A 72,089-nucleotide genomic window follows, 5' to 3' on the forward strand; every position below is an offset into this window, starting at 1 on the left:
GAAGCGACTCTCATCGCTGAAGACGACACGTCTCCATTCGTCCCTCCATTCACGCCTGTCGCGACACCACTGGAGGCGGGCTGCACGATGTTGGGGCGTGAGCGGAAGACGGCCTAACGGTGTGCGGGACCGTAGCCCAGCTTCATGGAGACGGTTGCGAACGGTCCTCGCCGATACCCCAGGAGCAACATCTACATCTACATGACTACTCTGCAATTCACATTTAAGTGCTTGGAAGAGGGTTCATCGAACCACAATCATACTATCTCTTTACTATTCCACTCCCGAACAGCGAGCGGGAAAAACGAACACCTAAACCTTTCTGTTCGAGCTCTGCTGGGAAGTGGCGGTGCGGTCCCCTACGGCACTGCGTAGGATCCTACGGTCTTGGCGTGCATCCGTGCGTCGCTGCGGTCCGGTCCCAGGTCGACGGGCACGTGCACCTTCCGCCGACCACTGGCGACAAAATCGATGTACTGTGGAGACCTCACGCCCCACGTGTTGAGCAATTCGGCGGTACGTCTACCTGGCCTCCCGCATGCCCACTATACGCCCTCGCTCAGTCCGTCAACTGCACATACGGTTCACGTCCACGCTGTCGCGGCATGCTACCAGTGTTAAAGACTGCGATGGAGCTCCGTATGCCTCGGCAAACTGGCTGACACTGACGGCGGCGGTGCACAAATGCTGCGCAGCTAGCGCCATTCGACGGCGAACACAGCGGTTCCTGGTGTGTCCGCTGTGCCGTGCGTGTGATCATTGCTTGTACAGCCCTCTCGCAGTGTCCGGAGCAAGTATGGTGGGTCTGACACACCGGTGTCAATGTGTTCTTTTTTCCATTTCCAGGAGTGTAGATAAATGTAAGTTAATGCAGATGAATAGCAAAAAGAATCCTGTAATGTTTGAATGCTCCATTAGTAGTGTAGCGCTTGACACAGTCACGTCTATTAAATATTTGGGCGTAACATTGCAGAGCGATATAAAGTGGGACAAGCATGTAATGGCATTTGTGAGGAAGGGGGATAGTCGTCTTCGGTTCATTGGTAGAATTTTGGGAAGATGTGTTTCATCTGTAAAGGAGATCGCTTATAAAACACTAATACGGCCTATTCTTGAGTACTGCTCGAGCGTTTGGGATCCCTATCAGGTCGGATTGATGGAGGACATAGAAGCAATTCAGATACGGGCTGCTAGATTTGTTACTGATAGGTTTGATCATCACGCGAGTGTTACGGAAATGCTTCAGGAACTCGGGTGGGAGTCTCTAGAGGAAAGGAGGCGTTCTTTTCGTGAATCGCTACTGAGGAAATTTAGAGAACCAGCATTTGAGGCTGACTGCAGTGCAATTTTACTGCCGCCAACTTACATTTCGCGGAAAGACCACAAAGATAAAATAAGAGAGATTAGGGCTCGTACAGCGGCATATAGGCAGTCCCCTCCGCCACGCACCGTCTGATGGATTGCTGAGTATGTATGTAGCTGTAGACGTACAAGCTGTCAGAAGCTTGTGTTTTATATCATCACTTAATATTTGCAGATGCTAATATATCCAAATAATTGCCAATATCCGTGGGGTTAAGGGAATCAGTCGATGAACTTTGTTGAGGAAGCTTCGACGAAGTGCTGGGCTCAGCCTATACATCTGGTGGTGTTTTTGCGGCTGAATTGTGACCGAAATCTTCAGATGTTTCTACTTTTCTTTTTCTTATTGCGTAACGATAATGATCCATTTTGTTATACTGTTAGGACGTGGGTAAATTAGATGCAATTATTCTCGAATAACCACTTTATTTGCACTAAAAAATGGAACACTAGTACACTTAGCACTAAAACACACACGGTCACACTTCGCGTATTTCTAATGTCACTAAGCACAACACTGATTGAAGTCCGTGGTAATAGCCAATAATCGCAGCGACTCTGCTTCCCTTACAATTATATTTGGTTCGGTTGTTTGGAGATCATTCGCTCCCAGAATGTTCGCTTCTAGACTTTTATGGAGTGTGAACTAATACCTACTGTGAAAGCGAAAAGCCACTATGTACCTTGCCACGTATAATATAAGGGCGAGTTCCCAATGACGACGTCATCCGGCAATTTATGTATGTGGAACTTTTATTGTCGATTCCGTTCGTTTCTAGTGCATTCGGTAGAGGGCCTATATAGTATTACGAGTTAGGTATGGAAAACTGTTGCTACGTTATTAGTAAAAATATTGTTACGATTCTCGTAACAATATTTTTACTGAGAAATTACTATCGATTTCTATTATTAATACTTCGCAATCAACTGATCACCCTCACTCTTCACCAACCTGCACACTTGCACTTGCTGCAACTAGGACTTTTTACTTATTCATTTTTCAGCCTTAATATTTCTGCTTCTGAATGTAAACTATCTCCCTATTCGGCGAATAGTCCGTATTTATAACGCAGTGTATTGAATGTTCTCTGTACAGGAAAACAATAGAATATTCGCGACTATTCTGGAACAAATGCCAGACAGAATAACGTCCACGCGCCCCCTGCATGAATCCGCCACTGGTTGTAGTACAGGGTACCCTCTGCCACACACCGGACGGTGACTTACGGAGTAAGTATGTTGATGTAGATGTAGATTGCCCGGTTTATCATAGAGGGGTCATAAGACAGTGTATTGTAGCACCGAAATCGGTAGCAAATAAAGCAGGATTTCAATACAGCTCAAAAATTACAGTAACAACTGACATCCTCCTATCTATTTGAAAATTGATGTAGAAGATTGGAAATGTTGGTATGGTTCTTCGAAAAGTGCAGTGTATCTGTAAAGCAAAACGTATATGTGATGCTACTGTTACCCAAGGTTATTGTGTATGTATCACCAATTGTAGATAATTGTTCCAGCATTTAGAGTTCTTACAAAGAAGCGTGAAAGCACATGTCTAACGAACTCAGCAATGCGCTGCTAGCATAGTGAAAAGGTAGTTCCTGTCCATACCAAACCTCAGAGAATACAAATCGGAATCTTTGGAAGAAAGGTGACATTGTTTCCGCGAAACCATTCCCTAATTTAAAGGACTGGCATTCGAGAAATCGTGTTCGACAGTTCCGCTGCTTATCGTACATTTCTCTTGGGAATCATAAGAATAATTTAAGATATGCTGTATTCACTCGGGCGCCGTACTAAGATGGCCCGTCAAAAAGTGAACACAAACGAAGCATGAAAACAGGAAGATGGTTCACTAAACCACGAAAAAGGAAGCAAAATAAAAACAGTGAACAGTATAGGCTCAAGATGTGCAACACCGACTGAAGGCATATCGCCATTGCCTCGTGGTTATGTGTGGTTAAAGTGAGAAGTGGGAGGTCTGCATACAAACCTCTCTCATTTCCCATTTTTGTTTTGGTCACAAAATTATGAACTACCCGTCAGAACATTGTCATGTCTGTCTGCTGTGTTCAAATTTGTGTCCATGTCCATGTCCACCTCCACCCGCAATAGCGAAGTCTAGTGAAGGCGCCTCCAGACTTCTGTACCTCCTATCTGTTCTACACAAGCACAGCATGTTATGACTCTTGCTTTCCGTTTTGGAAGTTTTGACCCTTGAATTCCCGTTTGTTGTAACACAGTTAACACACGTTGTTGTTTCCATTTCTGTAAGAGATCTATGCAGCATATCGCATACTCTCAGTATTCATCACATTTACTTGCGACGGTAATATATTTTTACAACGCGACTCATGTTCTGTAAACAGTGTATAGTATGACAACTGTCAAAACTAAAGAAGGAGAAGAGACACATCAGTGATCAGATGGGTGGTTCACAAATTTGTGGAAAAAAATGGGGCACAGGTGAGACTTCGGTCGCGCAGCTTGAGGCTGTTGCCAATGGGCACCACTGTGGGGAGCCGGACTCGGGTATCACGGGGATGTCAACCTCATCCCGTCTGTCCCCAGATCGGTCTGCCGCTGTGGTTGCCCCGGTTGCTGCCCGCAGTGGGGCTGAGCCCTCGCCTGTGGTTGATTGGGAGGTCGTTCCAAGGCGTGGCAGGCAGCGAAAGGCGTCCCCGGAAGCTGACCAGAAAGCCTCCCCGGTGCGTCTGACAAACCGGTTTCAGGCACTGTCTCTGGCTGAGCCAGATGCAGCTGCCTGCCCTGTTTCAGAGGATCATTCTCAGCCTTCAAGGTCCGGGCAATCGCAGAGGTTGGGCTTACTGGTAGTTGGGAGCTCCAATGTTAGGCGCGTAATGGGGCCCCTTAGGGACATGGCGGCTAAGGAGGGGAAGAAATCCAGTGTGCACTCCGTGTGCATTCCGGGAGGAGTCATTCCTGATGTCGAAAGGGTCCTTCCGGATGCCATGAAGAGCACAGGGTGCAGCCAGCTGCAGGTGGTGGCACATGTCGGCACTAATGACGTGTGTCGCTTTGGATCTGAGGAAATTCTCTCTGGATTCCAGCGGCTATCTGATTTGGTGAAGGCTGCCGGTCTTGCTTACGAGATTAAGGCAGAGCTCACCATCTGCAGCATCGTTGACAGAACCGACTGCGGACCTTTGGTGCAGAGCCGGGTGGAGGGTCTGAATCAGAGGCTCAGACGGTTTTGCGACCGTATTGGCTGCAGATTCCTTGACTTGCGCCATAGGGTGGTGGGGTTTCGGGTTCCGCTGAATAGGTCAGGAGTTCACTACACTCAGCTGGCGGCTACACGGGTAGCGGAGGCTGTGTGGCGTGGACTGGGCGGTTTTTTAGGTTAGAAGGCCTCGGGAAAGTGCGGGATGGGCTGCAATGTCAAAGGGTGCTTGGCAATTACAGGACGTGCTTGGATCAAGGAACAGTCGGAATTATAGTTGTAAATTGTTGTAGTTGCGCTGGAAAAGTCCCTGAGCTTCAAGCGCTAATAGAAAGCACAGAAGCTGATATCGTTATAGGTACAGAAAGCTGGCTAAAGCCTGAAATAAGTTCTGCAGAAATTTTTACGAAGTCTCAGACGGTGTTCAGGAAAGATAGATTAGGCAGAATTGGTGGTGGAGTGTTGGTGTCTGTCAGTAGTGGTTTATCTTGTAATGAAGTCGAAGTAGATACTCCGTGCGAATTGGTGTGGGTGGAGGTTATACTTAACAGCCGAATTAAGTTAATAATTGGCTCCTTCTACCGACCCCCAGACTCCGATGATACAGTTGCGGAACAGTTCAGAGAAAGTTTGAGTCTCGTAACAAATAAATACCCCACTCATACGGTTATAGTTGGTGGGGACTTCAACCTACCCTCGGTATGTTGGCAAAAATACTTGTTCAAAACCGGTGGTAGGCACAAAACGTCTTCCGAGATTGTCCTAAATGCATTCTCCGAAAATTATTTAGAGCAGTTAGTCCACGAACCCACGCGAATTGTAAATGGTTGCGAAAACACACTTGACCTATTGGCCACAAACAATCCAGAGCTCATAGAGAGCATCATGACTGATACAGGGATTAGTGATCACAAGGTCATTGTAGCTAGGCTCAATACCATTTCTTCCAAATCCATCAGAAACAAACGCAAAATAATTTTATTTAAAAAAGCGGATAAAGTACCACTAGAAGCCTTCCTAAAAGACAATTTCCATTCCTTCCGAACTGACTATGCGAATGTAGACGAGATGTGGCTCAAATTCAAAGATATAGTAGCAACAGCAATTGAGATATTCATACCTCATAAATTGGTAAGAGATGGAACGGATCCCCCGTGGTACACAAAAAAGGTCCGAACGCTGTTGCAGAGGCAACGGAAAAAGCATGCGAAGTTCAGAAGAACGCGAAATCCTGAAGATGGGCTAAAATTTACAGACGCGCGAAATTTGGCACGTACTTCGATGCGAGATGCCTTTAATAGGTTCCACAACGAAACATTGTCTCGAAATTTGGTAGAAAATCCGAAGAAATTCTGGTCGTATGTAAAGTACACAAGCGGCAAGACGCAGTCAATACCTTCGCTGCGCAGTGCCGATGGTACTGTTATCGACGACTGCCCCGCTAAAGCGGAGTTATTGAACGCAGTTTTCCGAAATTCCTTCACCAGGGAAGACGAATGGAATATTCCAGAATTTGAAACACGAACATCTGCTAGCATGAGTTTCTTAGAAGTAGATACCTTAGGGGTTGCGAAGCAACTCAAATCGCTTGATACGGGCAAGTCTTCAGGTCCAGATTGTATACCGATTAGGTTCCTTTCAGATTACGCTGATACTATAGCTCCCTACTTAGCACTCATATACAACCGCTCGCTCACCGATAGATCTGTACCTACAGATTGGAAAATTGCGCAGGTCGCACCAGTGTTCAAGAAGGGTAGTAGGAGTAATCCATTTAACTACAGACCTATATCATTGACGTCGGTTTGCAGTAGGGTTTTGGAGCATATACTGTATTCAAACATTATGAATCACCTCGAAGGGAACGATCTATTGACACGTAATCAGCATGGCTTCAGAAAACATCGCTCTTGTGCAACGCAGCTAGCTCTTTATTCGCACGAAGTAATGGCCGCTATCGACAGGGGATCTCAAGTTGATTCCGTATTTCTAGATTTCCGGAAAGCTTTTGACACCGTTCCTCACAAGCGACTTCTAATCAAGCTGCGGAGCTATGGGGTATCGTCTCAGTTGTGCGACTGGATTCGTGATTTCCTGTCAGGAAGGTCGCAGTTCGTAGTAATAGACGGCAAATCATCGAGTAAAACTGAAGTGATATCAGGTGTTCCCCAGGGAAGCGTCCTGGGACCTCTACTGTTCCTGATCTATATAAATGACCTGGGTGACAATCTGAGCAGTTCTCTTAGGTTGTTCGCAGATGATGCTGTAATTTACCGTCTAGTAAGGTCATCCGAAGACCAGTATCAGCTGCAAAGCGATTTAGAAAAGATTGCTGTATGGTGTGTCAGGTGGCAGTTGACGCTAAATAACGAAAAGTGTGAGATGATCCACATGAGTTCCAAAAGAAATCCGTTGGAATTCGATTACTCGATAAATAGTACAATTCTCAAGGCTGTCAATTCAACTAAGTACCTGGGTGTTAAAATTACAAACAACTTCAGTTGGAAGGACCACATAGATAATATTGTCGGGAAGGCGAGCCAAAGGTTGCGTTTCATTGGCAGGACACTTAGAAGATGCAACAAGTCTACTAAAGAGACAGCTTACACTACACTCGTTCGTCCTCTGTTAGAATATTGCTGCGCGGTGTGGGATCCTTACCAGGTGGGATTGACGGAGGACATCGAGAGGGTGCAAAGAAGGGCAGCTCGTTTTGTATTATCGCGTTATAGGGGAGAGAGTGTGGCAGATATGATACACGAGTTGGGATGGAAGTCATTACAGCATAGACGTTTTTCGTCGCGGCGAGACCTTTTTACGAAATTTCAGTCACCAACTTTCTCTTCCGAATGCGAAAATATTTTGTTGAGCCCAACCTACATAGGTAGGAATGATCATCAAAATAAAATAAGAGAAATCAGAGCTCGAACAGAAAGGTTTAGGTGTTCGTTTTTCCCGCTCGCTGTTCGGGAGTGGAATAGTAGAGAGATAGTATGATTGTGGTTCGATGAACCCTCTGCCAAGCACTTAAATGTGAATTGCAGAGTAGTCATGTAGATGTAGATGTAGACTTGAACACAGATCTCCCGCAGGGCAGGCCAACACCCAGACCATCCAAACACGTCACCTTGGTTCTTGTAATACGCTCCATGTTGAACCTGGATCGCCCAGTTTCTATTTTGCTTCTTTTTTCACAGTTCAGCGCACCTTCGTCTTGTTCAGTGTTCAATTTTTCACGGGCTATCCACGTAGCCATTTTACCACTGAATCTGAGGGGGGGCGGGGGGGGGGGGTGATGCGATGGGGAGTTTCCCTCGCCAGCTTTATGTTCTGAGGGTGGCATCATACTTAGTATGGTCAGTCGCTTAAGACAAGCCGCGAGTACGAGGAATTAGATTGTGGTTCAATTACAAGACTTTCAAATAGGGCTTTCAGCCGCCGATAGTTATGTCTGCCATCACACAGAGTGATGAAAGCCAGAACTATTTGAGGCATCCACCAAATAGCGCACACAATGACATTATTACACCGAGCATGCACTCGCAATGACTACGTGCCGACACTCGGTCAATTCCAGTTATCACGCAGTTCCAGCAGTTTCCGGACAGTTTATCACTCACTTATCGTTCAGTACTCCTCAGCATTCGACTCTGCAATTTTCAGAAGATGCCTGAAAGTTAATCTACAGTGCCAGCCAGACTAGTCGTAGAACATATTACGGTATATTGATAATTTTTACTTATGGATCGTCTGACAGCAACTCAATAAAACACATTTTTAGTGCCATACGCGTTTCGCCTTTATTTTCTGCAAGGCATCATCAGTGGCAGGTTGCGTGGGCAAATTCTTACATATTACGCTCCTGTTACATTTTAGAATCAGATATCCATGTTTCCCAGTCACGGCTGTACTGAAGGATTTGCTTAGTCCTTACATCAGAAAGTGTTCACATCACATTCGGAAACCTGTGAATTTTGTGGGGTGTCATAACAATTTTAAGCTTATGGATATGGACACAATGGGAATTTTGACATTCTATTTTTACCAAAATTCTTAGAATATGTTGGCTAGAAATTTGACATAGAGATGACCAGCCTTTTTAGACATGTATTAACACTGACATAATATTTTTGTGATGGTGGCTACTACAAGCAGACAGAAGAATTTGCCATGTTGCCAGCAACAGTTATATATAACATTTCAAGGAAGAAGTCCAATGGAAACCTATCTGTTTCTTTTCATTCATTGTAATTAATAATCTTTTTTTTCAGGCAGAGGGAAGTCTTCTTGTAGCTTATATGAAGGAACATATAAATTTCCACTTTTTTGCAGGCCAGGACCAAAATATGCCGCTAGCATGTGGATTTATTACATTTGCGTAATACTAACATGGACATTAATGAGTACTACCCAACAAAACATACCGAATAGATGGTCAGGTGGACAGCTCATCCTCTTTACATCCAAGAAAGAGAAAAATGCAGATGGTAATATGATTTATTATTATTCTCTATAATTGCTAAATCATGTTTAAAATATTCCCTTTTATGGCCTTCACTTATCTTGTATGTTTTCCTGTCCATCATTCAAGCACAGCTCTCAAAGAATTCATTTAGGGTTATGGTCTGGGACTTTATTTCATTTTTTGCATATATGGCTACTACCACTTTCTTTATGTTATGGCTGCAGAAATGTTATTAACTTTCAACCCTGTAGATTCACCTGTTCAATTTATTCAACTTCCATTTGATGTTTTGTTCTGGATGTACTGGTTAGATAAGCTGATCTTATCTATTCAACAAGCTTCTTATTTTTTTGATGGAAATGTCAAAATAATATGATTGTTAACCTTTGAGATGTCCATAGAGACAGTTTCTCTCCCACTGTTTGTTTCAAATGTGTGTGTGTAGTTACTAAGCAGTTACTTTGTTCAAATGTGTATCATACCATCTGTTATGTCTTCAACTGAATGGTGAAAAAATCACAATTTCCCTTTTTTCTTAGTGACTCCCCAATATCTACATTAATACATTGCACAGAACATTTCATCCAGCTCTCATCATGCTGCTCAAAGAGTATCGCATTCTGCATATACTCTGATTCCATTGAACCAGACACTCTTAGTTATCAGTTACATTATCTTCATCACGTATGATGTCTTATTAACCTTTGCTCATTTAGTGCCTATCTTATCGTCAGAGTGATCAAACAGCAGTAAATATAACTTTTATTCATGAGGAATGGAATGCTAATACATTTCACATAATTGTGGATAAAATATCTCTGAGTTTAATGACATAAAAATATTGTGTGCTTTATTGTCTCAATATCTGTACATCACACATAAAAAATATTGTTATCTAATCAGAAACATCATAGATGTATCATACATTTTTGTCTGTAAAGAGATTATATTCATGAATAGTATATTCAAGAATATTATCAAAATAGTTAATGGTAAAACCACAGGTGTATTTCCTGGAGCAAGACATGCTTTTGGTGACAACATCTGGGAACAATGGCATCTGTAATAAATACAGAGTATCATCAAATTATTTCACTATAAAATTAATGTCTCACTACCTCTTCACTAATAAAGAACAAGTTACACATATCCCTACAAAATTTTGAAGATGTATGTGCAAGAGGCAAACAAATAAACTAAATGGAAGAAAAAGGTACTTCACATTTCAAATTAATTATTTAATAAAAATGAGAAATTGAGATGTTTATATTAATTTGACAATCCTTTAATTGTGCTCAGTTGTGCCTCTTTGTTGTCACTATTAAAATGTCTCTAATAGTGCTACAACATATAAGGTGGTAATACAAACAGTTTTATTACCTCAATGTACTTCAACTCAGCATCACTGTATTAGACAAGTATGTAGTCCTGAAATAATAAAAAAAAGCCACATAAGAAATTTATTACTATCTATGATACTACATTTTTAATATCCACAGTCAAATACCAAAAACAAAAACTAGTAAACCATACAGTACAAAGTGGGTAATGAAATAAGCTACAAAAATGGTAGAAATGGGAACAACAGGAGTCATGTCACTAAAAACACACAGTATGTTCTGTTTCTCTTGTAGTTTCAAAAACCTTGTACAATGATGATATAGAACATAGCAATAAATTCTCATATTGAAGTACTGTTGTTGTTGTTGTGGACTTCAGTCCAGAGACTGGTTTAATGCAGCTCTCCATGCCACTCTATCCTGTGCAAGCTTCTTCATCTCCCAGTACTTACTGCAACCTACATCCCTCTGAATCTGTTTAGTGTATTCATCTCTTGGTCTACCTCTATGATTTTTACCCTCCACGCTGCCTCCAATATTAAATTGGTGATCCCTTCATGCATCAGATTATGCCCTACCAACCAATCCCTTCTTCTAGTGAAGTTATGCCACAAATTTCTCTTCTCTCCAACTCTATTCAATACTTCCTCATTAGTTATGTGATCTACCCAATTAATTCTCAGCATTCTTCTGTAGCACCACATTTCAAAAGCTTCTATTCTCTTCTTGTCTAAACTATTTATCGTCCATGTTTCACTTCCATACATGGCTACACTCCATACAAATACCTTCAGAAACGACTTCCTGACACTTAAATCGATATTTGATTTTAACAAATTTCTCTTCTTCAGAAATGCTGTCCTTGTCATTGCCAGTCTACATTTTATATCCTCTCTACTTCGACCATCATCAGTTATTTTAGTCCCCAAATAACAAAACTCATTTACTGCTTTAAGTGTCTCATTTCCTAATCTAATTCTCGCAGCATTACCAGATTTAACTCGACTACATTCCATTATCTTCGTTTTGCTTTTGTTAACGTTCATCTTATATCCTCCTTTCAAGGCACTGTCCATTTCATTCAGCTGCTCTTCCAGGTCCTTTGCTGTCTCTTGACAGAATTACAATGTCATCGGCGAACCTCAAAGTTTTTATTTCTTCTCCATGGATTGTAATTCCTACTCTGAATTTTTCTTTTCTTTCCTTGCTCAATATACAGATTGAATAACATCGGGAATAGGCTACAACCCTGTCTCACTCCCTACCCAACCACTACTTCCCTTTCACACCCCTCGACTCTTACAACTGCCATCTGGTTTCTGTACAAATTGTAAATAGCCTTTCACTCCCTGTAATTAACCCGTGCCACCTTCATAGTTTGAAAGATAGTATTCCAGTCAGCATGGTCAAAGGCTTTCTCTAAGTCTACAAATGCTATAAATGTAGGTCTGCCTTTCCTTAATCTATTTTCTAAGATACGTCATAGGGTCAGTATTGCCTCACGTGTCCCAACATTTCTACAGAATCCAAACTGATCTTCCCCGAGGTTGGCTTTTACCAATTTTTTCCATTTGTCTGTAAAGAATTCGTGTTAGTATTTTGCAGCCGTGGCTTATTAAACTGATAGTTTGGTAATTTTCACATCTGTCAACACCTGCTTTCTTTGGGATTGGAATTATTATATTCTTTTTGAAGTCTGAGGGTATATCACCTGTATCATACATTTTGCTCAATAGATGGTAGAATTTTGTCAGGACTGGCTCCCCCAAGGCCGTCAGTAGTTCTAATGGAATGTTGTCTACTCCCGGGGCCTTGTTTCGACTTAGGTCTTTCAGTGCTCTGTCAAACTCTTCAAACAGTATCATATCTCCCATTTCATCTTCATCTACATCCTCTTCCATTTCCATAATATTGTCCTTAAGTACATCGCCCTTGCATAGACCCTCTCTATACAACTTCCACCTTTCTGCTTTCCCTTCTTTGCTTAGAACTGGGTTTCCATCTGAGCTCTTGATATTCATGCAAGTGGTTCTCTTTTCTCCAAAGGTCTCTTTACTTTTCCGGTAGGCAGTATCTATCTTACCCCTAGTGCTATGCACCTCTACATCCTTACAATTGTCCTCTGGCCATGCCTGCTTAGCCATTTTGCACTTCCTGTTGATCTCATTTTTGAGAAGATTGTATTTTTTTTTATTGCCTGCTTCATTTACTGCATTTTTGTTTTTTCTCTTTTCATTAATTAAATTCAATATCTCTTACCCAAGGATTTCTATTAGCCATTGCCTTTTTATCTACTTGATTCTCTGCTGCCTTCACTATTTCACCTCTCAAAGCTACCCATTCTTCTTCTACTGTATTTCTTTCCCCCATTCCTGTCAATTGTTCCCTAATGCTCTCCCTTCGGTTTTGTCAGTTTATCCAGGTCCCATCTCTTAAAATTCCCACCTTTTGGCAGTCTCTTCACTTTTAATCTACAGTTCATAACCAATAGATTCTGGTCAGAGGCCACATCTGCCTCTAGAAATGTCTTACAATTTAAAACCTGGTTCCTAAATCTCTGTCTTACCGTTATATAATCTATCTGAGACCTTCCAGTATCTCCAGGATTCTTCCATGTATACAGCCTTATTTCATGACTCTTGAACCAAGTGTTAGGTATGATTAAGTTATGCTCTGTGCAAAATTGTACCAGGGGGCTTCCTCTTTCATTCCTTACTCCCATTCCATATTGCCCTACTACGTTATCTTCTCTACCTTTTCCTACTATCCAATTCCAGTCACCCATGACTATTAAATTTTCGTCCTCTTTCACTATCTGAATAATTTCTTTTATCTCATCATACATTTCATCAATCTCTTTGTCATCTGCAAAGCTAGTTGGCATACAAAATTTGTACTACTGCAGTAGGCATGGGCTTTGTATCTATCTTGGCCATAATAATGCGTTCAGTATGCTGTTTGTAGTAGTTTACCCATATTCCTATTTTCCTATTCATTATTAAATCTACTCCTGCATTACCCCTATTTGATTTTGTACTTACAACCCTGTATTCACCTCACCAGAACTTTTGTTTCTCATGCCACCAAACGTCACTAATTCCTATTATATCTAACCTTAACCTATTTTCCTTTTTTAAAATTTTCTAACCTACCTGCCCGATTAATGGATCTGTCATTCCACGCTCCGATCCGTAGAAAGCCAGTTTTATTTCTCCCCCAGATATCCAAATGGGGGCCTATTTTACCTCCGGAATATTTTACCCAAGAGAACACCATCATCAATTAACCATACAGTAAAGCTGCATGCCCTCGGGAAAAATTATGGCTGTAGTTTCTCCTTGCTTTCAGCCGTTCGCTTTACCAGCACAGCAAGGCTGTTTTGGTTAGTGTTACAAGGCCAGATCAGTCAATCATCCAGACTGTTGCCCCTGGAACTACTGAAAAGGCTGCTGCCCCTCTTCAGGAACTACACGTTTGTCTGGCCCCTCAACAGATACCCCTCCATTGTGGTTGCACCTACGGTACTGTTATCTGCATCGCTGAGGCAAGCAAGCCTCCCCACCAATGGCAAGGTCCATGGTTCATGGGGGCGGATACTGATATTCAAATTATTAGCTAGATCATGTAGTCAATGAAAGGGAAAGCAAAAACAAGCAGTAAAGTAGTAATTCTGGGTAACATATTCTTAGGACTACACAAAAAGCAATTAGTTGAGGAAGCCACATTCTTACCTTTGGTGCTTGCTTGAAGAGGCACTGATTTATTTTGAATGCTGTATCACAAGCATCACTGCCCTCTGTGAACAAATAGTAGTTTTATATATTGATTACATCAGTTTTTTAGTTCTCTATGTTAAACATTTTAGTAAAATTGTTTATAATTTATTCATGTTAAATGGACTGTGTTTATTTTCTGCGTATGTATAAATACTGACAAAGAAAATTTTGATTTGATTTGTGGCATGTCTATGGTCAAAAGATAACCAGTATCACTTCTGTACCCTAATATGTGCATTATTTACTTAAATAACTAATAAAGTTTGATAAAAATTTTCTAGTCCAGCACATCATACATCATAATGAACAACTGTGACACATTCCAGTTAAATGCCACCGTGGGACTTGATCTTCCTTTCAAGAATACTGCACTCCAGGGGCATATCCAGCAAGCAGCAGCAGTAAGTAACTGCCTGCCTCCTCCCTTAAAGGTTTGATATTTACAGACCAAACTTGCAGCCTGCCCAGCCACACAGACATCTTACCAGTTTAGCATAACACTGAAGAAAGCCAGAACATGTAATGAGTAATGACTAGTTACAGGTGTACCTAGGTGCCATTGTTATGAAGTCTCAAAACTACTTCACATTTGACCACTATTCTCCTTTAAACTCAAAACTCTGTGTGTGAAAAGATTCCAGTAGCACCATAGCTCCAAATCACATTTTTTTCTCTTGTAACGAGCCAGTATCAAAAACTACTAAAAATGATAATACATAAATCTTTAAGAAGTACCTGAACATTACTTGCCTGGCAGCAAAATGTTACATACAAATTTTACAGAAATTACACTCGGTCAATTAAATACCTTGCAGATAGTAAGTATCTATTGTAAGGTGATAGTGTTAGTATGTATTTTGAGTTTTATTCTGAACGATGTGTTTTGTTTCCTTCAGTCCTCCCTTTCCCAAAACACTAAAGTGAAAAACCTCTTCCCCCCCCCCCCCCCCCCCCCCCCCAAGCTTAGGTCACAGGGTAGCTCTTGCTGGTCTCCCAATTGTGCAATTGCGCTATGCTTGCATCCCTCAGGAACTATCTCAAAGTTGAGAGATATTGAGAGAAACAAGTGACACATTGGAACTTTAGGTCGGACTGTGACATATACATAGATGCCACAACTGGTAGCAAATTATCTTTGAAATACAGTGTTCCAGGTCAGATCCCAATAAAGAACACAGTTCTAAATTGTGTGAAATTTTCATTATGATCACCAATTTCCAATGTAAATGGGCACACTTAAGCGACATAGTGGTTATATTAATAATTGAGAATGGGATATAAAATATTTTGGGGCTACAGAAAAACCAATCAGATGATTCTAACCGTAGAGAAATGGGAAATGCTGATAAAAAGAACTTCACAAGCAGTAAATTGCAGTGAGTCAGTAGCTGGGAAGGACTGCAGAAACTGCAGCAGTATTCATAATGATATTCTCAAATAATTATCATCCACTACTTGTGGTGCAGCAATGGAGAATAATTCTTTTGGATCACTCAGTCATACAGACAAAGCAACAGATTATCAATCAAACAGCTCTTGGTTGAAGAACTCAAAACAAATGTTGCCAGGCAATGTATCAAGGACTGACAATGAAAATCTCAATGATTGTGGTATACACACAACAGTTTGTAGTGTAACTGACAGTGGGATAACGCACTAGAGAGGGTAAAAATTGTCTGAAAGATACAATTTATTGTTGTATACCACTGTAAATAGAGCTGCACAGACTGTAACCCAACATTACCACTAAGAGTAATAATTTTATTGTGGATCAGCAGAAACAACCTCTCTAGTCAGATAAATAACACTTCCTGTTGCCCAATAACAATGGCAGTGTCAGTATACTTCATCTTTCAGAAGACACCTACTTAATTTATGTACTACAATTGTACACATAATAATGATGGCATTATTTTCTGTGAAGCATTTGAAATCGTTACAGTAGGCTTTACAAAGCTGTCAGCTACATTGTCATTGTTTACCACTTGCGTTTCTTTATGGCTAATATCTTACTTACTGTAAATGTACTGTAGTTTGTATTGCTTTATTCATCCCATAAATTGTGATTTAGTACATAGTTTTTACAAATGAAATAGCGTAAATCAAGTTTGAAATAGTATGTACAACTTTATACATATTGTGATTTAGAAAACAACATTTGATACGTGCTGAATGTTGGTAGTATAATTATAAAAACAGTAAGATGATTGAAACAATAATGTGGTCAAGAATATGTGACCCATTATGCTATATTTTCTTGGATCTCCACAAACTCAAATATATAATAAAAGAAGTGCTGTAGCAAGTACTCTTTTAGTTTCACTTCACACTTAAGTAAATTTTGTGATAAAGACAGCCTACGAAATGTTACTCTACTGACATGCAAGTAATGCTTCTACCCAGTATCATGAGTGGAAATCACAATTATGCTTGAAGATATTTTCTTCTTTTGGTGTGCTTGCTTTTATGAAGATTAGTACTTTATAGAATATAAAAAAAGAAGGGGCAGTATACTAAGACTTTTAAATATTGGTCTACAGGAGTTTCTGTACTTAGCATGTTTTAAAAGTCTAACAATATTTTTTTGTTGCCTAAATATTTTCTGCTACATATGGAAATCTCCCAAAAGATAATTTCATACATCAGTAGTGAATGGATACTGTCATAGTACATTCTGACCACTGATGCATGACTTGTCTTTTGTGAGAGGATTCTTACAGCACATATAAGTGTATTTAACTTTAACATTATTCAGGTGTTCATTTCTGGTTATTCTGGACATGTATGCCTAAAAATTTTGTTGCATTCATAGATGAGACAGTTTTTTCTGTCAATTTTAAAAATAGGTTTTGTCAGGTGGAGTTTCTGTGAAATGTGGAAATGGATTGACACTTTTTTCAGAAATTATTATTAGCCTGTTTGTTATGAAGCATTGTGTTAATTTTGTATTATATCAGCAGCTGTTTTTTGTAGGCTGTTTTTATCACATGATTTAATTAGGCTATTTGTGTTGTCTGCAAAAAGTACATTTGTTTCTTTTGTAAATTTTTCTGATAGCTCATTAACATAAAGAAGGAAAGTATTGGACCCAAGAACTGACTCATGAGGGACTCCATGTCTGATTTTTTTGTGTATTACTATAAAAGTTAGAAATTTTGTGCATTTATATCTTTGTATTTTATTTGAGTAATCTGTTGAGAGGTAAGAGTGGATCCACATGTTTGGTAGGCCTCGTATTCCTTATTACTTAGCTTCTGAAACAGGATGTCATGGCCAACTACATCAAAAGCTTTGATAATGTCAAGGAAATTGTCGGGACATGTTGTTTATTATCTGTTGCAGTTAGAATTTTATCTAGGAAGGCAAAATAGCTGTTTATGTTGATCTGCCAGTTCTGAAGCCATGTTGTGAATCACTTATCATTATTTCTTTATTTTGGAAGGCTTCCTTCAAAAGTGCATAACTGTGCTGTAATTGCTGTGAGGTTCCTTCATTTGCTGTATATTTACCCTGTGTAATGTCAGGAAGCACCATCTCAAGGCTCACAAAAGTCTCCACATTTTATGCTTCTGAGCTTTTATCAGTTGCATGGAGATGTAGAGTAGTATCTACCTCTGATCATGTGCCAACAATGTATGCATTCATTTTGCTTGTTAAAGGCCTTAGGCCTGTTCCAACTGGCAGACTGCTATACAAGTTAGTAAGAAGAGTGATCTATGATCATAGGAAATGTCATCAGCATGTTGGCAATCCCTCCTGCAGTTATTGCCATAGATGAATATTGAGCTGCTGCTTCCTTATTGAAGCTGCTCCTCATTTGCCCTCATGGGGCTGAATGATTCTCCCTTTCTCAGAAAATATCTGATGAGGTACCCAGGAATCACACCCAGGTCCTTCTCCACCAAAAGCAATGACACTGAGCATTCAGCTGTGGAGGATAAATTATTTCAAACAAATACCATCATGTGGCAATTCTAGGGATTGGCTCATTGTTGAGATTCCTAAAAGAGTGGATCATTCATTTTTAAAGCCATTTGTTAATGCCAGCAATATTTATAAAATTCCATTTTATATTACTCATTTACTTACAGACAGGTTGCATGAAGCTTTAAGAGAAAGTATGCTTTATGACCAGAACCAACTAAACACTAATAACCAACTGACAACGTCATGTTAAATTCATTTCTGTGTTTAAGTGCTTGTCCACTGAACATTTTCATGTTTAAGCTCTTTAGATGTCTTTCATGAGAGGTACAATAACATAAGGAATAGGATAGATTGCTGCTCAACATAAAGATGACCCATTGAATTGCAGACAGGCACAACACAAAGACTGTCACACAAGCAACTAGTGTCCAAAGCCTTCTTCAGCAAAGAAAACATACACAGATTCACACAAGTAAGCACACCTCACACACTTGGCCACCACCTGTAATGTTGACTGGAATGTCAATGTCACAAGAATAGCAATCTGGAGTGGGGTTGGGAAGGTGGAGGGATATCAGGGTATGGGTGGGGGAGAGAAGAGCGCTGCCTGGCAGCCATAGCTGCATGTGTATCAGTCTTTTCATTGTCCCTGTCTGAGACTCAGCAATCATCTTTCCCATGAGTAGCAATCTATCCTATTCCTTATAGTGTTGGTATTACAACCTGGAGATTCCATTGTTTCATGGGAGTCAGAAGTATAAGATGTTTGATTACAAATATTCAATTTCCCTGCTCGTGTCTATGTACTTTTGACAACAGTAAAAAAGTATGTACAGCTGTCTAATGGAGATTCAATGCAGAAAGTGCAGTTTAGTAGAGTGAACTATGTCTCCAGTCATGGACAGTACAATGTGGCTTGTGCACAGTGTTCATTCTGCAAACACATCTCAAAGGGACATTTCAACCTTTGACTATGAACACATTGTCACTTTATGGTGAGAAGGGTTGGCTGCTTAGGAAGTTGTCCATCAAATTGGCATACCACAGTGACATCATTAAACATTCACTTGTTGTTGTGACACACAAAACATTGAAGATATATCTCATAGTGGTTGCCTTTGGTAAACACCACCATCTTTGACTATGATGTACAAACTATGGCTTGTAGGTACCAAACCAAAATGCAACAGAATTGTGTGCTGTCTTTTTGAAGGCTATTGATTGGTCTGTGTCAACCCAGACAGTATGTAACCATCTCCAAACAGTTTGACATCTGAACATCCATCATGAACAAAAATGTAAACTTCCCATCACTACAATGTGTCAGAACGGTGGTAAGTCAACACCTTGAATGGAACCTAGAGCTATGATACTCACTTTTCTTTACCACCAAATACAGGATTTGTCTGAAGAGTATGGAGGTGGCTAGGTACCAATGAATACAGCACATGGACTCAGCAGGAAGTTATTTTTTGGTTTGCTGTCATGTATGAATTTCAAATTCCTCCCTTCACTATCAAGGGTGACTTGAGGGCAGTGCAGTAATGGGACAGTATCTTCCAACCTATTTTCCAGACTCAGCCAGTATTTCACCTACAGATTCATCTTGTTAGATGATAACGCAGAAAGTTATTCAATTTTGCAGCCATAGTGTCCACAGTTGCTTTACAGATGCTAAAGGTATTTTAATTCCGTCTATGAAATGACTAAAATGTGTGTTTATTTTAGCACATGTGTTTCATTTTATTAATTTAAATGAAATATTTTTACTTTTTGGTTTGCTTCTAGTTTTTTTAAGGAACTGTTTCTAGGTTCTGAAGGAAAGCAAAATTATAAATATGTTTCATTCCAGGCCTTTGACAATATTTTAAATGAGTAAAACAATGTGTGTATATTAAAATAAACACTCATTTTTAATAGTTGTAAAGATGGAATTCAAATGGCTTCGATAATGCAAAATTCCTCTGTGAGGCAGGAATCAACAGTGCAGAACAACCTGTGGTATCTGCTGACGTGAAACTGATTGAACATGCTAGAGACCAGTTGAAACTTATAGAGTGTCATCGCAGGAACAGTGTTTGAACACAAGATGATCTCAGGAGGGACATTGTTGAAGAGTGAGACAGGCTTGTGCACAACATCTCAGCATATCAAAGAGCATACAAGCGTATTACAATGCTTGAGATGGAGCAAAATATTATTTATAAACTTCCCCAGCAACAGATTTCGATGTTGCAGATGTACAAACATGCACATTTACAAACAGACTGACTTCAATTTTGGTTACTGCTCTGTTTTTATTTCCTGATAAAGTTCCACATCTGTGAACATAGATGAAGCTACTATGTTCACAGATGTGCAACTCATAATGTTCTCTGAAACCAGTTACCGAATGTCAAGAATGCATATTCCCTGGATTTGACTTCTGTATGAATGCCGATCTCACACATCAGCAACACTGTAAATGTGATATGTCAGTACACAGTAGCAGAAGAGCTCATCAGTCATTTGATAACAACTTAATTAAAATATTTTATTTGAAGAGGAACAGATACATGTTGTTGTAAACATAGACTTCCGCAACCATTGTCACAGTCAATAAAATTCTTGTTGGTTTGAGGCTGCATTGTCAAATATAAAATTCTGATGTCTCAGCGACTGTTGCAAGATGCCTCCCTCAGGGTGTACTGCAGTACACCCTGAGAAAGGCATCTTGCAACAGTTGCCGTGACATCGGAATTTTATAATAGACAATGCGTCCTCAAATCCAGAAGAATTTTATTGACAGATACATGTAGGTCCACATCACATGATTTCATGTGACGCATATCTGGAGAAGATATTCATTGTTATCCATTGCATCTTGATACTGAACAGATGAAATAAACTACATATGTGAGTTAAAATGTGTCTGACATGAAACAGTCACTGTAGTAAGTTTTGTAAACTCTAATACTTCAGTAAAATTATCTTTATCTGTACATTTTAGAAACATAATGAAGTCTTTGTAAGTTAGTACATAAAGATAAAGATGACAAGCAGCAAGAGTGTAGAGTTTTGTTTCTGTCTACATTGTTGGCAGTATATTTTTCTGACATATTGCGAGGAGCAAATAATAAAAGTAACTTGTGTATGTACTCACTTTCATCCTTGCAGGCAGTAAGTGCCTTTGATGCAACATCTTTGAGATTATCAGGCAACATTGCAATTGCAGTATCAGCATCAAAGACTCCATCATCTGACATCTGCAACACAGAATTTGCTATTTTATAATTAAAGGCTAATTATAGACATATTTCCATTTTAAAGATAGTAAAATTATCTTATATTGTTTATCAGTACTTGATTGAGGAGAACATAGTGAGAAAATGTGATAAACTATGGATATTCTTTTTCTCTTTTTCTGTAAGTGCTTGTTTAGCATGCTTCATATAATTATCCTTCATTGATAAATGTCTTATCATGTAGCATACTCAAATATACAAAAAGTCTCTGAGCAGCATATCTTTTTGTTTTGTCCCTACATTAAATGAATATAAGCTGCATGTACAAACACTATCCTTGCACATTTTTGTGAAGGATAGTATGTGTTTCTTTTTTCTCCCCACATTAATTATTTACAAGCTGCTAATAGAAACACCACTCCATACTTTTTTGTAAATTCATGAAGCTTGTAGACAAAGAAGTTTATAGGAAAGTAGACAACCCTAGAGCAGAATGCAGATTGGATGTAATCTGCCATGAAGATAACTCAAAGGATGAATATAACTGCCACAGAACCATAGATAAAATATTAAGAAACATAAAATTAATGCAACATGTGATAGTAAAATAAGTATCATGAAAATATTGTATTATGCTAAAAGCAAATTACAGTTTCTAGTGTGTTGTAGAGGACAGTCTTCCTCAGATTCCATCAAGGAGGAGAACCTTTAGGAATGTGGAATGAATCAGTGTATGCATTAATAAAAAACAAAGACATGACAGAAACTTAATCTGTATACAGTACAGTAATAATAATAAACTATGACTATGCTGCTCAATACTTTTCACACTTACGCTAATTAAATGTAACTGAGTAAACCAGTAAGAAACTGCTACTTGGAAAAAAACCTGCTTCCTCCTCTATTTTGTTATATAGCTGATGTTTATCTGCTATTAGTAGATTAGTGTTTACTTGATTACAATAGAATTTTTCAATGAAATATTTTTTTACATCTATAAATACTTAGACCTGGTTATAGCACATTATTACTTGTCATATAACTTTATAACAACATCAGCTAGTAACAGAGCTTTTCAATTACGTTATATCAGATTTATTTTCCACAAATCTTACATATCAGTTAAGTCAATCCACATCTATAAAAAATTAAACATTAATATGAAACTAAGAACAAATATTGTCACAACAGAAAGAGTACTCTCTCTCTCTCTCTCTCTCTCTCTCTCTCTCTCTCTCTCTCTTTCTTGCTTTCTTTCTGTGTGTGTGTGTGTGTGTGTGTGTGTGTGTGTGTTTTTAATTATTGTACTGAAAGTTGAAGGAGTGGAAATTTGAAAGTTAGTTATGTTATTTGGTCTCAAAGTTTGACTATGTATCACCAACAAATCATTTGCTAGTGAGTAATTACTTTTCCTTATTACTATATACAGGATGTTCAAAAATAGATGTCACGTATTCCTACAGAAGTTAGTACTGATCAAAACTAGAAGAAAAGTTCCAATAATGATATTTGCAGATACCAATACCTGTTGAAACATGGACCAATCTGCCCCTCATTCCCATCAATGTGTTAAGTAGAAATCAAACAATGGAAAATCCAGGATGGAATGTAACAATACCAGAGAAGGAAAGTTGCTACTCACCATGTAGCAGAGATGCTGAGTCGCGATAGGCACAACAAAAAGATTCATACAATTATAGCTTTCAGCCATTAAGGCCTTTGTCAGTAGTAGACTCACATACACACATTCATGAACGCGCGCGCGCACGCACGCGCGCACTCGCACACACACACACACACACACACACACACACAAACACACAACTTGCACACACATCTGCAGTATCAGAGAGCTGAGAGAGCTGAAACCACACTGCACAAGTGTTGTTTCAGTTCACTGAGACTGCAGACGTGTGTGCAAGTTGCATTTGCATGTGGGTATGTGTGTGTGTGTGTGTGTGTGTGTGTCTACTGCTGACAAAGGCCTTAATGGCTGAAAGCTATAATTCTGTGAATCTTTTTGTTGTGCCTATTGCAGCTCAGCATCTCCTCTATATGGTGAGTAGCAACTTTCCTTCTCTGGTGTGTTAAGTAGAAGTAGATATGATAGGGAATGCTGTGTGTGGTTACTATATTTCCTGACAAAATCTTCAGCCATTCATCACTGTGAATAACACACTCTTTCAAATGCACTTATCTCCATTCAAATTGTGTCACATGCATTTTTCAAACTCTCCTGTAACAGCTGCACAGAGTCAGTGGCTTGGGCATACACCAAGGCTTTTGTATGTTTCTAGAGCCAGAAATTCAATGGGTTAAGGGCCAATAAGTGGGTAGACAATGCTACCAGATATCCTCCACCAATCCATCGTGTGTGAAATTTTGTGGTGAGGTACTTTTGCAGGATCCAGTGAAAATGAGGTGGTACCCCTTAGTGCATAAACAACAGTTGTAGTCTTCCTCTAAAGGTAACATTCACCAATGGTGCTGGTAATTCAATGCATAGAAACCATTAATACACAGCACTTACTAACCTGTTTGGTAAAGTGTATGGCCCTACTAGTCTGTCACTGACAATTCCTGCCCATACATTCAAACTGAAACAATCCTGATGACACACCTCACCTCCATGATTGCTTGAGGATTTGCATACTGTAATAATCTACTTTTAGCAATGAACTGCAACAGTAGGATGGTCTGTACCACCAAATACTACACATTACTTGTCACATGTGAAATGGCCATATCTCATCAGGAATTAATTTCCAGACCTATAATTGTTGGAGCTTTTCTTCTAGATTTGACCAATACTACCTCCTTTAGGTGTATATTAAAAAGTAGGCCTAATACTTCCTATTTACTTTGGCACTAGCATATAATTAGAAAATTATAACTGATAAACACAATTTAAGACTGAGAAGACATTTCACATGTCATGATCTAACACTTTAAAAGATTTTAGACTGAAATGTATGATATTTGGGTTAGTTGCAGTTTGCCCATTTATGTGTTTTCAACTAAGATATCATATTGGAAGAGACAGAAAATGTTTTTACTAGACATTTGTGAAAGTCATCACTTCTTCTGGCAACTGCTGATGTCATCACTACTATTAAGGAAATTGTTCCATGAGACTGATAATTAATCACTGAAGTAACCCACTGTAATTACCTTAATATGTGTAAGTATTTGAAAAATGTTCATAACATAAAAAGAATTCCTGAGTTTTATTTTTACTTACACATGTCATTTGGACGAATATGCACTTCATGTAGCACTGGAACAAAATGTAGATTTTTAATAAATTTACTGTACAAAAACAAATGGCCTTAGACATCTACTGTTCAGAAAACAAAAAATTTCATTTTTCAGTTTTCCTGTTATAATGCACAGAATTATGACCTAACTGACATAGATTTCAAAACAAATAAAAATAAGCTGTGAAGATTTGTACATCTATTCCCTACAAACCACTGTGATGAACATGACACAGTGTATTTCCAATCTACCATGTTTCAGGACATTCCTCCCCCCCCCCCCCCCCCTGCCCCACCTGTGTATGGAGTGCAGAAAGAACAACTCTCAGGGGGACCATTATTCGCCATATAATGTAATCAATCTGGTTTTGTGACTCTTCAATATCCTGAATCTTCAACTACTCAAATTTTCATTCTACGATTATTTGAGATTATAAACAGTTATTAAGTAAATGAATGCAACACAACTGAGTTTACATTATAATTCTCTTCTTGTTTATTGATACTAGGCAAACAGCCTTCTTGCAGTGCATTAATACAGATTTTGCAAATGCACATTGGTAAGTTACATTCACTCTAAATAGTCTCACAGAATTTCACTAGAGGCAAATGAAACAGCTTTTACTGACTGAATTCACACCACAGATTGAATAATAGCATAATGACATCATGGATCAACATTGTTTACAACTGATTGAATATTCACTTCCAACTGACTATGGTTTTCCATGCATGCCTATGTAAGGATGCAAAAAGTATAAGAATGACAAAATATTGACAGTTTAAGCTATTACAATTTAGATATTAACACAGAAGGCAGAAAAAGTAAAACAAAAATAAAATAGTTGGTGAAGTTGTCTTTATTAGCTATCAGCTGTGTAACTAGAAACTTGCAAAATTGTGGGTACTGTTATATGACATCTTAATGAGCAGTGACTCCACCAAGAAATTTCTAGGAAGTTAATTACTATAATTTGAATATTTTATAAACTAAGGTATTGTTTTAGGAAAGGTATACATTTTGGGAAAACAGTAAAACTGGGGTTGAAAAACTGTAACACTGGATTTTGGAAAGGATTACATGTTAATATTTGAATATTCCAGAATATTACAGCTTTAAATATAAATAACTTTTGAAATCTTGAGGTTTTGGAAAAAAATAAAATATTTGTTAGGAAATGGAATAAGTTATATCAATCTCAAAATAAAAACTCCCTAACAGGCATCATAAGAAATACACACAAATCAGAATTTTATAGGATAAAGAGACCATATACTTTTGTGTTGAAGGGAACTACCTGAGACATGACACAACAGGTTATAATACGTGCAGACACAATAATACACCACAGCAGTTGACTTCATATGGGTTATATTTTCATTGTAGTCTTGAATTATAGAATACATTCTTAGAAAAAAACTAGTCCATGTACATAAAAAGATGGAAATACTGCAGAGACCATCACAACACTACCGTAAAAATTTAGAAAAAAAATGTAGCTTGCAACTGACAATATGACAATATACACACATAAAAAAAAGTTTTGCATCACCTCAATTCTGAGAATTCTGGAACCTGTACAGAAAATTGGAATAGAGATCAACATAAACATCATTTCTGCCTTGTTGCATTCGCTGGACAGTGTGTCTAAGGCATTCAGTCTGACTGAGTTGCCTCCAGACATGTCTCTGACCATTGTCTGGTTGAAGGCATATGCAATACTCATCAGTGAAGAGAACATGAGGCCAATCCTGAGCGGTCCATTCGGCATGTTGTTGGGCCCATCTGTACTATGCTGCATGGTGTCATGGTTGCAAAGATGGGCCCCGCTGTGGAGTTTGGGAGTGGAGTTGCGCATCATGCAGCCTATTGCGCACAGTTAGTCATAACAAGATGTCCTGTGGTTGCGCACAAATCATTATTGCTGTCAGGGTTCCTCCGAACCATAATCCGTAGGTAGTGGTCATCCACTGCAATAGCAGTCCTTGGGCAGCCTGAGTGGGGCATGTCATTGATACTTCCTATCTTTCTGTATCTCCTCCATGTCCAAACAACATTACTTTGGTTCACTCCAAGTCGCTTGGACACTTCCCTTGTTGAGAGCCCTTCCTGGCCTACAATGTGGACACAATCGAACTGCAATATTGACCGTCTCGGCATTGTTGAACTACAGACAACATGAGCTGTGTATCTCCTTCCTGGTGGAATGACTGGAACTGATTGACTGTCATACACCTTACATCTAATAGGTACTGGTCATGCCTGATTGTTTACATCTTTCGGCAGGTTTAGTGAAACCTCTGAACAGTCAAAGAGACTGTCTCTGTGATACAATATCCACAGTCAATGTATGTCTTCAGGAGTTCTGGGAACTGGGGTGATGCAAAAAGTTTTTTGATGTGTGTGTAATACGAATTTGATTGTAGTCATACATGTTTGAAATATGTAATTTATCATAACATGCATAAGGTTCAACAAAATCAATGAAAGATAATGGGGAAATGATGCAAAAAATATAAGAATCTAGAAACTGGAAGCAAATTAATCTGGCACACTTGTAAAGTGCCCCCTGGCTTTTATCCTGCAAAATACTGACTGAACAATAAACTGGTACTAGTTTCCATGGTTAATGTACACACATCTGCAGGGATTGGTCATATTTCTATCTCTTAGTGGGTTTGAATATTGTCTGGATATATCATGCTGTAGTGTATTTGCGGTGCAAATAGCAAAGGCTACTCTCAGCATATCATGGGGCATGTAATGTTGCCCTGTTAGAGGGTACAACATACACAAGGGATGATCAAATTTCAGTAATACTTCTCGTCCATCCACACCAGCTCACAGACCAAACTATGATTATTCTGAAGGAAAAGTTGGTGCAAAAAATCTTGCTCAATAATAAACCATCTCCTCAAAAGTAGTGTTATTGTTGACATATTTCAGTGTTTATCCCCATCTTTACAGTGTCATAGCTGGACGAAGGCACAAAAATCTTTCATGTGTAGTTCACTTTAAAATAGAAAGATTTATGCTAAACAATTTCTATTTGGGCTCTATTCATTGACAGAGACCTGAAGATTTTTAACAAGTACATGTGCTACATGCTTTTTATCTGTACAAAGAGAAAACTGTCATGTTGATATGTAGCAGAAAACAGTTATTTAAAATATGTGTATGATTACATACCTTCAAATTGCCATCCTCAATGAAATTCCCCTTCCTAGCTTCATCAATGTTAGCTGTGACAAATATTTTAATTAGCATTTTCTTATAAATAAGTATGACATAACTGTTAAAACATTTATTAATAACCCTTTATTTTTCTGTTAGCTTACCGGTGTGTTTCAAAATTCACGAAGATTGAAAATACATTAATGTTTAGGTCATATACAATTCAAGCAAGATTTGGAATTGAGGAACATTCAGTGGGAATGACCAGTGATAACACTGATGATTATGAAGTTAAATCATTAGACTCATATATAAGAAACACAGTTGAAACAAGAAATGACAATCACTGCCATTATATTAAAGGAAGTACTTGTAACACAGCAGACTTATGTTTTGACATGAACAGTGAATAACTGTCAAAATCCATTTTTACATGTGGCAGCCCAATGTAGCAAAATGATTTTTCAATTAGTAAATATTTGTTGCAGAAAATCAATAAAATTATAATTTATTTCTTACTTATTGTAGCCATGACAGATGGCTACACTAACAAAACAGCTATGTATGTACTCCACAACGTTAAAATTTAACCAAGTATGAACTACACAGTGAAGGATCCATGCAAAATATTGATAAATCTTATTTACAGTCCGGTTTCCTGGCATATGGTAAGTCCTTTTTCTGGAAATTAGTAGTAAATACACATTGATGTTCAACCATGAGCAATTCAGTTCAAGATTGCTGCTCTATTAGACAGAAAGTGCCCTTGTGGTAACACCGAAAGATATAGTTAAGCTTGGTATGCAACAGAAATGTTGTCAGGTCTTGTAGTGGTTATATATTCCTGACATTGTCAGTTTATGGATGGTATGTAATGTATGTTAACTGAGAAAAGTTCACAAGCCAAGATCACTAAAAAAAGCATGCTGTCATCATTGGATCTGGAAGAAGATGAAAAAAAGTTGACTGGAAAAAATTTGTTGTAATGCAATAAATGCTGATGTTCTAAATATATTATTAAGATCCATCTTTATACATGATGTTTTTTTGTGTATAAAATGTAATGAAGATAGCAATAATATGTTGTTCTTGATTTAAATCATGTCATTGGATGTCGAGGAATGCTTATAATAACCCAATTAATTTTGAAAATATAATGTAGTAATTCTGGATTATTCTTTCAGGTTTATAAAATGTATTAAACAGTTTCTGAGAACCTTCTTCAATGTGATAGTGTTGATAAAATTGTTCTGATTTTGATGTATTATTTAGATTTATATTATTTACTATATAAATTCTAAGAACAAGTCAACATCAATTTAATTTCGTTTGATGATACAGATCATGATGAATGTTGTTCCATCATATCTCCATTGGGTACCTAGACATTGGCTGACATACATGGTGTAGACAAATTTCGTAATATGATATAAGATTGTTATTTTTTAACAGTGATCTTTTTATAGTATCATGTTTATAGAATTGTTTTTTTTTTTTTTTAAGAATAAAAAATAGAAAAATATATTGAATAGCTATTATGATGAGAAATTCGAAACATAACTATAGACATTCAGATGTAAATTATAAACAGGACACAGAGTATACTAGAAGACTGACATCCTACCAGAAGAATTTCTTTTTAAATACTTATTTATATTTAGCACACTGAGAGTCTAGTTCTTGTTGCCTAACATGCATCACACATATTTTATCCTATAAAATTATTGTAGGTACACACACAAATTATGTGTAAAATTTCTATATTTCTCTGAGTTTAATTGATAATAATGTAAATAAAAATGATCCTTAATAATCTATTACCAATTATCTATCTATTATGTATCTATGTTTTATGCTGTATGCAAGAAAATAATCCAGTCAACCACCACAGTGCCACCTGGTGGATGTAAATGATAGTCGTTCTGTTTATATCACTTTTCTGTCAGTTGCCAGCTGGTGGTGAACAAGAACACTTGTAAATGCCACTGTATTGTTCTATTTATGTTTGTACATAATACTTTTATATTTGACGTGCTGATGTATAGTGATCTTAATGGCAGTGGGACGTGTGTATGCAATGTGAAGTGACTGTCAACACTAATGTACAATATGTAGTATAATTTTTGAAGCAGGTATGTTATAATTCCATAGGTTGTATAAAAAAAACAGTTTATCAAGTTGTAATGTATTGATTGCAAATATTTTCCTTTCAACTTCTGTTCATCTCTTGCAGATCCAACGATGACAACATAGCTCTATCAAAACTGGTCACCCGATAAATTGCATTTTTAGTGATCTTCGCTTGTAAAGTTTTCTTCAGTTATCTTGTAATGGTTGTCATCTTAATAGCCAAGGTATGTGGTATCTCCAAATTAGTTTGCAACATGACTGCAGGCACACAAATAGCCATTTTTCCCTTTCTCTATTTGCGAGTGAAGCAGGAGGGGAAATGACAAGCTGTGGTACAGGGTACCCTCTTCCATGCACCGTATGGTGGCTTGCAGAGTATCTATGCAGATGTAGATGTTGATGTAGATGTAGGTGCCAAATGTGCTTGAAATGTCACACAGGCACATAACGTATCACATGCCACCATGAGTATCACAATTTGGGGAAAACTGCCACCACCAAACTCAACCAGCGTAAGCAAAAACTCTTTGTAGATGGTGATCACTTTCAACTATTATAGATCAGAATAGCAAATATGTCAACTACCAGCAAATAATATAGAAACTTACTTCCAAACATGGGTGTCCAATTTGCACCTGCAGACAATAGTCTATGTACCTTCAGCAAGATAATGACCCATGTCCTTGTTCCTTAATTGTATCAGAACCACTCGAGTAACACAGATATGTGCCTGCTTATATGGCCCATGAGATGACATGACATCAGTCCCATTGAGAACAGCTGGAATGCCATCAAACAATATGTGTGCTCCTTTCATTCGTCTCCAAACAATTTCTTTAGTTCTCATGGAGATGGTTGAATGTTCATGTATCCGAATGGCTCCCCAGTGCATTTTGTGTGTCATGGATACCATGGCATGACATATTATCATCATCATCAAGGTAAAAGGAAGTCTACATGCTATGAGATAGACGTCTAACTCAAACGTTCCTGAGTAAATAAATCACTGTAGTAAATATAAATCTAAAACAATTTGTGGAGAATACGTTGATTAAAAATTTCAAAACATAGGTACCAGCCCTTTGGAAGAATTAGGCAGTATGAAAGACAGTCACATTTCTTGAGAACAAAGTGTTTCATGATAACACAGTCATATAAAAGATTCTTGGACTTTTGCTGTGTTGGTTCAGGGTAAGACCTTGAGCTTTCAATGATTGCCTCTATTATTTTTATCAGGAGCAACTGACAGTCAAAACTGTTGCTGTGGTGGCCTTATATAGCCAATAGATAGCTTCTGATTGATAATTATGTAATGCCATTGCAGATGGTGTCAACATGTGTGTTGTTGGTAGTGTCACCTCTCCAGCCAAGCGTATGCATTGCAGCAAGAGCTTGCTTCCATGGACTGCTAACATTACATCTGCTGTCACTATTGAAGATCTGCTCACACATTCTTATTTCTGCAGGCTCTTTAATAAGATTTCTGGTATGTGGAAGTCTGGGACAAAACTTTCAATTTCTCAAATAGCATTTGTTTGTGAGGCTGTGCTCAGCAGCTGCAGTTTCTCCAGTTCTCGATTTTTATATGCCGTTGCTGCTCTGCACAGCAGTCAGAAATGGTATGGATGGACTGATCAATGTAATTGCTTTCGCACTCACAAGAGACGTTACAAACCACAGGGATCCAGAGGCCAACACCTGTTGAATACTCTGTTTTCCAGCCTCAGTTGGTCTCATATCAAAATTAATTAGCTATAAGTTATATACCTATTTAGTTTTTTATGTGCCTATGTAATTAGTGTAAAGCAGGCTTAGATTACTGTACAGGTTCTGTCTACTGTAATATTTGTATGTAGATGTTTTTGTTTACCAAGTTGTCCTTTTTTGTCTGTTATTCCCATGTTTATATTTATAGTAGCATTAGAGTATTCTGCAAGGACATAGCATCTCCTTTATCTTCTTAAGATGTCAGAAAATAGATCTCATACCTCATCTTCAAAGGACTCTGCCAATTTTAATGGATGTAGTGTTACAGAAAGGAAGGAATGCAATTGGTAGGTTATCCCATGAATGTCCAACACTTTCATATTTCCTTTTCTTGGAGCATACTGATTTCATATTGTGTGAACCATAGCCATTCTTTCAGAAAACATACTTCAGATGATTAATTTCAGAATCCAAGTTGTTCTTGTGAGAAACTGTTTTATCTCTGTGTACCATTGTATTTAAAACTGCTCTCTTCTGGAGTGAATGGTGAAAACTCTGGGCGCTAAGATATAAATCAGTATACATTGACTTGCACTACAGTGAGTGGCCAAAATGTTGATCCGTCGTTTATTATACCAAAACATCTAAAAATGGCAGCCTTCCCTCTTTCTCTATCTTGATGGTGAACTGGTTGTTTGGGTGCACTCTTTTCATAAGTTTCTAGAAGTGCTCAAGAGCTTCTACAAAATGTGGCCAGACCATAAATGTGTGTCAACATAACTATGAGGGTTGGAAGTTAAATAGTGGCGACTATATATTCACTACCAATACAAAAGAGTTACAGGTACATGTTTGCTCCTGTTACTGTTCTTCAAAGTAGACACCAGAATTGTGTAGAACCCATAACCAGTGATGTGGAAGGCATTGTATACCGTTAAAAAGGCCTGTTGTGTTGATGATTTGACTGGAGTGGTCTAAAGTTGTGGTGATTCTCATGTATGACTGTGGTGGTGTTATCCTAATGCATTATGTTCCTCCATGGCAGACTGTCAATGCACAGTATTACTGTTCATTTTTGGAGCATCACCTGCGACGAGCTTTGTGAAAGAAGCTGCGACACTTCCTGCACAACCTACCCATCATTTTGCATGACAATGCATGGGCACATACAGCACAAACTGTGGCTGCTCTGCTGGGAAGTACTGTACCATTCACCATACTCCACAGACATAAGTCCTTGTGACTATGATTTGATTCCAGAGATAAAGGAACCACTTTGTGGCATTCGCTTCAGAACTGTTCCAGAGATTCGACAGGCAGCAGACCGCTCCATTCACACCATCAACACAACAGGCTCTGCTAATGGTATACTGTACCTTCCATATCATTGGCAAAGGGTTCTACAGAATGCTGGTGACTACTTCGCAGGACAGTAACAGGTGCAAACATGTAACTCTTTTGTATCAGTTGTGAATAAATAGTCGCTACTATTTAAGTTCCAACCCTCATATAAAATGAAGATGGATGAAGAGGGGTCAGATGTAATGCACATTCCTCCAAATGTTCTATAGATAAGTTGACCATTGTTGGAGCCAGTGAAAAACCCATTGCCATTCCATCCATTTCATAAAATTTACTGCTGTGCAAGAAGTAAACGGTGGTCATAAGATGGAAGAACTTTATATTTTCAGGAGGAAAATGCTGTGCCAACAGTTTTAATGTGTCCTCCACAGGAAGATATTCTTTGGGCCAACTCTAACTTATTTAATTTTCTCAATGAACATCTGAGAGTTTTTGATGTGATGTACACTTTGGTGAACTATTGGAATCATCAACTTAGTTAAATATTTGGCCAGCCTTTAGACAGGAGAACTAATAGCGCTAACATCAGAAGAGCAGACAGAGAGAAGGCCTCCATGAACTGCAGAAAGATGAAGATCTTGTGGTACTTCTGGTTGACAAGGGAAATGCCACAGTTTTTCTTAATAGCCCTAAATATGACAACAAAGTGGCTTCACTGTTGAAGGACAGTACATACTGATGCCTAAAATGAAACCCAACTTTGTCATACAGCAGAAAAATGGTGGAGCTCCTGAAGAATTCTGGTCCACCACAGGACATCGTCAAAAACCTTAGAGCATGAGCTCCTAGACCTCTTAGGCTGAATGGGCTACCTAAAGCCCACAAGGAAGGTATTCCAAGGAGGTCATTTGTTTACACTATTGGTTCTCTTACCTAGAGGCTGATTAAATATTTAACTAAGTTGATGATTCTGATGGCTGGTGACTGTGAACACTAGATTAAAAATCTCAGATGTTCATTGAGAAAATAAAACAGATTAGGGTTGGCCCAAATGATATTTAGCCATGTCGGATGCAGTCTTGCTGTTTACAATAGTTCCTGTAGTGGACACATTTAAAATGTTGGCAGAGCATTTTCCTCCTGAAATGATAAACTTGTTCTGACATGTTATGATGACCATCTGGTTCCTGCCTGGTAGTAAATTTTATGAAATGACAGATGGAATGGCTATGGATTCACCAAGGCCTCTAGTAATGGCTAATTTTTTTATGGAAAATTTTGAGTATTGTGCATTAAATTTGGCTCCCCTTCATTCCTCTTCATTTTATCATTATGTTGATGACACATTTATGTGTCCGACCACTTGGTGTAGAAGTTCTTGACCACTACCATAAACATATGAACAGCATGCACCCAAACATCTAGTTCACTGTCAAGACAGAGAAAAATGGAAGGCTGCTATTTTTAGATGTTGTGGTACAACAAAAGTCTGATGGATGTCCCACTGTACTGTAAGCTGATGCACACTGATTTATATCCTAACACCCAGTCCAGAAGAGAGCACTTTTAAATACACTGGGATACAGAGCAAAACAGTTTCCGACAAAGACCACTTGGATTCTGAAATTAATCATCTAGAGTATGTGTTCCAATAGAACAGCTATGGATCATATGATATGAAGTAAGCATTCTCCAAAAAAAGGAAATGTGAAAATGTTGAACATTTACATGATAAGCTACTGGCTGAATTCCTTCCTTTCTGTAGCACTATATCCAGCAAAATTGACAGATCCCTGGGAAGAAAAGGTATAAGGACTGTTTTCTGACCTCCTAAGAAGATGCAGGAGGTGCTACGCCCTGTTAAGGACAGTCTTCACTTCAGGATCCCTCAGATTTAGAACATACCTTGTGAGTGTGGAAGCAGTTACATTGGTCAGTCCACTGGACAATTTCTGACCTCTTTGCAGAATATCAACAGTGTGTCAGAAATCAAGAACTGGAGACATTTGCATTTGCTGAGCACAGCCTCACAAACAAACATAAAATACTATTTGATGAAATGAGCAGAAATAATATGTGAGGAGATATTCAACCATGACAGAAGATATGATCCTAGCTGTGCTTGGAGGCAAGCTCTCAATGCAGAGAAGAACCAAAAGCTTTTGTCTCAATGTTTCTGCTATGACTGGAGTGTGTCACCACCAGCACAGGCATTGACACCATCTGGGATGACATTACATAATTACTGACTAATCAGAAGCCATCTATGGGCTATAAAAAGACACTGCAGCAGCAGTTATCATAGTTAGTTACTCATAACGAAGACAATGAATTTAATCTTTGAAATCTTGAGGTTTTACTGTGAATTTACACGATAAGAAGTCCAAGAATCTTTTATACAGTCACATTTATTTTCCATTAAAATACACACAACACTTTATAAGTATACTGCTCAGGTAATAACGTACCATCTGATGCACCACTCTCACCAAGACATGACTGGTGAAGCTGCTCCATCATTTCCTTCATGTCATCATCTTGACCCTACTCAAGAAAAAAAAATTAATTTCAGGATGTATTTGGCTAATAATAGTTTCTAGTCACTTCAATAATGGATTATTTTCAAAATTGTCGAGACATTGTGGTTATACTGATATAGTTCATGGGATTATTTCCTTGCATCATATATGTAACACAGTAATGAAAGGAAAATCACATTGAGAGCTAGATATTTATTTACCATCTGTTACATTACATATGAAATGTGCTAGAAATGTGATGAGACTGGTTTTTCTGAAGTATGAATTTCATTCCTTTTACATGTCAATGTTTTTACCCTTCAAAACTGTTGCATTGGCAGCTATACTTTAATGGTAGCACTGTTTCCCATCTTTGATGCAGTTCTTGTATCCTTTTGTTGTAATACCATTCAGTAGTTGCGCTCTTCTGGATACTATCCAAAGTACCAAGTTGACTTATGTTTAAGTGGTTTTTGAGGTGAGGAAACAAAGAGGAATCACAGGGACTGGGATCCAGGAAGGAACCACAGAAATACTATTTCTTTCCAAAAATTCATTGATGAGGATTGCTGTATAGCAGAGCCATTGTCATAGTGGATCTTCCAAGCACTTGAAATCCCTAGTTTCACTCATACCACTCATTCTCTGAGTCATTGAAGGACTGACTGAAAGTTTATCCTGCAGGCACAAATTCACTGTGGATGATCTCATGACTGTTAAAAATATAAATGAGCATTTATCTGATTCTGAGTTTAGTCATTCTTGCTTTTGTGGGAATGAAGAGTTTGCTGAATGACACTGCTGACTTTGGCATTTTGTCTTGATATGATATTAAAAAATCCATGATTCATCATCTGTAATGAAGTAACTGAAGAATTCTGGCTTCTTCTAAAGGTTGTCCAAAAGACCCAGACACATATTCTACTTGTGCCTAGGAAAGGGGATGCTTACCATATGTTTTTTGTAACATTATGTAAGTTGGAGTATTGGTTTTGCCAAGCTTTGCACAAAATTTTGATGCTCTGCTTGTGCCTTGGATAGGGAATGTTTACAATAAGTATTTTGTAACTTTATGTAAGTCGTAGTATTGATTTTGCCAAGCTTTGCACAAAAATTTGATACTTCAGCATTGATCATACTTTTGTCATTCCTGTTCATAATGCACTTGACAAAAAACAATTCAATTGCTCTCACCACCCATGCTGCAACTGCAATAAGTTAAAATTGATACTGAGATGAGTCAAAAGGATAATTCAATCTAACTGGAAAGGGAAAGGCAATAGTATTGTCAGTACAAGCACAGTGTTGCCAGTGTCATTAAATACTTTTTTAACATTTCCCACACAACAAGAACAAGACATAGATATCACCTTTTTTAGTTTCTGTTCTGACCAGAATATAAATAAAGACAGGAAACAGTTGAAAAGGACCAATATTTAGGTCAGTTTGACAAAATTAACTATCTGATACCACTTTTTGAGCTTTGTAGGGTAAACTTGTGACACTTAGATTATGATGAAGCTCATAGTAGTTGAAGCTCTTTCAGCAACAGTAATCCTATTCACTGTTTGTGATTAGTAACAATGTTTCTGTCAGTCCCAACAGGTAAACATAATATTTCACAAAGTTGTTCATACTATCATTTCACTTTAAAACAGAAGAGAACAAGTGGGGACATTCTTTGAAGATACAGCTATCTCCAAACACTGTAACTTTCCAGTATTTAATTTGCTCATATAATAATAAATGTTACCAACACTTGCAAAAGCATGAAATTTTATTTAAGTTGTCCAGACTAAAATTTATTAATAATTTTTTTAAAAAGTTACCTTTTGATTGTGAAAGTATATGTGACTTTGTAAGGCACATTTTTATTTAATTTACAATCCTCTAACTGCAAAATGTAAACAAAATTTCATATGCATCCAATTCTGCAACATTTTATCTTTAAATCATTATTGTTTAACATATCTATTGTCATTACTTCAGTTCTTTGATTTTTCTATCAAATAAAACAAAGGTTTTCATTCAAATCTGAACTTATGTGAAAACTAGGTATGACAAAAATAACTGGAATGACATTAGAGATCTTGAGAATATTCTATCAGGCAGCCACGTCATAAAACTTGTAATAAGTGAGCCAGAACATGGTTCATAAGTAAGTTTTTAGTTCACATCTGAAATAGACAGATACTGTTCTTTATTCAGCTTCTTTGTTCTCACATTGTTTTGTGTATAAATATGAAGCTTTTTGTGAATGTGATCCCCTGTTATGTTGAAAAATGTGACTGTTTCAACTGAGCTTAATTTTGTGCAAATGTGAGACTAAAAGTTGACAACAACATGGGGAAAAAAATCTCAATTACGAACCAACAAATTGTCTCCATTCATATCAATTTCAAACCTGGCTTTCCTGCACAATGAGGCCATTTCTGCAGACATCAATGGCAGATTATGAATAAAAAATTTAATTCAGGATTAAATTTTTGACCCTTAATCATGAGAATAAAATACCCTGTAAATTACTGGGTTTGCTACATGGCATTATGAACTATTAAGATTTTCTTCAACAGTAATTTTCAATGGTGAATTATTTTTATTGCTTGTTTTCACATCTGAGGAAGGTGGTGCTTAATTGAGAAGGAAGTGGTCTCTCAGTCTGTATAGATTCGCTAGGATGGAGGGATCAGGACCAGAAAACCGATATCTTTCATCTGTATACGCCCCAGAAACTTCTTAATAAACTTTAATCACATTTTAAAACACCTAAAACAAAGGAGAAAATATATCTGACTGCACAAGCTTCCTTAACATTGCTTTTGAAAATCACAGTTCTTTCAGAGGAATGGTCTCTTTCTTCCCTTGAACCTGTGAACTTATTCACACAGCTTATCATTGGAGACACAGAGTTCAACATGGAATCCAAATCAGAATACTAATTCACATTTTGGAGAAATTAAGCATACTGTCAAAGATGGAGTTCATGTTGACTGACAGTATAAAAAAAAGGGAAAAAAACTGTTGAGTTGCTATCAGGTCTTCAGGTAAAGCACTTATGAAACAGTTTGAATTCATGAAACCCAGGGATATATGGCACTGTATGGCATTATAATTTATTTTGAAAAATGTATATGGGGCATGAATATGGCATAGTGGAATGGCAAGACTGGATGTCACCAAGATAAAATAAAATAACATCTTAGTTACACAACTTTGGGGAATTTAATTAATATTGCCAAATGTGTGAACTGTTGTCATGCTTCAAAAATGAAAGTTTGTCTTGAGTGGACTAACAGATCAATTAAGAAGTCATCAGTCTCTTTTCAGTTCCTCCTTCATAGTGGTAACTGTATAAGGTCAGACATATTTATCTGTATTGCACAAAGGGCTCATCATCAATTTTCAGGTGATGGAAGCAGGAAGTAATTTAGAAACAACAAAATTTGTGATCATTTAGCATATTTGAACAGTGAAAGTTTTTGTGAGGGGATTAATGGAACAATTGCAAGTAACATCATGCTGAACTCCATGGGTAAATTGATGGTAGAGGTAAAAAAATGATTACGATGATCTTTGGAGCCTAACCAAGGCACTACATTGTAACAACTGGTCACATCAGTAAATCAGATATGGACCAGTATTGGGTCTATCACAGTATTTCAGTGAGTCATGCTGCATTTGGGCTCTGAGCAGATGGATGGTGTTCTCCCCAATGCTAGTGGCTGTGCACTGATGGAGCACCAAAACAGGTCTGTTGGTGATCGGCAACTGGCAGCTTTCTGCAGTGAGTCAATTGTTCTTCGTCATAGGATGTTGCTGTGGCTGGAGAGAGGTGATGATGACAACATTATGGTCAGGGAATTGTTTAAGAGCCATTCTCTAGAATCATTTACCTACTTTGAAGACACTGGTGACTGATTTTGTTAAGATTTCATCTCCAAAGATTACATTTATGTGTATGTATATGCTGATTATCTTCCTTGGCATTGATGTAATCTTTTGGCAAGATGAAGTGTAGTAATGTTAAAGTGTTGCCTGTTGCATTCAACCTCTGGATCTCTGGTTTATAATTATTTAGTGATTTTTCTAGTATTTTGGCAGCACAAGTGCCTAACATTGTCCAAGAATTACCCTTCATTTCTGGTGGTAGATTGGAATGGTAGCCACTTATGCTGGCAAAATATCAGAAAAAACTGCTAAATGGCCATTGGCTGAAGGTCCCAAGATGAGTACCAACAGGGAACCTGTCAAGCAGCTGTGAAAGCCTCATCAGCTTTAAGCTGTGACATTGTCAGTCAGCTAGAAATGTCCTCAAATGGCTGGAGCAGTACAGTTCATAATATTATCCTGGAACTCAAATTTTCGTAGTCCTCGCCGACATCTCTGAGATCATCTTAACTGTTATGTTGCTTGTACGGATCTTCCAACACACACGTTTCAGTAGCTGAGGTATGGGAAGTACTGCAGGCAGCATGGCTGCAAATAACCATGGAGAACCAGTGATCCCTGACTGAACCATTTCAGGCTTGTCTAAATGAATTTTTCCCTACATACTAACATAGTGCCATATTTGACATGGTAAAATAAACCTAAAGCTGTCATCAAGTTAAATGTTTCATAACGAATTTTAACTCTGCAGAAGAGTGTGTTCCAATTTGAAACTTTCCAGCAGATTAAAACTGTTTGCCACACTGTGACTCTTATGTGGGACCTTTACAGGCAAGTGCTCTACTGACTTAGCTACTTAAGTAAAACTTGCGAACTGCCCTCACAGCTTTAGTTCCACCTGTGCCTCACCTCCTACCTCTGCAGCTTCACAGACAACCTCCTGAATACTTTGTGGGATTAGCACTCCTGGAAGAAAGAATGTTGCAAAGAAATGGTTTAGCCACAATCTATGGGACTGAAGTTTGGAAGGTAGGAGAGACGTACTGGTGGAAATAAAGTTGTGAGTGCACTTCATGAACTGTGATCAGGTACATCATTTGTTAGTAATGGCACCCATTGACAGTTTGAAGGTGTGGGGGCATATATCTGGAGGTATGGAGTATTTTGAATACTGTGGAAGATGAATGGCGACTTGCAAGAAGCCATGAAAAAGTTCCATGTATGACCCAGTTAAAAACCTACATAGTTTAGACTTTTAAATAATTTTCTTGCAAGAAAAACACCTGACTAGACTATATATTTTCCTTTGCCTGAGGTTCCAGATTTGAGACCTGGTCCAACATTCAGTTTCAATTACCCAGGAAATTTCAACCTGAAAGTCATTTTGAACAACACAGTGCTTTACCAGGATTGTGTTATTGGAGTGGGTACACTATTGACTTTCTTTGAGCTTTAATCAGATTTTCATAGCCAGGTATAAGGGGACTTGCAGTTTAATGTAGTCCACAGTTCAATTTGGCTTTTTTTACACTAACAGACATTGCCAGAGGTGAAAAAAGTGACGAGTGACAGATTAAAATACTAAAATTAACTAGGTATCAAACCCAGGACCCATGGTTCATAGTCTGGTACATAACAACTTTTTCTCCCCAAATGAGCAGCATACGGTTATAGTTGGTGGGGACTTCAACCTACCCTCGGTATGTTGGCAAAAATACTTGTTCAAAACCGGTGGTAGGCAGAAAACGTCTTCCGAGATTGTCCTAAATGCATTCTCCGAAAATTATTTCGAGCAGTTAGTCCACGAACCCACGCGAATTGTAAATGGTTGCGAAAACACACTTGACCTCTTAGCCACAAACAATCCAGAGCTGATAGAGAGCATCATGACTGATACAGGGATTAGCGATCACAAGGTCATTGTAGCTAGGCTCAATACCATTTCTTCCAAATCCATCAGAAACAAACGCAAAATAATTTTATTTAAAAAAGCGGATAAAGTGCCACTAGAAGCCTTCCTAACAGACAATTTCCATTCCTTCCGAACTGACTATGCGAATGTAGACGAGATGTGGCTCAAATTCAAAGATATAGTAGCAACAGCAATTGAGATATTCATACCTCATAAATTGGTAAAGAGATGGAACGGATCCCCCGTGGTACACAAGAAAGGTCCGAACGCTGTTGCAGAGGCAACGGAAAAAGCATGCGAAGTTCAGAAGAACGCGAAATCCCGAAGATGGGCAAAAATTTACAGACGCGCGAAATTTGGCACGTACTTCGATGCGAGATGCCTTTAATAGGTTCCACAACGAAAGATTGTCTCGAAATTTGGTAGCAAATCCGAAGAAATTATGGTCGTATGTAAAGTACACAAGCGGCAAGACGCAGTCAATACCTTCGCTGCGCAGTGCCGATGGTACTGTTATCGACGACTGTGCCGCTAAAGCGGAGTTATTGAACGCAGTTTTCCGAAATTCCTTCACCAGGGAAGACGAATGGAATATTCCAGAATTTGAAACACGAACATCTGCTAGCATGAGTTTCTTAGAAGTAGATACCTTAGGGGTTGCGAAGCAATTCAAATCGCTTGATACGGGCAAGTCTTCAGGTCCAGATTGTATACCGATTAGGTTCCTTTCAGATTACGCTGATACTATAGCTCCCTACTTAGCACTCATATACAACCGCTTGCTCACCGATAGATCTGTACCTACAGATTGGAAAATTGCGCAGGTCGCACCAGTGTTCAAGAAGGGTAGTAGGAGTAATCCATTTAACTACAGACCTATATCATTGACGTCGGTTTGCAGTAGGGTTTTGGAGCATATACTGTATTCAAACATTATGAATCACCTCGAAGGGAACGATCTATTGACACGTAATCAGCATGGCTTCAGAAAACATCGCTCTTGTGCAACGCAGCTAGCTCTTTATTCGCACGAAGTAATGGCCGCTATCGACAGGGGATCATCTCAAGTTGATTTCGTATTTCTAGATTTCCGGAAAGCTTTTGACACCGTTCCTCACAAGCGACTTCTAATCAAGCTGCGGAGCTATGGGGTATCGTCTCAGTTGTGCGACTGGATTCGTGATTTCCTGTCAGGAAGATCGCAGTTCGTAGTAATAGACGGCAAATCATCGAGTAAAACTGAAGTGATATCAGGTGTTCCCCAGGGAAGCGTCCTGGGACCTCTACTGTTCCTGATCTATATAAATGACCTGGGTGACAATCTGAGCAGTTCTCTTAGACTGTTCGCAGATGATGCTGTAATTTACCGTCTAGGAAGGTCATCCGAAGACCAGTATCAGCTGCAAAGCGATTTAGAAAAGATTGCTGTATGGTGTGTCAGGTGGCAGTTGACGCTAAATAACGAAAAGTGTGAGATGATCCACATGAGTTCCAAAAGAAATCCGTTGGAATTCGATTACTCGATAAATAGTACAATTCTCAAGGCTGTCAATTCAACTAAGTACCTGGGTGTTAAAATTACGAACAACTTCAGTTGGAAGGACCACATAGATAATATTGTCGGGAAGGCGAGCCAAAGGTTGCGTTTCATTGGCAGGACACTTAGAAGATGCAACAAGTCCACTAAAGAGACAGCTTACACTACACTCGTTCGTCCTCTGTTAGAATATTGCTGCGCGGTGTGGGATCCTTACCAGGTGGGATTGACCGAGGACATCGAAAGGGTGCAAAAAAAGGGCAGCTCGTTTTGTATTATCGCGTTATAGGGGAGAGAGTGTGGCAGATATGATACACGAGTTGGGATGGAAGTCATTACAGCATAGACGTTTTTCGTCGCGGCGAGACATTTTTACGAAATTTCAGTCACCAACTTTCTCTTCCGAATGCGAAAATATTTTGTTGAGCCCAACCTACATAGGTAGGAATGATCATCAAAATAAAATAAGAGAAATCAGAGCTCGAACAGAAAGGTTTAGGTGTTCGTTTTTCCCGCTCGCTGTTCGGGAGTGGAATAGTAGAGAGATAGTATGATTGTGGTTCGATGAACCCTCTGCCAAGCACTTAAATGTGAATTGCAGAGTAGTTATGTAGATGTAGATGTGACAGTGCAGAAATCAGGAAGATCAAAGTGCGACACAATGTGAATAAGCGTTTCAAAATATGTTACACTCTGTAGAGTTCATAATCACTAGCAAACTAAGGAGTTGAAAGATTGGGGGCCACAAAATTGTGCACGTATACCCCCTACAAGATACTCATAAGTAAATTCAGAGTTGGAAAATAGACACATATCAGTGGACAGAGCATCTATCCAAGTTTTTGATTCACACTGCAAATGCTCAAATTGGGTACTGCCTGTGAAGTGGCAAAAATCAATATTGGCAAAAGCGTATTTGCATGCAATTCACTGAAGTCACTACTCCTGCTCAGGCAGGTGCAACAACAGCCAGAAATCAGTTCATCTCTACTCGCAGACACAAAATAATTTGATGCCACTATACCATAGTATGACGGTAATTATTGAATGATTTGTCTACATGTTCTGACACACATGAACCAACTGGTACACTCTGCTACTATGAAATAGTGCAGCATGATGCAACAGCAAGGCTCCTAGTGCATAATGTCAGAACTGTAGCACCTGTGACGTTAATGTTTATGGGGTAACGTAAAGATATGAATAACGCCCATTTCCCGACATGTCACACTAATAAATTATGCCTCAAAACACCCTTTCTTAAGCGTACATTCATTTTATGTTCATCTGGAGAAGGAAAAATTGATACCATTTAGAAGAAAGCGAACTGTGGAATACGGTGACATTGCGTAATCCATCATAGCTGATATTACGATCTAGCACAGAACTTTATGTGTGAGCTGGCAACAGATAACTAGCTTGTTCACGAAGTTAGATACCCTACTATTATTGTTCGCATCGGCGCATTTGAGGAGTACGAGTAGTCGATAGTTTTTGTGCCATTGTTGTGTGCTATCAATACTCGTGATATATGAATGTGTAATACAGATGTAGGCAGTAAGCAGTAACTAACGTTTTGGTGTCGTTTGCATATGTCTCCGTAGCTGCGAGAGCAATGCGGCTGACTGCCATGCGGAGGAGCTGGATTCGATTCTTGGTACTGCTTGAGATATTTTCTTGGTGTCAGGATTGGAATGGGGGTGCTTTCAGCCTCGTGAGGCAAGCTGAGTACTTGCTTGAGCGATTAGTTGCGGCTCTAGGTCATGAAAAATACCAGTGCTTGCGAGAGTGGTATGCTGATCCTACACCCCTCCACACTGCATCCAGTGACACCATTCAAATGGCTCTGAGCACTATGCGACTTAACTTCTGAGGTCATCAGTCGCCTAGAACTTAGAACTAATTAAATCTAACTAACCTAAGGACATTACACACATCCATGCCCGAGGCAGGATTCGAACCCGCGACCGTAGCGGTCGCTCGGTTCCAGACTGTAGCGCCTAGAACAGCACGGCCGCTCCAGCGGGCAGAATGACACCATTGACAGAGGGTTTCACGACTATGAGTTCACACAGCATCCTGTGGCCGATAGATGCACACTGCACAGACGGTAGCGCATGCATGGGGAGAACGGTAGTGGTGGGGGTTAGAGGCAGGCGCTTTAAGGGAAATGCTGTTCTAAACTGAAGCCTATGATCACATTTTTTGTAAACACCAAATGGAGTTCTTCCATGCCCACACTTGAATGGTGACCATTCGAAAATACCTGTCACCTCTGCTTTGGTTAGTACCTAAAAAGAATTCCGCCGAAAATGCAGCGATTTATTTTCGTCTGATTCTTTCACCATTTGTAACTTTCAGAGAAGTGTCAAGAGTGGCGAATTGTGAGTAGAACCTACACATTCCTTTTGTTGGCATGTTAAGATTTGCTTCTTTTGCAAAACACAGCGGAGCTGACACAGTCTCCCCTCACTAACATGTTGTGTAGATACAATTGTGAGAGAATTCTGAGCCAGTGGTTTATTGAGTTTATTTAGTGAGGAACTCAGGAGAAGTGAGGTCCGTAGCATTACACTAGCTGTCGATGAATCTTAAAAATTATATTCTTTCATTGAAAAAATTTTAGTCAACGCAATGACACGTAGATAACAAAGTTTTGCGTAATAACCTCATGGCAAAATACTCTCCTCTTTGCGTGCTATCATTTGCCAAAATCTCGTTTCGATATCTGAAACTGTTAATGAAATACGAGGAATGTTGTGGATATTTCACTCTGGCTTCAACACTGGCGCGGCGCTGCCGCAAATGTGGGTGCTACGGTCAGATCAGATTGATCGAGATTGGTAACTAATAGATACCTCTACTCCTCTACTCAATTCTTAAAAAAAAAAAATCAATACTATAGCTAAATTTCATATGCGATAACATATTATACGATATGCACCAAACGCAAAATCATAATGACCCCTAGTTTTCATAGCACAATAACTAAGACCATTAACAAGTGAAGGGGACATTATCATGAATTTAACATATGAAGCAATAAAGTGAAGCAAAAAGGAAATGCCGGCCGTTGTGGCCGAGCGGTTCTAGGCGCTACAGTCTGGAACCGCGCGACCGCTACGGTCGCAGGTTCGAATCCTGCCTCGGGCATGGATGTGTGTGATGTCCTTGGGTTAGTTATGTTTAAGTAGTGCTAAGTTAAGTCCGATAGTGCTCAGAGCCAAAAATGAAATTTTCTTACCAAATAGTTTCTGTAAAATCGTTTGATAAAGATTGCAAGTCGTGCGCCTTGAGTCTGTCATCGCTGACCGGCCTCCCCTTCTAAACAAACGAATGAACTCGCCCAGCGCTTTGGACAAAAACTGGTTACTACGTATCGCCTACCGTATACTGCGCGGACTCTACCGAGGGGCTGCTGGGGTCTATCGATGGAGTCAACAAAATTTCAGAGGTGAAAATCCCTGCACCCTTTTAAGGTAGTAAGCTGTTTCTCTCACTCTCCGCACACACATTAGCACGTGGGCCATAACGTCACACTTAGACTGGAAACATGTTTCTCTTTGTTGTTCAAATCCAGTTACGGCGAAGTAGCATTGCACATGCACAGAGTAAGCGAAACTTCCACAGGTCTTCGTTATGAGCTACTAACATCAAGGCCAGCCGAGAGTCGATGGAAATATCCGAAAGAGCGTCCCAGTCGGAATACAACGTAATCGCCTTGCTCACTCTCCCGTGAATTTCTACCGCAGGCCAGATTGAAACAAATCACGGGCTGGATCCGCCCAGCAGGCCGCCTGTTGCCCGCCGTGACCTATGCCCTGATACCAGTATGTGTCATTTATCTGTACCACATTTGTTTTAATTTTTGGGCAGTCGTTTTCTGAAATCCCGGAGGTATTTAGGAGTAACTCTACATTGGGCGGCAGCTTTCGTGGAATATGCTTGAAATATAAGCACTCGGTAACTGTCTGGCGTGACAGCTGCAGTGGGAACAGGAGAGTTATAGGGGTAACAAGCCCGATAGCACTGCCTCCCATTAGGAGATGTCTAAACATTGACAGCAAGTAATAACTGTCACCAACTCAATGATATTTCTTACACCGTGTTTAATTTACTGAACGTCCTAAAAAGCATCATAAAATACAGCTAAAATGATATTTATCAATCAAGAAATACAGTAATAATTAACCACCCGTATCCCACTTCTTGTTTACAGATTATAAAAATGATATTTTTGAGAAAATATAGTATGCCCCGTTCTCCCAGCTTTACTTCTCCCAGTATCTCGTTACCTACCTTCCAAACTTCACAGAAGTTCTCCTGCGAGACTTGCAAAACTAGGGCTCCTGGAAGGTTCTGTGAAGTTTGGAAGGTAGGAGACGAGATACTGGCAGTAGTAAAGCTGTGAGGAGGGGTCGTGAGTCGTGCTTGGGTATCTCAGTTGGTGGCCGGCACGGTAGCTCAGCGTGTTCGGTCAGAGAGTTAGCTGCCCTCTGTAACAAAAAGAAAACAACTGAGTTAATGGATCAACGATGAACTTCAACAAGTGTCATTGGACGTCCGCCTCGAAGAAATACAACGATCAATTACGAACAACTGAGATTTTCACAAAAAAAGTTGGTACAGCACTTGCCCGCAACAGGAAAAGGTCCTGAGTTCGAGTATTGGCTCAGCACACAGTTTTAATATGCCAGGGAGTTTCTTATCTTTTCTTGGGCTATTTTATAATGTTCAGCTCATAAATTAAAATTGAGTCCTCCGTTTTCCAGAAACTTATCGAGGTGTTGTCGTCCACATTATTCGACACCACGATAGCATGAAAAGTAAAGGCATTAGTCCACACTTGGCTACAATAGCCTATTTTCCTGTCTGAGTTCGTCAAAAGTTTTGCATCTCCCTCCACTTCACCCTTGGTCGCATTTGACAAGTCAAGAAAATTGCAGTGGTGTGTTTAAAAGACATGTTCAGAATAAAGGTTCGTTTAAATGACGAAAAGTTTATTGCCAGTGGCAATAACTAGCCTGGCTTTTTGCCAGCATTGAAGGTCGACATCGATGTTCCGATGTTCCAATGACTTTAGTAACGATATTGAGACATCAATGTCTAAACTCCCAGCAACGGTAATTTCTTAATAACGATTGTGACCGAATATCGTACTTCTCAGTGCCTTCTGTAATGCTGCGCCCAAATGTATCTGGACAACTGTTAATTGTCGTTAATATGGACTGTCTATACCCTTCGCATTTATTACAGGTTGAACTGTGCTGACGACCATTTCAACGAGGTTTCTGAATGTTTGCAGAAGAACGGCAGACCATTCTTCCTCAGGGGCCGAAACTGTAGAAGGTAGTGACGATGGATGCTGTGGTCTGGGTCGAAATCGACCTTCTAACTCATCTTCTGAGGTGTTTCATTTTGCTCAGGTCGAGACTCTGGGTAGGCCAGCCCATTTCAGGACTGTCCTGTCCACAAACCATTGCCTCAGGGATGCTGCTTTATGACAGGGTATCATGCTGGTACAAACGACTGTTCCCGAACTGTACACAGTAAACAACATTCTAAAATATGTTCATACCCTTTCGCATTTAGCGTATTTTTAAGCCGCAATAAGCGGACCACGTCCTAACCACTAGCGCCATCCCCATACTGTGACACCACTTCACTTTTGGCACTACACGTGATGGCGGGTAATGTTCTCCAGACATTCGCAAACCCAAACCTTTACATCGGATTTCCACAGTGCATGGCGTAATTCATGACTTCAAATCACCCTTTTCCAGTCATTCTCTGTACACTGGTGTCGGTCTTGAGACCACCTCAAGCATCGCTTTATGAATTAGGGATGGTGGTTATCGCTGACAGAACTTGTTTTCTGTTATATAGGTTTTCTTCGACGTCAGACTAACCGCTCAAAATAACAGAGTACTGAAATACTCGATTTTCGGTTTTTTATTCCTACTGTTTCCTATAATAAATCACAACCGGAACAAAGATGGAACATTTTTGACTGCCTTAGCTTCGTGATGCATAGAATCAAAACATTAAATTAAATAGGCAAATAAGAGAAAACTTAGCCCGTCCACCGTACTCTGCTTTTCTCGAAAAGTGATAAGTGACTAAATGCTAGAAAAAATCGCCTTTATTCTCCTACACATTCTAATTCTTTGAAACTCTGCTCAATACTCATGTCGTAAGGGAGTATCATACCATACTTGGACATTATGAAGTCAGAGCTAAAAGGTGAAAACTGAGGTTTGTCCTTGTTAATTTGTTCGATTTCAAGGGCTACAAGCGGACAGAAGCATGATATGTAGACGCAGGCGACAGGTCAACTGCTTTCTATGAGGGAATTGTTAGTCATATGATGTCGCAAGTTTGTTGTGGCTCCCCCCGTTTTTAATTTTTTGAAGGAAATGGAGGATTGTACTTCATTGATACTGCATTTCGTAAAACAGTTCCAAACTAGAGATGATGTCATTCTGCAATACAACTGATGTCGAACGACGACAGTCAGAAGTCGGCTAGTAGGCCAGATGGGACAATGCATGTACCCGCGTATCCTCTAATAGGCCACGCCACACGGTAACAAATACGTTACTGTCTCAGCAACGCTGTACCAGTTCTTATGGCGTGTGTTCCGTTGCTCATTTCTGTCGTCATCATTATCAAAACAGCATTGACCGCCTTTAGCATTTTGTATTATAACGCAATATTTCAAATGAATGGAAATTTTGGAATAAAAACTAATCGTATTTTTAAAGGTTTATTTTAAAACTAAATATTTCAGAACTGCTGCTATCGCTAACTGATATTTCGGTATTTTTACCCAGTTGTTAGTATAAAATAAAATAACATTTCTTATAACCATTGCCAAACAAATACGGTACCCAAAAATAACGGGTTTTCATAACTAAAATACCGGTGCTTGTTTCGACCGGTAGCTTTTTCCCATCCCTTTCGCCAAGGGCGCCCATACGATAGTTTGTGGGAGGAGGGGGGGGGGGGATGCTAGCCCTGGAGGTATGGATTATTTTTAATATTTTAAGAAACGGATGGCGACTTCTAAGAAGTGATAAAAAAGTTCCAGTTCCGACCCTGTAAAAAAAATCTGCGTAATACCGACTTTAAAATCATTTTATTGAAAGAAAAGCAGCTGACTATACTGCGATTTTTTCATTTCCCTGAGAGCTAAGGAAGGGGGGGGGGGGGGAGGGTGCAACACACCCTTGCTCCCGGGTATGGGTGCCTTGTCGCTTGCTGCTGACTGCAGAATGTATGGATGACTTACGATGAACTGTTTGCCCATTGTACCTTATTCTTTTTAACACCTTTCGCAGAAGCACTGCGCTAGTCGGACTGCTGATAGCACTTTGGACTTCACAAACGGTTCCTTTCGCTAATTAGATGCTATTTTTTACAACGACCCTCCACAATGCCTGACGGTCCTGTCCGTCAGTATTTAAGGTCTTTCTGGTCTTTGTTCAGCTGTTGTTGTTCCTTCGTGGTTCCGCTTCACAATCACAACAGTCGACAGGGTAGCTTTAAAATGGTTGCATGTCCCTGATTAATATGTTTCTCAGATGAACATCCAATGATCAGTCCACGTTCGAAGCCACTGAGCTGTGCTGACCCATATTGTTTCTGTGCTGACAACAAAATAGTCGTTGCCTATCCTTGTACTGGCCAGTCCGTCACATCTAGTAGTCAACTCCGCACTACATGGGGGTATTCAGACGCTTTCGATGATGATATTTGGTTTGTCGGGCGCTCAACTGAGCAGTCATCAGTGTCCGTACAAAGTCCCAATCTTTACACAGTCCAATCTAGTCACTTTCACGAATGATGATGGAATGATGGGGACAACACAAACACACCTAGTCCACGGGGAGAGCAAATTCCCAACCCGACAGGGAATCGAACCCGGGACCCCGTGATCCAGAGGCAGAAACGCTAGCCACTTTTTTTCTGGTCTCATTATGTTCGTAATTGTTTGTTGCATTTGTTCGTGGCGGACGTCCCGTGACACCTGTTCAAGTTCATCATTGATCTGTTCACTCAGTTTTGAATGACAGAGGGCAGCTAACCCTCTGACCGAACACTCTGCACTACCGTCCACTAGATCACGAGCTGCCGACGACACTTTCGATCAGACAGTGTAACTGCTATGGCGCGCTACATCAACATCATACTTCGCAAGCCACCTACTGATGTGTGGCGGAGGGTACTTTCGGTACCACTGTCTGATCCCTCCAACCGCGTTCCATTCGCGAATAGTGAGTGGGAAGAATGATTGTCGGTAAGTCTCTGTATTGGCTCTAATTTCTCGAATTTTCTCCTCGTGGTCAATACGTGAGATGTATGTGGGTGGAAGTAACATGTTGTTCGACTCCTCCTGAAAAGTATTGTCTCAAAATTACAGTACTTCCTCTTTCCGTGATGCATAATGCCTCACTGGTAATGTCTGTCAGTGGAGATTGTTTAGCATCTCTGTAACGCTCTCTCACCAGCTAAACAGGGTGTTTCAGAAGTGAGCTCTATATTCAAGGATATGACAGGAATAACCATTTGAAACAAAAAAGTCAAGTAAACATGGGGTCTAAAACACATACCTTAAGAGCTATGGGCAATTGTTGATCTTCCATACTGTAAAACAAATCCTTTCTACTGCAATCTCTTTACTTTCAATATTTTCGAAAGTGGTAGTATGGACTAAAACAAGAAAAAAAGTCCAGTAAACATGTTCCCTAAAACGCCTAACTTAAGAGCTATGAGCACTTGTTCATCTTCGCTACGTTGAAACACAACTCTTCTAATTAACAAGTGCTCATAACTTTTAAGGTATGCATTTTCGAGCACATGTTTACTGGACATTTTTTCTTTGTTTGGACCATACTACCATTTCCCAAAATATGGAAAGCGAAGAGATTGCAGTAGAAGAGATTTGTATCACAGTATCGAAGATCAAGAATTTGCTCATAGGTCTTAAGGTATGCGTTTTAGACCCCATGTTTACTTGACTATTACATCCCTGAATACTGACCACCACTTATGAAACACCCTGTATTCTTTCCTAGCTGAGTTCGGCAACGGGCGGAAACGATCCGAACGGACCGAAATCATCCGACTGCTCACCGACTCCTCTGTTCCTATAAGACTATCTACACTACTGGCCATTAAAATTGCTACAGCACGAAGATGACGTGCTACAGACGCGAAATTTAACCGATGGGAAGAAGAAGCTGTGATAAGCAAATGATTAGCTTTTCAGAGCATTCACACCAGGTTGGCGCCGTTCCCTGGTGAAACGTTGTTGGTTGTGATGCCTCGTGTAAGGAGGAGAAATGCGTACCATCACGTTTCCGACTTTAATAAAGGTCAGAATGTAGCCTATCGTGATTGCGGTTTATCGTATCGCGACATTGCTGCTCGCGTTGGTCGAGATCCAATGACTGTTAGCAGAATATGGAATAGGTGGGTACAGGAGGGTAATACGGAACGCCGTGCTGGATCCCAACGGCCTCGTATCACTAGCAGTCGAGATGACAGGCGTCTTATCCGCATGGCTGTAACGGATCGTGCAGCCACGTCTCAATCCCTGGGTCGTTTGCAAGACAACAACCATCTGCACGAACAGTTCGACGACTTTTGCAGCAGCATGGACTATTAGCTCGGAGACCATGGCTGCGATTACCCTTGATGCTGCATCACAGACAGGAGTGCTTGTTATGGTGTACTCAACAACGAACCTGGGTGCACGAAAGGCAAAACGTCATTTATTCGGATGGATCCTTGTTCTGTTTACAGCATAATGGTGGTCGCATACGTGTTTGACGACATCGAAGTGAACGCACCTTCCAATCGTGTATTCGTCATCGCCATACTGGCGTGTCACCCGGCGTGATAGTATGGGGTGACATTGGTTACACGTCTCGGTCACCTCTTGCTCGCATTGACAGCACTTTGAACAGTGGACGTTACATTTCAGACGTGTTACGACCCGTGGCTCTACCCTTCATTCGATCCCTGCGAAACCCTACATTTCAGCAGGATAATGCACGACCGCATGTTGCAGGTCCTGTACGGGCCTTTCTGGATACAGAAAATGTTCGACTGCCGCCCTGACAAGCACATTTTCCAGATCTCCCACCGATTGAAAACGTCTGGTCAATGGTGGTCGGGCAACTGGTTCGTCACAATACGCCAGTCAATACTCTTGATGAACTGTGGTATCTTGTTGAAGCTGCATGGGCAACTGTACCTGTACACGCCATCCATGCTGTGTTTGACTCAATGCCCAGGCGTATCAAGGCCGTTATTATGGTCAGAGGTGGTTGTTCTGGGTACTGATTTCTCAGGATCTATGCACCCAAATTGCGTGAAAATGTAATCACATGCCAGTTCTAGTATAATATATTTGCCCAATGAATACCCGTTGATCATCTGCATTTCTTCCTGGTGTAGTAATTTTAATGTCCAGTAGTGTAGTTATAAAATGAAATGATCGTATGACGTTTATTGGTCGGCCGCCGTACTGCAACTCTTTATAGATGACGCCACTTCAGCGACTTGTGTGTCAGTGATAACGAAGAACACACAACACCGAATTCCCTGCTGGGAATCGAACCCGGGCCCCCTATCGCTACCGCTGCGCTACGGAGGCTGACATCGAGTTACAATGCTGTGCACACGGTAGGCGACGTGGTACTCGCCGGCTACTGCGCTCGGTACTCACCCGTACCCCCGCCGCTACCAGAAGCAGTATCACCACCGTAGCCGTTGCCAGCGACGCCGTGTGTGCCTTCATTGTGGTGTGACGGTGGTGTGCTGTCGGCGCCACAACTGCGCGACACTTTTAAAAAGGCTCGGGGGCGGCAGCTCGCCGGCTAATGATCGTCATCGACGTCTGCGCGTCCTTGGCAGCCTCGCTTCCCGGATTTGCACTTGGCCAAGCCCGCATTAGCGGCTCTCAAAAACACAGGCTACCACTGGGTCTTTAGGACGCGCTGTCCTCGACGCCCTTCCACCTCCGCAGCTAAGCTCATGGAAACACGCGATTTTTTTCACACAGAGACTGACGACATTCTGTCCAAGAACAGAAGCGAACTTATGAGACATCAAATTGCTCCTCGGAAACACAGCTCTTAGCGTGCATTTCCTTCAACAGACATTTAGCAACAATCTTGCATTTATGAGTTTACGGAACATCACCCTTCTGTCATTGTAACCTGCTCAAAATGGTTCAAATGAGTCCAAGTTCTATGGGACTGACACTACTGGCCATTAAAATTGCTACACCAAGAAGAAATGCAGATGATTAACGGTTATTCGTTGGACAAATATATTATACTAGAACTGGCATGTGATTACATATTCACGCAATTTGGGTCCATAGATCCTGAAAAATCAGTACGCAGAACAACCACCACTGGCCGTAATAACGGCCTTGATACGCCTGAGCATTGAGGCAAACAAAGCTTGGTTGGCGTGTACAGGTACAGCTGCCCATGTAGCTTCAACACGATACCACAGTTCATCAAGAGTATTGACTGGTGTATTGTGACGAGCCAGTTGCTCGGTCATCATTGACCAGACGTTTTCAATTGGTGAGTAATCTGGAGAATGTGCAGGCCAGGGCAACAGTCAAACATTTTCTGTATCCAGAAAGGCCCGTACAGGACCTGCAACATGCGGTCGTGCATTATCCTGCTGAAATGTAGGGTTTCGCAGGGATCGAATGAAGGGTAGACCCACGAGTCGCAACACATCTGAAATGTAACGTCCTCTGTTCAAAGTGCCGTCAATGCGAACAAGAGGTGACCGAGACGTTAACCAATTGCACCCCATACCAAAATGCCGGGTGGTACGCCATTATGGTGATGACGAATAACGCATCCAATGTGCGTTCACCGCGATGTCACCAAACACGGATGCGACCATCATCATGCTCTAAACAGAACCTGAATTCATCCGAAAAATGACTTTTTGCCATTCGTGCACCCAGGTTCGTCGTTGAGTACACCATCGTAGACGCTCCTGGCTGTGATGCAGTGTCAAGAGTAACCGCAGCCATGGTCTCCGAGCTAATAGTCCATGCTGCTGCAAACGTCGTAGAACTGTTCGTGCAGATGGTTGTTGTCTTGCAAATGTCTCCATCTGTTGATTCAGGGATCGAGACGTGGCTGCATGATCCGTTACAGCCATGCGGATAAGACGCCTGTCATCTCGACTGCTAGTGATACAAGGCCGTTGGGATCCAGCTCGGCGTTCCGTATTACTCTCCTGAACCCACCGATTCCGTATTCTGCTAACAGTCATTGGATCTCGACCAACGTGAGCAGCAATGTCGCCATACGATAAACCGCAGTTGCGATACGCTACAATTCGACCTTTATCAACGTCGGAAACGTGATGGTGCGCATTTCTCCTCCATGCACGAGGCATCACAACAACGTTTCACGAGGCAACGGCGGTCAACTGGTGCTTGTGTATGAGAAACCGGTTGGAAACTTTCCTCATGTCAGCACGTTGTAGGTGTCGCCACCGACGCCAACCTTGTGTGAATGCTCTGAAAAGCTAATCATTTGCATACCACAGCTTCTTCGTCCCATCTGTTAAATTTCGCGTCTGTAGCACGTCATCTTCGTGGTGTAGCAATTTTAGTGACCAGCAGTGTAACATCTGAGGTCGTCAGTCCCCTAGAACTGAGAACTACTTAAACCTAACTAACCTAAGGACAGCACACACATCGGTGTCCGAGGCAGGATTCGAACATGTTACCGTAGCGGTCACGCGCTTTCAGACTGAACCACCTAGAACCGCTCAGCCACAGCGGCCGGCTTGTAACCTGCTAAGACCCATTTTGTTCCACTTGTTTAATACTGACATTTTGATTTTACCACGCTTTCTGGTAATTGTATAATTTAACCTTTTCAGATTGTAAATGTTCAAAGTTTTTATCATGCGCAAATGATGCCAACTGTTGGGCATCACTACGAAAATATCAGCAAGTCAGTGGAGCAGTGTGCAGTAGCTCGTGACCACCACAATGCACGGTTGTAGTTGGCTCGCTACAGTGCACTGCATAATTGAATATTGTTATTGATGTTTTGCATGCTAATTATTGGATGATCGTTTTACTATTTATTATAGTAGAGAATATTAGGTAATTAGTTCAAAAATGGTTCAAATGACTCTGAGCACTATGGGACTTAACGTCTGAGGTAATCAGTCCCCTAGAATTTAGAACTACTTAAACCTAACTAACCTAGGGGCATCACACACGTCCATGCCGAGGCAGGATTCGAACCTGCAACCGTAGCAGCCGCGCGGTTCCAGGTAATTAGTTATTTAACTTCATAAAATAAATCCAAGTCTACAAAGTGTATTTTGAAAACGCGTACATATTTTTTTATAAATATTCCATTTAGAATTATTAAATATCACCAAATAAAGAAAATTTTTCCTACTTCCGGAAAAAAACCTGGTCTGAAAGGGTTAAACTACCTGATCGAAAGTATTATTAGACATTAATGTTGGGTGTCCCCACCCTTCGCTTGTACAATCCTTATGAAATTTCTGTGTTTCATCGTCAATATCAAGGTCCAAGGTTACAGTAAACCTGCATTGGTGCATCCGAATCTGCTACTGGTCCCCCAGCATAGGTTACAAGCACAGACCGTTTGAACCGTTACTCCACCATGGACAGAAGTCGGCATTGTACCTTTCCTATTTAATCCCGATGTAATTTCTGCGTTTCATCGTCAATGTGAAGCTCCAAGGGTTACAGGTAACCTGCAGTGGTGCATCGGAATCCACTACTGGACTCCCAGGAAAGATTCAAAGCACAAACTGTTTGAAGCGTTACTCCCCCTGGACAGAAGTGGGTATTGTGCCTTCTGTATTCAATCCTATTGCAATTTCTGTGTTTCATTTTCAATGTACAGCTCCAAGGGTTAAAGTAAACCTGCCGTGGTGCATCGGAATTTAATACTGGACTCCCCGGAAATGTTCAAACCACAGACCGTTTGAAACGTTACTTCGCCTGTACAGAAGTCGGCATTGTGCCTTTCATTTTCAATCCCGATGCAATTCCTGTGTTTCATCATCATTGTGAAGGTCCAAGGGTTACACTAAATCTGTCGTGTTGCATGGGAATTTAATACTGGACTCCCATGAAAGGTGCAAATCACAGACTGTTTGAGGCGTTACTTCCCCTGGACAGAAGTCGATATTGTGCCTCTTGTATTCAATCCCGATGCAATTTCTGTATTTCATCGTCAATGTGAAGGTCCAAGGGTTACAGTAAACCTGCAGTGGTGGATTGGAATCTAATACTGGTGTAAGACGTGTATATTTCTATCGTCTATTGTCAAACCACAATTTATGAAGGATGTTTATACTTTGTAAATAGGATTAAGTAGGAATAATTAATATTTGTCTTGGTGGAAAGAATTGTGGTAGCAGGGAATGTGTGCACCAAAGTATTGTTGACAAGAGAGACCACACATTCATATAATTTTAAAAAGGGCGGGAGGCACCGCGTATAGATACATTTTAAGAAAAGAGCGGGAAAGACCGCGCATTGATACATTTTGTAATGGTAGCAGGGATTGTCTGCAGCAGAAAGCATTGTTGGCAGGAGCGACCGCACTTCAACGTTCGTAGGAAGTCCATAGTAAGCCAGATGGGAAGCGAGTCGGTAGCAGGTCTGAAGCGAGAGGAGCGGGGTGCCTTCAACCCACTAGCTATGATTTACAAGAGATTATAAACGGACTTACAGAGACATCAGCTAGATATTATCATATGAGGAACTAATATTATTGAATTAATTTCTTGAGAAACTCAAGATTACTGAAGTAATGTTTGCGCATTGCTAGTTGTGAGATTATTGTCAAAAGTAAGTCCCATTTAAACGTTTGTAAAATCATTTCATTCAGAATATAATTAATTTTTGCCAGCAATATTGCATTACTTATTATAATCCGTCGCAAAAACCATCAACGTAAAACTTCGCAAAATTTTATTGTTGTCAAGAAATAGTTTAACTATGAATTACGTAAGTTGCGTCAAATTAATTAAAGAATAACGTCAGCTATGGTAATACATACAGCCACTTATTATGACAGCCCACCAAGAGGTAATAGAGTATAGTAAAACAGAGTAAGTATATGCGTGTCACAGTTCGATGTAGCAGTCAGATGGCGATCCAGTAACAGTAAAAAAGGTAAGGAACAGTTTCTGGTTATTACAAATAACGACTGAGGGCCACGACGACGATACATTCTATGTTTCGAAGAGATAATCAGAAAATAACTTTTAATAAGCATCAGTTAAATTTGTATGCGGAAACTGAGAAAGAGAATTAATTTCAAAGAAGATTTCATTTGTTATTATTGAGCAAGAGGTAGAAATCCTAAGGAAAGGTTTCATAGGATATTATAGATGGGAAGGTTGAGTAACAAATGAGATATAGGGGAGACGGTTATTGCGTAACAAGAAAAGAGATATAGAGGAGACGGGAAGGTTGCACTTAGCGACATCCAATCAGTAAGACTCTTTAGTGGTGAAAATGAATATATTGACTCTGACAATTGTATGAATAAGCTAGTGTTAAGTGGCCCAACGCTTATACTAAACTGTATACCTTTAATTCACAGCCCATCGGCAATTCTGTTTGCTCTATTGATTCTGCGTTGAAAAGTGTTTGTTCAGTGTTGAATCCGCTTTAAACACCAATATATTTTGTTGCGTGTGCTAATTACTGACAATGTCCCACAGAATAATTACTCGTTCTCAAAGTGATGAAAGTGTAGAAAATACTGACGAGAACTTCTTTTCAGGAATAGAACTGTGAAAAACCCGACAGTGAAACGTTAGGTGAGCAGACATTCGAGAGTATTAATAATGTGGAATCTTTTGACGAACAATCAACTTCAGAAATGCCAACTGATAATGAGAAATTAGTGCAAAATAGTTTGTTTTTAAATATAACAGACGCTACACAGCCACAAATTAGGCGTAGCAGACATAATAGTTTCAGTAACGAAACTACTATAATGCAAAGTGTGACTCCATTACGTGCCGAAACAGATTCAAACGGTACACAGCTACACAATCTGCGTAGCAGATACCACAGTTTTATTGACAAAAATTCCTAAACCATGGAAAAGTTGACACGATTACAATCGTCTAAGGATGTTCAAATGAACACAGATGTACAACCTTTAACAACGAATACAAATACACACAGAAGTCAATCCGAAACGGATCCAATAATGACATTTTTGCTACAAATGAGAAAATACTTGAATCAAAACTTTAACAGAAGGGCACAAGAGTCAGCAGACCTAAAAAACGAAATCAAGGTATTCGCTGAAAAATGTTCACAATCAAACCTAGAATTACACGCCAAGATTCAAGAAATAACAGATAAACAAGAAGCATTCGCGGCAGCATATGAGAAACAATGACAGAGAACTTTTCTAAACAAAACGCTCACATTGATGAACGTTTTAACAATCACACAGAAAACTGTTTGATACGTCACCGCAAACTGGTGCGATCGCAGGATAAAGAACGAAAAGAACTATTACAAACAATTAATAAACAGTGACAGGACGACAAAAAGAAAGTGTTTGCTCAGGGAAAAACTTACGTGGACAATCACATACACACGATTTCGGAAGAAAACGAAACGGTTAAGGAGACAAATATTCAAATACAAGAGAGGCGCGAGGAAATCCAATCACACGCAATTGAGGCGAAAATTTCTACAGACACTGATATCTAGAAAACGAAACGGTTAAGGAGACAAATATTCAAATACAAGAGAGGCGCGCGGAAATCCAATCACACGCAATTGAGGCGAAAATTTCTAGACACTGATATCCAGAATATTAGGGATAAATTAACAGAAGAAGTCCAGACACTAACTGACAAAATAGAACACATAGAAATCAATCAAGACCCAGAAAATTTGAAAGCAGATTTTAAGAAAGTAACCAAAAGTAAATTACGATCCGAACTGACAGAAAACATCAACGAACTCACTACAAGAATAGACCTGTTAGATACTAACAATGATAGTAAATAAGATGACACTACACCAGTCTCAGTTCAAAAAAATGGCTCTGAGCACTATGGATGGGACTTAACATCTATGGTCATCAGTCCCCTAGACTTAGAACTACTTAAACCTAACTAAACTAAGGACATCACACAACACCCAGCCATCACGAGGCAGAGAAAATCCCTGACCCCGCCGGGAATCGAACCCGGGCCCCGGGCGCGGAAAGCGAGAACGTTAACGCACGACCACGAGCTGCGGGCAGCCTCAGTTCAATAGATTTCTAATAGTACAGATATGCAAATTACAAATGTGCAACAAGCAATCGCAGACGTAGAATCACGTAATAATGTGTTATCTCGCAAAATCAATTCTTTACAGCAAGGGATAGCTGACACACAAGAAACAACTGCAAACAATCAATTCCCACAGAACACACACCATTACGACATGCCTCAGATGCACAATACATGTAATGTCGGTAGACTTCAGAGAGTAAGAGATCTTAACCAGGCAGAAAGACTAATAAATTCATATTCACAACATTACGAAAATAATTAAACACAAAGACATGATGGTTTCGACCACAAGCAATTCCTTTCAGTGAGAAAGTTTAAAACTTTTAAAAACGTCAGGACGCAAATAACATCCACTGGACTGGATCCAACAATTCAATGCGGCACTCCCACCGTCATGGCCAGTTCAACATAAGCTAGAATTTTTTATTAGTTTTCTTGAAGGGGAACCAGCGAGAAGAATGCGACCAATTGCTAGATAGTGTTTTTCAGTAAAAGCATTCCAGGAAGCATTTCTAGCAGCATATTTGTCAGATACCAGAGTAGCATTAAAGATCTGCTAATTAGTCTGCCAAATTTCGAGAATTCTACTTTCACAACAATCACACAATTTTTCGAGTATATGGTTGAACAAAACCAATACCTCAATGAGCCATACAGTCAATTCGCATTAATACAGCTGTGTATTTCAAAACTCCCCAGAGCATTAAAAGTGTCATTATTAACAGGCCAGCAAAAGGACAGCGTGTATGCATTTACAGACATCCTGCAATTGCTAGAGGTACACCAGGCAGATTATGCGTTTGTTAATAAGAACTTTTCACAACATAACGCAAACCAGACAAACAATGCTAATTTTGAGCAAACACGATTTGGCAATAACAATCATAATAAACGCTTTCGCAGCGAAAATGCAAACTTTAATCGAGAATACACACAGGGATTTAATGAACAGCACTATAACAACAATGTACATCACAATTCAAGACAGCAACAAAGCCATCCAAATAACACGACACATATACGACAGGAAATGCAGAACCGGTCTAACTTTCACGTGACTCATCGCCTAGAAAATGCGCCAGGTCAAAGCAATTACAAGGGTCAGCCGCAAAATACACAAAACGAACAAAGACAGCCTTTTCAGAGAAACACGCGTGCCTCGCCGTATAACCACAGTTATAACGACAGAAGGAGAGAAAACGAACACCGACGGCAAAGGACATTCTACAATGTTAATTTTCATAGAAATTCAAACACTGCACACCAACCAAGTCATCGTATGAATGTACCAATCAGAAGATTACATCCGCTAGCTACCGCTAATAATCAAAACGGTAGTACAGTACAGCTCATAGAAAACGCACAACACTCCACGACAGAAAATGAAATGTCAGAACATTTATGACTAGAGATAGCCTGTGATGAATCTCTAAATGACGACACTATGGATAAGGACAGAGAAAAGATAACGATAGAGAATGCCATTACATTCGACGACGTGCGAGACACATTGTTACACGAAAAACCGATCATGCAGAAAACTATATGCCACCCAATAATCCAGATACATTTAAAGTCACACAATATTTCAGCAATAATTGATTCAGTCTCATCAATGACACATTTAACAGGTGGAATAGCAATCATGATTACCCAGTATTCCCGTTACACAGAACTAAAGTTAAGGATGCATTTCCAGGAAAAGGCATTGAAGTCAAAAGACAGACACAATTAACGTTTGTTTTAGCAGGGCAAACTTTCCACAGCAATTGTTGGATAGTTCTACATTTAACAACTGATATAATATTAGGAATGAATTTTCTCGCACAGTACAACGCAAAGATTGACTTTAAATCGTCATACCTAACATTAGAGAAGGAGGACAGTGAAGTGGTAGTGAGATTTGAAAACACAGTATCCTCAGAAGAACAAAATATGCACAGGATCGAGATTATTGCAGATTATAAAGATAACGATTGTTATCTCACACTATTCACGAATACACATAATGACGACATGGCAGAGGAGCAGGAGTATAATGTATTAGAGACAATCACACGCAAGGCAGGAGACAATATAGCAGAAGACGGCGCAGAACTCACAGAATTAGAAAATATTCTTGTGCAGCATAAAACAGTTTTTAACAATGTTCCAGGAACGATGACAGGATTTATTTACAAATTTCAGGTGAAACCACACGAGACTTTCAAAGCAAAACACTATCCAATCCCGCATATACACACAGAAGCAGTTAAGAAAGAGTTAGGAGCAATGATTGATCAGGGTATAATTGAACCAGCAGCAAGCCAATATATAAATCCATTACACATCGTCGAATCACTCCGTTTAGTTTTAGATTCACGTCAGGTTAATAAAATAATCATTACAGAAACTGACCGACCACAGAAGTTAGAAGAGTTACTGCAAAAGTTTCATGGCACCTCCATGTACACCACCCTCTATCTCAAATCAGGATTTTGGCAAATCCAGTTGCATCCAAATTGCCTTAAGTGTATGACATTCCTTTGCTTTTGTGAATGTTACCAATTTTGTAAACTTCCGTTTGGACTAACGATTTCGTCTGCAGCTTTTAAACGAGGCATGAATACAATTCTCCCACAGGATCTTAAAAACAAAGTTACTACATATGTAGATGACATTCTAATCGCAGAAGAAAATTGGAAACAGCACAACCACATCCTTCAACAATTACTGAATACATTCGAACAGAACGGTGTAACTATAAACCTCCGTAAATCTGAATTTGGAAAAGCCTCAATAAAATTTCTAGGTCATATCATTTCACAAACAGGTATTGCACCAGACTCCGACAAATTGCAAGCATTGAAAGATATCGACATGCCAACAAATAAGAAGGAACTTCGGAGCTTTTTAGGCCTTATTAATTATTTTAGAAAATTCATTAATTATAAAGCATTAGGCACACCCCTGCTGTACCAGCTCACAAGTAAAAACACAATTTGGTCATGGAATGAAGACGCTGAAGCTGAATTCGAGAATTTGAAAGAAGCGTTACTAAGGGCACCTTTGTTATCACATCCTGACCCAACACAAAACTTTTCCATTGTAACAGATAGTTCAACTACAGCACTAGGGGTACATATTTTCCAGGAAGCAGAGGAGGACGGTAAGACAATCGTTAAACATATTGCGTATGCAAGCAGGATACTTTTTCCAGCAGCGCGCAATTATTCTGTAACAGAATTAGAGATGCCATGCGTAGTATGGACATTTAAGAGATTCCGTCATTATCTATATGGAAGACACACCACAGCATGTACCGATCACCGAGCAATCCAGTTTTTATTATCAGCAAAACTTACGCACGATAGATTAAGCCGTTGGAAATTATATCTACCAAGAGTTCGACTTTACTATTGTACACATTCCAGGCACGCAGAATATTGTTGGCGACGCACTATCGAGATCTATTCACCATAAACGACTAGAAAAAGAAAACACCTTCTGCCTCAACAACCATGGTATTATGTATATCAAACAAGCAGCTTTCGAAAACTTTATATCATCAGCATTACAGGACATAGAGAGAGAACAGTAGAAAGAGGAAGCACTAAAAGAGATTGTAACGCTTTTGCGAGACAAGAGCAACGCAAAAATCAGACATAATTACACTATACATCAAAATATTTTGTTTATTCGCTCGTACCCAGACAGCAACAATTGGCTTTTATGCATTCCAGAAGGGATCAGAAATAAATTGATATGGTATACGCACCTAAGCTATGCACATTACAGAGCTAGGAAATGCTTCCTAATTCTTCGACAAAATTGTTACTTCAACGATATGGAAAAACACATTCGCGAAGTTAGAGCATCCTGCAAGATATTTCAGAAAGCTAAATCATCAACAGTATCATATATTCCACCACTGTATCCCGTCATACCTGTTAAGTTAATACACATGGCAGCAGTAGATCTTTGCGGTCAAATCCCCAGAACAAGTAAAGGTTATAGTTATATTCTAGTAGCAGTAGAAATGACATCCAAATTTGTAACAATTTCTCCTCTAAGGAAAGCAACAGCCAGATCAATATCAAGAGCATTTGTAAGAGCTTTTCAATCAATAGTAGGACATGTACAGAAGGTTACTTCAGATAACGGACCACAGTTTAGGTCAGACATACGGAAACAGATGTTGGAGAGTAAGAACATAGCACCAATATACATATCAAGATATCACAGTTCTTCTAACCAGTCAGAAAGAATAATGAAAGAGATCGGGAAACTATGTAGAATTTATTGCCACAGAAAGCATACAACATGGGACGAATATGTTTCACAGTTTCAGGAAGTAATAAATGCAATACCTAATGAGTCAACGATGCTCTCACCAACTGTAACACTGACGAATAAAGACCCACCGAATAAACTTACTGAAACGATTACTTTTCCAAATAAGCGTAGACTTCGTCATTGTGAGATAACAGATATGGCACTAGCGAACATTAAACGAGCTGCAGATCGTCGGAAGAGACAGCAGAAGCAGGTAAGTAGATTACGCAAGTACGAGATTGGTGATAAGGTACCAGTCCGTACCCATTATCTGTCACATAAAGGGAAGAACCGATGCAAAAAAATTGAACTTCTATATGCAGGACCATACAGAATTCGAAATATTCCGCACAATAATGTTGTACACATTGAAACATACAGGACAAAAAAAATCGAGAGGAAACCATCATATGTCAAACATAAAGAAATTCTTAAAATAGAAAAACCTTCTTACAGGGATACATATAAGCACAGTACATCAATGAGCATTTTGACACGTTTCAGCAAGCCCGAGCACAGTGAGCTCCTAATGGGTTATTTACAGGCACAACAGGTCACCTCGACTCGACCGTAGATAATTGCACTGAACATTAATAGCAGTCTTAGAAGCGTACTCGCAGGACATTTATTTCACATTATGTAAGGTAAGTGAACCAATTAACAGGACTACTTCAACTGTAAATGTATAACGCGTACAAATGATTTTCATACAGTAGTAGCAATTAGATGTATTCTTTAACCTGCGCATGCAGCATTGTTGTCGAAGTTCACCAAAATAAAAGTAGTTTTAATTATAAGTATTGAATATGGAGAAATGTGGATAAATGCTTTACAGGTCATGCCGAGAGCTGACGCGAGATGTTGAAATCATGCCGTGCGCTGACGATTATTAACCATGAATATTTTATTATAAGTAATACAGAGAGATATTGAAGTCATGCCGTGCGCTGATGATGATTAACAATGAATATTTTATCATAGGCTATGCAGAGAGATGACACGAGGTACAAAGGAGAGAGGGGAATGAAGAAGTTAGTATGTAAGGAATATAATTTAGTAATGGTTTATTTTGATAACAGGTGACACAGCGCAGCGCAGCACTACGGATGGAGAAACCACATGAAACTGCTTACTGTATGTACTTCGCTATTGAAAAACAAATTTTTCTGCATTGAACATGATATCTTTTACATCAGATACATACATAGGAAAAACAGATTACGCCAAATGTCAGCATACCGACTCGCACTCTGCGTAAAATACAAATGTTTTCTCTTAAATAACAATGACGATGTATGCTACACAACTCAAACATAATTTATAGTCGACTGACAATATGACTCGTAACTGACGACTACATTGCCGAACATACTGAAGTCACAGAAAGTGACATAGTTTGTCAAAATATTTCAAAAACTGTGAATTTACAACCTGTGAAGTAACATAACAGTGTCTTTATGTAATTATTTATATGAGCACTAGATTATGATTTATTTAGAGGAAATGTATCTGATCAACTCACAGAAAGTGACAAAGTTTGTATAAAGGTACTTGTCTATTTTATTTAAAATGTTGATGCCTACATGTACAAACTAAATTCCACTTACTTGTTTATTTTATTGACTGTCACGTAATGTAATATGTGTTGTAGGCTGAATTCACTACAGAGGGAAAATGTGTTTTTCTATGTAATTGTTTAAAACTATAAACTTTTTCTACACTCACACAAGGTGACATATTTTGTCCTTTAGAAGGTAAAATAAGAATACGGTAACGACAATTTTTATGAGCACAGAGGAAAGAGATGACGTAAAATTTGGTAATAACCGTATCAACAATATCCGCGAAACTTTTGACAAAATGATAATATCTGTACCTTAATTCCTGTGCATCCCCATGGTTATGGAGCACAAACAAAGTGAATAGTGACCCACGTTACTTCAATCTACGATGTTTTCTATGAGGTGTCGGCATACCAAGATGCACTCCACAGTCATGATGTACGTCAATAGGTGCTTGCATACCAAGATGCATACCATCACAACTAATGGACAATTGGAGTTGGAACTTGTACCTGATGTAGCTTTGGCAACTCAGGAAATTCGACGGTTAACGTAGTGTTTGGTTACACTAAAACTATGGATCAAAGAGACGACGGAATCACATGGCGAAACCTGGTGTTGTGCTATGTGAGGGAAAGAAACGGACTTTTGAGTAGATTCACAGACAGTTGCCAGTGCTTTGACCATGCTACCCAATTCCTTCTTTTCCCTTCCTTGAATATGGTACTAATAGATGCCAATTTATAATGAAACATAAACTATATTCTAATTTTTGCCATCCATTACTATTAGAAATATAAATAACTTTTACTACCTGATGTAGACTTCCAACTTACTGACTCATATTATTTGTGTATTTTGATGTATACTCTTTTGAATATTCTCTTTGTTAGACTTAGGAAACTAAATTCTTATGACAGTATATGTATGTGCTTTGTTGAAGGATATATTCTATTATTAACTTACTTATTACTACACATATTTCTATAATCATATTTTCTCCTTACGTCAAGTCCAAATGACTTAACGACGTAGGAAAATTTTAAGGAAACCCAGAGGAGGGTTATGTAAGACGTGTATATTTGTATTGTCTACTGTCAAACCACAATTTATGAAGGTTTTTTATATTTTATGAATAGGATTAAATAGGAATAATTAATATTTGTCATGTTGGAAAGAATTGTTTTAGCAGGGAATGTCTGCACCTAGGTATTGTTGATAGCAGAGACCGCACATTCATATAATTTTAAAAAGGGCGGGAGAGGCCGCGTATAGATACATTTTAAGAAAAGAGCGGGAAAGACCGCGCATTGATACATTTTGTAATGGTAGCGGGGAATGTCTGCACCAGAAAGCATTGTTGGCAGGAGAAACCGCACCGTAGGAAGTCAGTAGTAAGGCAGATGTGAAGCGAGTCGGTAGCAGGTCTTAAGCGAGAGGATGAGAGGAGCGGTGTACCTGCCACCCACTAGCTATGATTTACAAGAGATTATAAACGGATGTACAAAGACATCAGCTAACTATTATCATAAGAGGATCTAATATTATTGAATTAATTTCTTGAGAAACTCAAGATTACTGAAGTAATGTTTGCGCATTGCTAGTTGTAAAATTATTGTAAAGAGTAAGTCCCATTTGAACGTTTGTAAAATCATTTCATTCGAATATAATTAATTTTTGCCACCAATATTGCATTACTAATTATAATCCATCTCCAAAACCATAAACGTAAAACTTCGCAAAATTTTATTGTTGTCAATAAAACGTTTAACTATGAATTACGTAACTTCCCTCAAATTAATTAAAGAATAAATTCAGCTTTGCTATTAAAGAATAACGTCAGCTATGGTAATAAATGCAGCCACTTGTTATGACAGCCCATGAAGAGCTAATAGAGTATAGTAACACAGAGTAAGTATATTCATATCACAGTTCGAAGTAGCAGTCAGATGGCGAACCATTAACAGTAAAATAGGTAAGGAACAGTTATGGGTTCTTGCAGATAACGACTGAGGGCTACGACGACGATACATTCTACGTTTCGTCGAAATAATCAGAAAATAACTTTTAATCAGCATCAGTTAAATTTGTATGCGGATAATGAAAAAGAGAAATAATTTCAAAGGGAAGATTTCATTTGTTATTATTAAGCAAGAGATAGTCGGCATAGTGACTTTTGTATTCAATCTCGATGCAATTTCTGTGTTTCATCGTCAATGTGGAGGACCAAGGGTTAGAGTAAACCTCACGTGGTGCATCGGAATTTAATACTGGACTCCCAGGAAAGGTTCAAAGCACAGACTGCTTGAGGCGTTACTCACCATGGACAGAAGTCGGCATTGTGCTTTTTGTAGCCAATCCCGATGAAATTTATGTATTTCATCGTCAATGTGTAGGACCAAGGGTTACAGTAAACCTGCAGTGGTGCATCGGAATCAACTACTACACTCCCAGGAAAGTTTCAAAGCACAGACCTTTTGAAGCGTCACTCCCTCTGGACAGAAGTCAGCATCGTGCCTTTTGTGTTCAATCCCGATACAATTTCTGTGTTTCATCGTCAATGTGAAGGTCCAAGGGTTACAGTAAACCTGCAGTGGTGCATTGGAATCTACTACTGGACTCCCAGGAACGGTTACAAGCACAAACCGTTTGAAGCATTACTCACCCTGGACAGAAGTGGCATTGTGCCATTTGTATTCAATCCCGATGCAATTTTTGTGTTTTATTGTCAATGTGAAGGTCGAAGGGTTACAGTCAACCTGCAGTGGTACATCGGAATCTACTACTGGACTCCCAGGAAAGGTTGAAATCACAGACTGCTTGAAACGTTACTTCGTCTGGAAAGAAGTCAGCATTGTGACTTTCATATTCAATCTCGATCGAATTTCTGTGCTTCATCGTCAATGTGTGCATCGGAATTTCATAGTGGACTCCCAGGAAATTTTCAAAGCACAGAGTGTTTGATGCGTACTCCCCCTATACAGAAATCGGCATTGTGTCTTCTGAACCCAATCCCGATGCAATTTCTACGATTCATCGCCAATGTGAAGATACAAGGGTTAAAGTAAACGTCCAGTGGTGCATCGGAATCTACTACTGGACATCCAGGATAGGTTCAAACCACAGACTGTTTGAAGCGTTACTCCCCCTGGAATGAAGTAGGCATTTTGTATTTTGAATTCGATCCCGATGCAAGTTCTTTGTTTCATAATCAATGTGAAGGTCCATGGGATATAGTAATGCTGCAGCGGTGCATCGGAAATTTCTATTGGACTTCGACGAATGGTTCAAAGCACAGACTGTTTGAGGCGCTACTCCCCCTTGACAGAAGGCGGCATTGTGGCTTTCATAGTCAATACCGATGCAATTTCTGTGATTCATCGTCCATGTGAAGCTCCAAGGGTTACAGTAAACCGGCAGTGGTGCATCGGAATCAGCTACTGGTGTCCCAGGAAACGTTACAAGCCCAGATCTCTAGAAGCATTGCTCCTACTGGACAGAAGTCGGTATTGCGTTTTTTGTGTTCAATACCGATGCAATTTCTTTGTTTCACCGTCAATGTGGAGGTCCAAGGGTTAGAATAAACCTCACGTGGTGCATCGGAATTTAATACTGGACTCCCAGGAAGGGTTCAAAGCACAGACTGTTTGAGGCGTTACTCACCATGGACGGAAGACGGCATTGTGATCTTTGTATTCAATCCCGATGCAGTTTCTGTGTTTCATCTTCAATGTTAAGGTCCAAGGGGTGCAGTAAAACTGCAGTGGTGCATCGGAATTTACTACTCGACTCACAGGAAAGGTTCAGACCACAGACTGTTTGAAGCGTTACTCCCCCTGAACAGAGCTGGGCATTGTGCAATTTGTATTCAGTCTAGATCCAATGTCTGTGTTTCATCTGCAGTGTGAAGGTCCAAGGGTTAAAGTAAACGTGCCGTGGTGCATCGGAATCTTCTACTGGTCTCTCAGGATAGGTCACAAGCACAGACTGTTTGAATTGTTACTCCCTCTGGACGGAAGTGTGATTTGTGCCTTCTGCATTCAATCCCGATGCAATTTCTATATTTCTTCATCAATGTGAACGTCCAAGGGTTACAGTAAACCTGGTATTTTGTATCGGAATGTAATACTGGTCTTCCAGAAAGGTTCCTACACAGATTATTTGAAGCTTTACTCCCCCCCCCCCCCCCCCCCCTACAGAAGTCGGCATTGTGTCTCATGTATTCAGTCTTGATGTAATTTCTATGTTTCATCGTCAATATGAAGATGCAATTGTTACAGCAAACTTGCAGTGATGCATCGCAAGCTACTACTGAACTCCTAGAAAAATTTCAAATCACAGACTGTTTGAAGCATTACTCCCCCTGCCCAGAAATCGGCATTGTGCCTTTTGTATTCAATCCTGATGTAATTTCTGTATTTCGTCATCAATGTGAAAGTCCAAGGGTTACGGTAAACCTGCAGAGTTGTATCTGAATGCAATACTGGTCTCCCAGCAAGGTTCCTACACAGATTATTTGAAGCGTTACCCCCTCCCCCCCCTCCACCCAGGATGGAAGTCGGCATTGTGCCTTTTGTGTTACATTCCGATGCAATTTCTGAGTTTCAAGGTAAATGTGAAGGTCCAACGGTTAGAGGGAACCTGCAGTATTCAATCCCGATGCAAATTTCTATGTTTCGTAGACAATTTCAAGGTCCAAGGGCTACAGTAAACCTGCTGTGGTGCATCGGAATTTACTTACTGGCCTCGCAGGAAAGGTTACAAACACAGACCGTTTGAAGAGCTACTCCCACTGGACAGAATTCGGCGTTGTAATTTTTTTATTCAATCTCAATGCGATTTCAGTGTTTCATCGTCAATGTGGAGGTCCAAGGGTTACAGTAAACCAGCATTCGTGCATCGCAATCTAATACTAGTCGCCCAGGAAAGGTTGTAACACAGACTGTTTCAAGAGTCCCCTCCCCCCCTCCCCCCCCCTGGACAGAAGTTGTTATTGTGCCTCTTGTATTCAATCCTGATGTAATTTCTGTGTTTCATCCGCAATGTGAATGTGGAAGGGTTACAGTAAACCTGCCGTGGTTCATCGGAATCTACTACTGGCCCTATGGGAAAGGTTACAAGCACAGACTGTTTGAAGAGATACACCCCCTGGATAGAAATCGGCATTGTAAGTTTTTTTATTCAATCTCAATGCGATTTCAGTGTTTCATCGTCAATTTGAAGTTCCAAGGGTTATACAATACCAGAAGTTCCATGGGGATTGAATACAAAAAGCACAATGCCGAATTTTGTCTGTGGGGAGTAACGCTTTAAACGGTCTGTGCTTGTAACCTTTCCTGGGAGTCCAGTAGCAGATTGCGATGCAACACTGAAGGTTTACTGTAACCGTTGGACCTTCACATTGTCGATGAAACACAGTATTTGCATCGGGATTGAATACCAAAGGCACAATGCCTACTTCAGTCCAGTGGGGGTGTCGATTCAAACGGTCTGTGCTTATAACCTTTATTGGGAGTCCACTTGTAGATTCCGATTGTAATGGTACTTGAATTACGCAACCATTACGGCACCTCACCTGAACCTCTCGATACCAGTAATATTCTACTGTTTTTCTGTTAACTACTCAACATATTTCTGAGACAACATTCAGATTTGATTTCATTTGTGATATATCGATATGTTTATATTGCAATGATATTATTCTCATGTCTATTCTTTCTTTTGTCACTATGATCTTTGAGGTACTTGTAACTCTGATTTTTGGACGCGTAAGCGAATATTAGTTAGTTGTTAACTTGTTAGAGAGTCGGACCTTGAGAAAGCCAAGTCGAAGACGTCACGTAGGAAAAACGAATATTGTCAGTGACTGTGAGGAAGATGTTTACAACAAAAGTGTAATCTTCAAGAATGTTATGTAAAGCGCATCTACATAACTTTCGAATATAGCAGAATAAAACCTAGGCCTCTTTGCATCCGAGCTTGGAATCATAACCACCTAGATTTTCAACGTTTGAGCCATGACTTTACGAGACCAGCGTGGGAAACACAAAAAGATGAGTGCCTAGTTTTTTGATTATTACATGAAATAACTTTATTAACTGTGTTCTAATGACACCTGCCACATAATATGACTCTTGT

At 39.6% G+C, this 72,089-nt stretch overlaps 1 protein-coding gene across 1 annotated transcript; it reads right to left on the reverse strand.

Moving 5' to 3' along the window:
• Positions 1-9,837: 9,837 nt before the first annotated feature.
• LOC126336391 (general odorant-binding protein 83a-like) lies at positions 9,838-53,578 on the reverse strand. Its single transcript, XM_050000066.1, has 8 exons — positions 53,444-53,578; positions 35,321-35,396; positions 27,729-27,781; positions 24,523-24,558; positions 21,200-21,302; positions 14,086-14,150; positions 10,395-10,442; positions 9,838-10,074 (listed from the first exon to the last, which is right to left on the reverse strand). The coding sequence occupies exons 1-7, from the start codon at positions 53,513-53,515 to the stop codon at positions 10,425-10,427; spliced, it is 423 nt and encodes a 140-aa protein (XP_049856023.1). The 5' UTR covers positions 53,516-53,578; the 3' UTR covers positions 9,838-10,074; positions 10,395-10,424.
• Positions 53,579-72,089: the final 18,511 nt, after the last annotated feature.

Source organism: Schistocerca gregaria, chromosome 2, assembly GCF_023897955.1.
Source record: "Schistocerca gregaria isolate iqSchGreg1 chromosome 2, iqSchGreg1.2, whole genome shotgun sequence".
Taxonomy (NCBI): domain Eukaryota; kingdom Metazoa; phylum Arthropoda; class Insecta; order Orthoptera; family Acrididae; genus Schistocerca; species Schistocerca gregaria.

Coding starts and splice junctions, on each gene's coding strand:
- LOC126336391 (XM_050000066.1), bottom strand. CDS start 53,515: ATGAAGGCACACACGGCGTCGCTGGCAACGGCTACGGTGGTGATACTG. Junction 35,397..53,443: donor TGGTAGCGGCGGGGGTACGG/GTGAGTACCGAG, acceptor TTTCTTGAGTAG/GGTCAAGATGATGACATGAA. Junction 14,151..21,199: donor TACTGCCTGCAAGGATGAAA/GTGAGTACATAC, acceptor ATTTGTTCACAG/AGGGCAGTGATGCTTGTGAT.